The 72,089-nt window shown below is 41.4% G+C and overlaps 1 long non-coding RNA gene and 1 pseudogene across 2 annotated transcripts in view; one reads left to right on the forward strand and one right to left on the reverse strand.

Annotated features, from left to right (window-relative positions):
- The first annotated feature begins 21,998 nt into the window (after positions 1 to 21,998).
- On the forward strand, positions 21,999 to 33,926 carry LOC135362459 (uncharacterized). Its single transcript, XR_010407214.1, has 3 exons — positions 21,999 to 22,206; positions 22,407 to 22,926; positions 33,474 to 33,926. It is a non-coding gene; the product is annotated as an uncharacterized LOC135362459 (long non-coding RNA).
- A 38,060-nt stretch (positions 33,927 to 71,986) lies between these two features.
- The window catches only part of LOC135362473 (immunoglobulin lambda variable 3-9-like), a 3,251-nt pseudogene continuing 3,148 nt past the window's right edge, over positions 71,987 to 72,089 (reverse strand). The window contains exon 4 of the transcript XR_010407217.1: positions 71,987 to 72,007. The product of XR_010407217.1 is annotated as an immunoglobulin lambda variable 3-9-like (transcript). The remainder of the gene's footprint in view (positions 72,008 to 72,089) is intronic.

A 72,089-nucleotide genomic window follows, 5' to 3' on the forward strand; every position in this document is an offset into this window, starting at 1 on the left:
TCCCTCCCTGCCTCCCTTCCCCTTCCTTCTCTCCTTCCTTCCTTCCTTCCTTCCTTCCTCCTCCCTCCCTCCCTTCTCTCCTTCCTCCTCCCTCCCTCCCTTCCCCTTCCTTCTCTCCTTCCTTCCTTCCTTCCTTCCTTCCTTCCTTCCTTCCTTCCTTCCTTCCCTCCTTCTTTCTTTTCTTTCTTTTTTTAAAGATTTTATTTATTTATTTGAGAGAGAGAGACAGTGAGAGCAGGAACAAAAGCAGGGATAGTGGAAGAGGGAAAAGCAGAAAAGGAAGAATGTTTGCATCTCTCATAGCATTTGAGCTAAAATGATGGCCCTGCATTATTAACACACATATCAATTAGCATATATAATACTATGTGTATACACCTGCAGGGCACCCTTCTGTACTGATTGATTGGCCCACAGAGGCAATGGCTGCCCAGAGGCCAGGAGCCAGGGAGCATGGGAGCCTATTTCCAGGGCTCCTCACCCTCTGGTGCTCAGTGAGGCCACTTGGGAAATGAGGTTATCAATATCTCACCCATGTGAACCCAAGGGGCTGCACTCAAAGATTTCTTAATAGTAATAGCTAATAACTTTGTGTGTTCACTCTGCACCAGGTACTATTCTGCATCAATGCTCATATCAATCCTTTCTCTTCCGAAACTACTTTGAAAGCTGAGGGAACAGAGGCCCAGGCAGTTATGATTGCTCACAGCTGGTGAGTGGTGGCCTAGGGATTTGGTTTCGTCTAGACTATCTCCAGAACGCTGTGCTGTAATGCCTAACACGTTCTAGGCAGCTGGCAGGCGCACATATGGTGCCCCTGGATTTATAAAGCCCTGTAAGTTAGGGCATCCACACTTACATTGACAATTTAAGGAATGACTTATGTCTGGGAGGAACTATTCTGCCCACTTGGATTTTTCTTGAGAATGTGGCCCCAAGTTTTCATTTCTTTTTGCTGGTCTGCACATATTCTCAGGTAATTTCTACAAGCTAAAATATCCTGTCCTATATTTAAAGGTTATAAGCAGACGTGCTTGTAGCTCTGCTTTTGCTTTAATGACCAAAGGAAGGCGGATAGCAAGAGAGAGTGCTCGCCCCACTTACCTGCATTAAGAGTGCTTTCAGGGGAAGTATTTTCAAGAAGCCATACAAAGCCAAGTAAGACCTTTGAAACAATTTTTTTTTATTTGGAAGTAACATAGATGTTTTGCCCTTTATTTGTTTCATATTACTTGCAATTGAGTTAGCTGAAAATAAAGTACACTTATTTGACTAAATGGCCTGTGTCAGCTGCCCTGATGTGTTTTTTTCCTGTTTTTTTTTTTTATTTTATTTTACTTTTAATTAAATCGCAGTACTATGTACTGAACCAGCCCTAGGGCAGGAATGAAGACACACAGTTTTCGGATTATATAGGCCCCTGGGAAGCACCTCTTTGATGGGGGCTGGCTGGAGGTCATGAGTTTTCAAAGCAACTGATAAAGAGTTAACAGAAGTCCTTCCTTCATAACAAGGATGACATACAGAGCAGATTATGCTGGTGAACAGGGCAGGCCTGGGCCCAAGGCCACATCTGACTCATGTCGACAGTGTTTTGCCCAGAGACTTTTATGGCCCTCTCGGCCCTCCGCTTGACCTGGCCTGGTCCAGCTGTGGTCACTCTCAAAGCATGCCACACATTCACATTTGGTCTTCTCCTTTTCTGTAGTCCTTCAGCTTCTATGAAAAAGACTGACTTTCAGCAGGCTCTGGGAGGGGAAAGCTCCAGCCCTTCTCCGTGGGTTGTGTCTCTAGGCTGTGTAGGACCGAATATTGGCTTATTGATGAAGGGGGCAGCTAAGAACCTGCCCACCAAGACCAGAAGGAAGGGGTCAGGCCATCCTCCCTTCACCTGCTGTGGTTTCTCCCATTTACAAAGTTGTGTGTACATCTCAGGCAGGTGAGCAGCATGGCCCTAGTTCTTCAGGGATACACAATCGATCAAAGCATAACAGCTAGAATAATGTAATCTGAAGAATCATAAACAAGGCTCCCAACGTTTATTCCATATAGAATGCATATAAATACCTTATTGCCCTCCTCAGCTTATACTTAGTGGTAGAGGATTGGTAATCCCAAATTACTCTCTGGAAGGGGCTTATGAACAGGTACCTGGTTGTGTCGTTGGAGGTACTCAGGGAGTTGTCTTGAAGACATGCCTGTATAGCAAGCACATTGGTTTTATTTAGGTTGTATGTTTATTTGGATAGTTTGGAGATATACCCACCTAAGCCACCCCTTGGGTTATGTCTTAGAGGTCAGAGGGTCCCTCCTAGAGAATTTGATGTGAGACAATTAAAGAAAAGCTATCGTTTCAAACCTTTTAGAATTGTGAGCACAAGGTTAACAAGATTGACTCAGGAGATACCCCAAAGGAGCTTTGTATTTATGCAGATGGGCACCTGGTATCAAACCAGCCCAAAATAAGAGTACTTGAAACAGAGATTCCATTTTTGGCTTTTACATGTTAGGCCAAGGAGTTTGGGGGCTCAGGGAGGAAGAAAACTAGGCTGGGTCTAGACCCAGAGGGGAGGACTGGCCACAAAAAAGTAAATGTCATTGCCATCGGCTGCTCTGATTATGTAATGTTAGGAACAAAGCACCCAAAGCTGATAGCTTAAAATATTAACAATTTTATTACAGTCCCAATCTGCAGGTCTCGTGATTCTTTGGCTCCATCAGCCAATGACTGGGGTCACCTAATGGGATTCAGCTGGTAACTGGGCTGTGCTGGAGGGAGGCTGGGCTCTGGTCAGCCCCTCATCTCTATTATGAGTAGGTTTTGTGGCCTCTCCACATGGTATCCCCTACAGGTCAGTAGGATGTCTTGCAGAGCATCTCAGGCTCCAAGAGCAAGGGTTCTAACAGACAGGAAGTGGAAGCTGCTGGCTTTGGGGGGGAATCAGGTGCAGCACCATATCCACCATATTGTATTGGCCAAAGTCATCACAGTACCACTCAGATTCAATGGGGGGCAAGAGTTGCTACCCCTCCATAGGAAAAATGTCAAAAACTATGTGGCCATCTTTAATTTGCCATATCTGTCATTTAGTTTCAAATTGGCTTTTGTTCTATAGTTTGTTTTAGTCCACCTCTCTCTTCCTCCAACACTTAGTAACAGCGAGCAGAAGAAGGAGAATAGGCTGTGTTCTTGCCTGGGACACAACTGGGGGCCAGGAATCCATGGGAACAGGGATTGAGAGGGAGGTGACCAGAGGACTGTAAGACACCCAAGGGATCCTCAGGAATATTTGGGAGAGCTCTGGATGTCCCAAGTATGTGAGATGAGCCTGGGCATCATATATTTGGATAATAACAGAATACTTGAGGACTTGGTGATATCTTGTTCCTATAATAAAGTACAATAGAAATCACTTTTGAGCTTCTTCCCCTCCAGAAGATACGCTTCACAAAATCAGGGATTATATCTGCCTCGTTTGTTTGTCATGTCCCAAAAGCGCAGCGATTACTCAGTTATTCTTTGTTGAATAAATAATAGCCATGAACTTATTACTTGCTGTGTGTTTTTGCTCTGTTGGTATTTTGCATAAGTAACCACATTTAACAAAATGACAATCCTACACTGTTATTATCCCCACCTGACAGATGAAGATGATTACCTACCCATGATTGCTTAAGTCCAAGCATGTCCAACTCCAAGCCTTCAAATCAAATAGGCATTTTGGTTCTCCACTTACAAGTGTAATATGCACTGCACTGAATCCATCCCTAGGGGAGTTATAGTTTATTTAACTGAGTAAGTGAAAATAAATTCACAAAGAGTGACATTGTGATAATATAGTAAATAATGATTGAAATATGTCACAAGTCAGTGCAGGAATGCCAATAGACAAAAATATAAGGATAGTAAATTCTGTGAGTTTGGAGGACCAAGCAATTTATGGACCACAGGGGCTTGAGGAAGCTTCATGGAGAGGTTGAGACTCCTAGTTTGGAGAAATTGTGATGGATTGGGGGTTGGGGGTAAGATCAGGGGTACCTGCCATAATGTGGGGAAGTTGACAGGCAGGGAGAAAAGCATGAGTCAGGATGTGGAGGCAGGAAAAATACAGGGCACCTTGGAGGAATGGTGACCAGGTTCAAGAGAAAGTCCATGCTGGATTCAAAACTGTTCCCACAAATAACATTCACGTGAGAAGCAGAAGTCTAAGAGATGGAGAGATGATTACTGTAATACGATTTAACATTTAAAAAGTAACTCCAGTTGACCATATGTAATCATAGGATCTATCTATCTATCATCTATCTATCATCTATCTATCTATCTATCTATCTATCATCTATCTATCTATCATCTATCTATATCTATCTATCATCTATCTATCTATCATCTATCTATCTATCTATCTATCTATCTATCTATCTATCTATCTAATCTATCTATCTAATCTATCATCATCTAGCTATCTAGCTAGCTATCATCCATCCGCCCATCCATCCATCCATTTATCTATCTAATTTATGTGCAATAGAATCTACTCTTTCCTGGACAGTTTTATGAATTTTGACAAATGCATCGAGTCATGTAACCATGATCAAAATCATGACACAGAACTGTTCCACCATTTCAAAACAACTTCCTTGTGCTGTCCCCTCCTGCAGCCCTAATCATAGGATTGTAGCTATATGTCCAGTTATATATTTGTGGTGACAACTGAAATCTCCTTGTACATTTTTCTTTGTTATCCTGTATGGCTTAGTGCTATCCAGACTTTTGTTGGTTCTCAGATAGGGGATGAAAAAGAAAGTGGCTTTGAGTTTTTGAAAGAGAAAAGAAAAAAGAAAATGAAAACTCCTGAGTGAGAGCAGAAAACAAGCAATGCGTGGTACACTCCAGACACCTTTTAGAAAAAGATTATCATGCTCTCTCAGGAGAGTTCAGACAACTCAAATTACCATTATTAATATGCTTCAATAAGAAAGAAGTAGCTCAGGCCCATTTAATGATAAACATCACTCAGTTGTCCTAATTTCTTCCTAGAAAAGTCACCACTTAGCTAAATCAAGCATTTGTTTTTCACATTTTATGTTTTGACTTGGGAGCTGGATATAAAAGAGCTCTGGACCAGAAGCTCTAAAGCCTGAGGCTGAGACATTAACAGGTCTCAGGACACGGGGGAAAACATTTAACTTCTTTGGGTTTTCCTTTTGGTCTCTGCAAACTGTGAGCATTTGATTAGAATGACTTCCAAGTTCCTTTTAACTGGGAACAAGAACTGGATGGATAATGCTTGTGACATGTTTCCCAAATACATTATCCATCCTACTCCATAGTGAAATACAAAACCCACAGGATTTTGGTCTCTACTATTTCCAAAATTTTCTGTTTTTCAGACCCAATATTCCAACTCTACCATGTTTTCAGATGAGTACTCCGTGATTCTCTCATGGTCCATTTTTAAAAGAGGTTAAATAAAACATCTTAGTTGCTATGACATATATTCCTTTTACAAATTCACTAACATGTGTCAGTTAATTTCCATGATACGTGTTGATCTCAGTGTGGTGAGGATGAAACCAAGTTGAGAGCAGGAAACTAAAACAATCAACAAGACACAGTCACAGAAAATAAAACAAGAAGGAAAAGGAAAGTTCTGGGCCCCCAGTGCGAAACCAGGGGAAAAATGGCAAGTCAGAAGTCCTTGGGAGTTCAGTACCAAGACCCATAGCACCTCCATTCTTATAGAAAATATTCCCAGGGATTCAGTGTTGACAAATCCTGGGTGTGTATGACTCACTTATCCTTGTAAGAGAATACTAACTTTAGTGGAAAAAGCAGATAAAAATAAATGCATGCCACTCAGGTCTATTGCCTTTTCTTGTCTCAAAAAATGGAAATAACTCCACATTGTGTATGGACTTTCTCATTCCTGTTCCTAAGAAATTTCAGGTTGTTGGCTACTCAGGCATTACATTCCAAACCTCTTCCCCTCATCCCACCTGATGGAAGCACAGCCTGCTTTCTGCCTTCAATATCGTAATGCCATTTTAAGGACAATCACGTCACCTGAATGTGTTATTATTTTGGCTTGCTTTAAACCAAGTAAGCCAGCCAAATGCTGATAAAGGAACACCTCTGAGCTCCCCACATTTATTCAGAACCCAGAGGCGTTTACCTCTTATCTACCAGGAATATGAGAATGATAATAGCAGGACACTTAAGCCAGAGACTGCTGTTTCTTATTTAATATCTTTAGACACTAAAAGATTTGCATTGAGTTTAAATGGAATCACCCTGAGAACATTTAATTCTGACAGTTTAAGGAAAGTGTTCCTGTGCTCAGGACTATTTCTCATCGTTTCAGACGTGATGGGTGACAGTGGCTGACTTTCGTGTTTCTCTCCCCAGCATCCCCACTGCAGACTGAGCTGAAGTCACTGTGGGAGGCTCCAACCTGCAGCATAGGATCCAGAGCTTCTGAATGCACAGGGAACCAATTTGCTGGACCATCATTATTATTAAGAAAACAACAGGGATTTGCAAAAATCTGAGAATCCTGGCAGCATATTGAATATGAAATGATCAGGACCATGTCTTTGGAGAGGTGAAATAACTGTTTTCTTGAGAACCCCGAACATCCGATGAGCTGCATTTCTCATATTCCTCACCCTGTGTGCAACCAATGTCAAATCTATCAGTGTTATGTGTTCACTGTTTTCCCTCTTCCTGGAATGCTCTTTCCTCCTTTTTCTTTGTAGAAACTATTCATGTGTCACAACCAAATTCAAATGCTGGTCCCTCCACCAAACCTTCTGTCTCTGACACCTCCTTCCCCGATGCCAGGAAGAGCAAATCCTTTCCTACAGGAGGCTTTTATTATCCTTTCCTTGGTACCTCGAGGTTTCAACTTAAATTGCCTGATCTCTATGCCCATGTCAACTCCTGGGGGTGCCCTGCTTGGGGAAGGAGGCTGTGTTTGCCAGGGCCAAGGTCATAAGCATGTAACACTCAGAAATCCTGAAATCAAATGGGCTTTGTGTTGGCCCCTCTGAAATTAGGTTTTGAACTTCCTTCACTCACCCCTTCTCATTTTAATAGGATAACTCCTGAACAATTGGTCTGAATTCATGAGACATAATAGCATCTATTAGATCAATGGTGAACCATTGTTCAAAACATGAAGACGATAAATAGGAGCCAGGGAACTGACAGCATGTTTAGAGTGTTTGTTTATGCGGTGATGAACATGAACTATGTGGGCACTGAGTGAATAACAGAATCTCAAAAAGGGACAAATATATCTGCCCATAGCATTAATCTGTATCTGTAGGCTAGCAGGAGAAAATCAATGTGGCTTCTGAGAAGAGAAGGCACCTCACCAGGAGATCAGTAGCTTGAAAAATTAAGACATTTATAGTGAAAATTAACGAATATCCTTTTTTAAAACTTTTAATTTTGAGATACTCTTAGACATTCAGAAGAAAGGCAAAAAATAGTACAGAGTTCTTAGATCTCCTTCATTCAGTGTCTGTTAATGTTAACATCTAACAAAACCATAGCACAATGCTCAAAACTAAGAAATTAACATTTGCACAATGCTGCCAACTAAACAGAAGACTTTATTCAGATTTCACCAGTGTTTCCACTGATGTCCCTTTTCTAGTTGAGATCAGTCCAGAGTGTCACCTTGCATTTATTTGTCATGTCTGCTTGGTCTCTTCCAATCTGTACCAATTTCCCTGTCTTTCCTTGTCTTTCCAAAACTTGACCCTTTGAAAGTAGTGGTCAGTTATTTTGTGAAATGTCCCTTAAATTTGGCTTTTCATGATTAGATTGAGCTTGTACGTTTTGGGGATGAATATCACAGGGGTGATGGGGCCTTAGTTCATCATATCAAAAGGTGCATACATGATATCTATCTGTCTTACTGCTGGTGAATTAACCTTGACCACTAGGCTAGGGCAGTGTCGGCTAGGATTCTCCATCATAAACTTACTATTTTCCCTTTGGAATTAATAAATATTTACTTTGAGGCAGATCCTATGAGATTACGAAAATAACCTATTTCCTTTTAAAATGTTGCTAACTCTAGCCTCTATTGGTGGATCCTTATTGTGGGGTTCCAGTGGTGATTTTCTATTTTCCTCATTCTTTCTACTTTTACCAGTTGAAATTTCTCTAGGAGTAAGAATTACCCCTTCTCTCTTATTTATTTATTTATTCATTTATTCATTTATTTATTTTGCAACAGTATGAACTCAGAGTTATTTATTCTTTGGGTTGAATTCCAATACTATAATTATTTATTTTGTTGCTAAATTGTTTCAGATTTGGCTACTGGGAGCTCTTTCAGTTTGACTCCTGTATTGTACACACTTTCATCCGCTTTGTTTGAGCACATCCTCGTTTTCTGGCATTACCAAGCCTTCACAGTCATCTTGCATATTCTTTGCTACAGCCGTGGAATCAATCACTTCTCCATGAGCCCTGGTTTCTTATATTGCAAAATAGATTTAGGAGCCAACATCAGGGCACTGCATGTGCTCATTACTACTGGAGTGTCATTATTTCTAGGTCTGCAGACAGACCCAGGGAATGTATGTACACACATATCCATATTTATTTCTGCATATTTCTACATGTACGTATTTTTTATAAAAACATGAGTCTGTATTGATACTTCTGAGTCCAGTCCAGCAATCACATGGTGCAGTCTAGCCACCCTCCTCCTTATTCATAACTGCTTTTTCCCACTGAGAAACCTGACTCTCATGAAATAGGGTACATTTCTTCCTTGTTCAGTCCTGGTACACACATAAAGTAGTTTCAAATTGCTAACTTATGCCCCAGAGAAAAACAAATTTACCAAGTAAGGTACTGTGTCATGTATAGTTTTTTGTTTTTTTGTTTTTTTTTGTTTTTTGTTTTTTGTTTTGTCTTTAGCCTTTCAGTAACCAGTCAAAACAGATTTCCCGAAGATACATAGATCAGCTCTTCCCCAGTCTGATCAGTGAGCTTGCATGATTCACTTGTGACAGTCATTTCTCATAATCTGCATCCCCCCTTGACTGCCCCATCTACCCAACATGCTTGTTGGTTTTTAAAAGTGTAAGTTACATACAGCAAATTTGCTCTTTATGATATACAGTTTTTTATGGATTTTTGACAAACAAATAGTCATATGTTGACTGCCACAGAGAACAATTACATTCCCCCTACTATCACCCAACTCCTGGCAACCACTAATCTGCTTTCCATCTTTATAGCTTGGCCTTTTCCAAGATGCTGTATGAAGAGAATCATATAATATGTAGCTTTGGGGGCTGGACTTCTTTCTCACAGCAAATGAGTTTAAGATGCATCCATGTTGCTGTGTCAATCAATAGGTTGTTTCTATTTATTTCTGAGTAGTATTTCATTGTATGGGTGTTACCATAGTTTATCCATTTTTCATTTGAAGGTCATATGGGTTATTTCTAGCTCTTGGAAATGGTGAATAAAGCTTTTCTAAAAATTCACCATAGGGTGATTAACATAATAAAAAATGCAAAAAAAAATTCACCATAGGTCTTTATGTGAACGTAAGTTTTCCTTTTGTTGAGTAAATAACTAGGAGTGGAAATGCTAAGTCATATAGTAAGGGTATATTTAACACTAAGAAAATGCTCAAAGGTTTAGCAAAAATGTTTACCATTTTCTTTTCTCACCAGCAAACTAGCAATGTATGAAAGTTTGAGTTGTTCTGCGTTCTTGCTGGCATATGGTAAGTGTTTTGGGTTTAGCCATTCTAATAGGTGAGTATTGGTATTACATTGTGATGTTATTTACATTTCCCTAGTGACCAATGATATTAATAATTTTTCATGTGCTTAAATGCCATTATTGGCGACATGCCTATTAGATCATTTGCCCATTAAAAAATTGGGTTGGCTTATTTTCTTATTTTTGAGTTTTATGAGTTCTTTATGTATTCTGGATACAAGTCTTTTGTCAGAAATGTGATCTGCAAATATCTTTTTCCCAGTTTGTGGCTTGTCTTTTCAATCTCGTAAGTGTGTCCTTTTCAGCACAAAAGTTTTTAATTTTGACAAAGTCTAATTTATGATTTTTTTTTCTTTTATGGATTGAGGTTCATTATTATAATTAAAAATTACAGAACCAAAGGTCATGAAAGGTTGCTCCTATGTTTTCTTATAGAAATTTTATAGTTTTATAATTTAAATAAGTCTATTGTCCACTTTGAGTTATAATTTATTTTCTATAAAGTATGAGGTATTAGTTGAACGCTTTTCTTTTTTGCATATGGATGTCCCACACGTCCAGCAGCATTTGTTGAGAAAATGATTCTTTCTACATTTCTACATTTGCAACTTCATTCAAAATCAATTGACTGGGTTTTTTTGGTGGGTCTATTTCCATATTCTCAATTCTGTTCCACTGATCTCTATGTATGGCCTTTTGTTAATATTACAGTATCTTAGTTACTGTAGATTTATAGCAAATCTTGAAATCAGGTGGTCTGAGTCTTCCAACTGTGTTTTTCTTTCCCAACATTGTTCTGACCATGCTAGTTCCCTTTCTTTTCCATATGTATTTTACAATTAATTTTCAGTGGCTATAAATAAAGACTTCTTGGATTTTGATTGAGATGCCCTGAATCTATAGATCAAATTAAGGAGACTTGACATCGTAAGAATATTGTCTTCTAATTCTTTACCACACCATATGTCTTCATTTATTTAGATGTCTGATTTTTTATCAGAATTTTGTAGTTTTTAGTACACAGATCCTGTACCTATATATTTTGATTTTTAATATTAAAAAGTTTTTTTAAATTCCAATGTTTCATTTCTAGTGTATATAAGTTGACCCTTGCATATTGCCTTTTTATGTTGTGACCTGGATGAACTCACTTATTAGGTCTTTCCAAATGTGTGCTGCTTACTTTATAGGCTAGGAATCTAATACAGTATTGGATAAAAGTGTTGACAGAGGACATCCTTGCCCATTGATGGTTGGAGGGCGAAAGCATTCAGGCTTCACCAGCAAGTACAAAGATACTTAATCTTTACATATCCTTACAGGGTAGGATCAGTTCTTAGGTTGCTAAATGTTTTTATCATAAATAGATCTTGACTTTTTTTAAATGCTTTCTCTGCATATATTGATGTGATCATATATTTTCCCTTTTTAGTCTGCTAATGTGTAAATTATATTGACTGATTTTTGAGTATTAAACCAGCCATGGAACCTTGGAATAAACCTCACTTTGTCATGATGTTTTTTAGTGTAAGTTTAGAGAAAAAATATTACTAGAATAAGTTCACTGTTAGCAGGAAAAATCCCTATGTTCTGGTGTAAACCAAAGACAGAGACCACAGTACAGATGGGAATCAACCTTCTCCCTAGAAGTCACACAAAGCAGGGTAACTACAAACAGGGCTCTCAAAGACAAGTAGGCAAGGTGCTGCACCCCTTTCCTCCCTGTCCTGGAAATAGCTGGAACCATGCCATCCTTACCTGACCTCATCCATCTCCTGCACAAGGCAGATTTCTAATGCTGTGTCCTGAAGATGCCACCCCCTGGTTATTTGATTAAACACCAACCTTGATAGTGCTGTGAAGGGACTTTACAGATGGATTTAATTAGGGGGCTAATCAGCTGACTTTAAAATATGGTGATTATTTAATGGATTATCCACTGGGCTCAATGTAAATGCATGAGCCCTTAAATGAAGGAAAGGAAGTCAGAGAGATGAGCAAAAGGGGAGGTTGAGGAGATTCAAAGCATGTGAAGGGTTTGATCGGTCATTGCTGGCTTGAAGGTGGAGAAGGGGAGCCACAAAACAAGGAACATGGATGGCCTTTAGGAATAGGGGCTGGCACCTGGCAAACAGCCAGCAAAAACAGATTCAGTCCTACAACTCATGGACTGCAATTCTGCCAACAATCTGAATAGGTTTGGAAGCAGATTCATCCCCTAAACTTCCAGAAAAGAACACAGCCTTGCTGATACGGGGTTTTGGAGACTCAGCGCAGAGAAGTAGCCAAGCCACACTGTGCCTGGATTTCTGATTTGTAGAACTGTGGCATAATAAATGGGGGTTGGTTTAAGCCACTAAATTTGTGGCACTTTTTTATGGCAGCAATAGGAAAGCAATGCCTTCATTGCTGAGGAGCTTCTGTGTGTCTGGGGCTGCTAGGTGCTAAAGACACAGAGATGAGAAAGACAATTTCTTTCTCCAGGGAGCTCACAGACTAGAGGGAGAATCTGACACCTAACAAAACAATTAAGTATTCTGAAAATATGCTACAAGGGAAAGTTTCTTGTGGTTGCAAAGAATGGCAAAGAATTCTGGCTAACTTGAAGCAACCAAAAAAAAAAAAAAAACAGGGGGTGGGAAGGGAGGAGAGAGGAAGAGAGAGAGGGAGCGAGCATGTTTTTAATTTTAACAAGAAAGATACTGGAAGATTTTCATAAATTAAGGAAACTTTAAAGATGTCAGATTTGGGGAAGGAAGACCAACACAGTTCTAAGACCCTCAATAATAGGAATTTGTGGACTTTCTCCTGTTGCTATGGCTCAGCCCCCACACTTATTGGTCTTCATTTCCCTTGCCCCCAAGTTCCAAATTATAAAGGGAAGAGAATATGGCCTAGCTTGAGTCAAGTACCTACCTTTGGATCAAATGGCTGTGGCCAGGAGACAAGACAAGTCCTGTGTGAGTGTGTCTATATCTATCATCTATCTATCTATCTATCTATCTATCTATCTATCTATCTATCTATCTATCATCTATCAATAGAGAGGGAGAGAGAGAAATTTATATTGTTTCATGTGATTTTGGAAGCTGGTACATCCAAAATCTGCAGTGTACGCTGGCAGGCTGAAGACCCAGGGAAGAGTGGATGTTGAAGCTCAAGTGTAAAGGCAGTTTGGAGGCAGAATTCCCTCTTCCTTGGAGAACCTCTGACTTTTTTCTCTTAGGGCCTTCAGCTGATTAGATGAGACTCATCTACACTGTGGAGGATAATCTGCTTTACTCAATGTGCACTGGTTTAAATGTTAATCTCATAAAAAAAATACCTTCACAGTGACATTTAGACTGGTGGTGTTCGACCAAACATCTGGGCACCTTGGCCTAGCTAAGTTGATCCATAAAATTAGTCATCACGACCTATGGCACACATGGCCCCTGGGGGTCTACCTCTGTGAGTAAGGGTCTCATCTCCAGAAGGAGCCATGTTATGAGCCCCAAAGCCAGGCCAACACGTTCCTATAATGCTCTGACTCGACACCAGCCTCACTTTCCTTACCCCTAAAATGAAGATAGCAATATCCATAGGGCCTTATTCTTTTAGTAAAGGATTAGGAGGGTAAAGTCACAGTATTAACCGTTAAGTTATATGCATATGTGAGTTGCCATTATGCATTTTGAATTAAAACTCAAGGAAAGTTGGTAAACTAGATTTTATGCTTATTACTTAAAATGACTTCAAAAAACCCCAGAGCCTCACGATGATTTCAAATGCTTCCAGGAACTCCTCAGAGCAACATTACCGTGTGTACACTTCAAATTGAGAAATGAAATCTTTGTTAACCCTCCCTATTAGGAGGAGGCATGGGTGGCTGAACTGTGTATGGGGTCAGGGTGTCCCAGCCCAAGCTAACAAAGGCTCACTGCCTTGAAGGAGAAAAGGGGGAACAAACCTAAACAAGAGTTACAGGCTGAGCCTGGGGTGTTTGTGGCTAAAAGAACAAGAGACTTTCATTTTCTCTCAGGCTTTCTAGTCTTTGCCTAGTGAAATGTCAGGGTTGTGTGTACTGATTATATTTTGCCAAAACTATCAGAAGCCTTAATGAGTCTCACAAACTGCATAGCTGTCACACCACAATCAGCCCTTGCTTCATAGCAGGGCTGGATGCTGGCCTTACCCTGTACTTTTTTTTAAAAATTAGAATTGATCAAAATTGCAAACTTTTCCTCATCCCTCCCTTCCATCCTTGCAATTTTGGTAGAACGTAACGTAGGCAGAATTCCGATATTTATGTCTCCAAACTTGCCATTGTCGGTATCAGTCTAAGTGTTCACGATGGTTGCTGAAGGGTTGCATCAGGCTCATTCTCCAAGCACGGAAGCCCTAGCCAGACAGTTGTCAAGGCAACAGAAAATGCACACTGTGAACTACCAAGGAAAGGCCCTTTCTGGCTGCTTACAGTCTGTACGATGTTGAAGTGCAAACAGTTTTCAAGCTTGGCAAAAAGATCTCTTTTATGGCTAATTATAAAATGCACCCAAGGTTATTAGACTGGGTGATAGATGATTGCCTGCTAAATGGGATGTGAAAAATTAAGGCAGTTTTCAAAGCAGAGGGACCTAAATTAAGTGTGCCTAAAGGATCAATTGCTTATTTTTGTCATTCTGCATAACCCGAACAGAACAGCTGTGTGTGTGTGTGTCTGTGTGTGTGTGTAGGAGCTTCCAAACTCATATTTATTTGAGTCACATCATACTTTTTGCTTCCAAATGTATTCAAAAGAAGGTAGGAGGTACCCAACCCATATTTCGATTTTTGGGGGGAAGAAGACTTTAAATTAAATCCCTGTTGATCAACATTAAGAATTTTCAATTACTCCTAGCAGGTGAGATTATAAAATCAGAATTTTCCTGCTAATTTCAGATGGTTAAGTGATATTATATCTTCTCCTTTTTTTTTTTTTTTTGCCTGCTATAATTCTCTTCTCACATTCTTGCTTGCCAACAAACTCCAAATCAATACTAACATGTTAATTTGATAAAAGATGTGGTGACTCAGGATCAAAGGAGTCAGGGCAAAAACCCTGATCTACTAATCCACTGTCTTAGTTACGTGTTCCTTTGAAAACAGACTGTCTTTAAATCTGACTTGATATGAACAGCTGATCCAAAGCCTGGTGGCCAGTCTGAGAGTGAACGGGAATTCAGTGAGTTAGGCTGTGGAATGAGCTGATGTGAACATTCATCTTTTCTTTCTTGGGTGAGCCCCAACTCTTGGTAAACAGGCCAGACTTGCACTGAGGGTGACATGATCAGGTACGTTTCCTCGGGCTCTCACCCTAGGGGAAGACAAAAAACGGAACTTCCAGCCTTTAGAAGAAGAAATAAGATTTACCTGAGGGAGAAGTAAACTCTTGTAGACTCCACTGATTGACTATGGAAAACTGTAGTATTTATTGTCTTCGCATAGATAGAGAAGGCTCTTGAGGTTGATCTCCTAGAAGGTGAAAATGTCATGGAAACTAGTTATGCATGAGCCTGTAATGTATAGCACATTTACCCATACATGTGATGGCCACATGTCTCTCCTTAGCCTGAAATGCTCCTGTGACTGCATTTTATACACTGGGTGCATCTCTACAGGCAGAAGAGTGGGAAAGATTATTATGCGGTAAATAGACATGTCAATCAGGCGTGTTTGGACAACGCACAGCAATAAACCAGGTTTTTCATTTCCTCTATAGCTTTTTGGGATATTATTATTTCTCTTTATAGCCTTTCCATGTGTGTTTAAATAGGTCCTAAATGTAGTTGTTCAAGATATTAGAATTAGGGGGGCCTGGGCGGCTCAGTTGGTTAAGCAACTGCCTTTGGCTCAAGTCGTGATCCCGGGGTCCTGGGATGGAGGCCCATGTCAGGCTCCCTGCTCAGCGGGGAGCCTACTTCTCCCTGTGCCTCTGCCTGTCGCTCCCCCTGCTTGTGCTCTCTCTCTCTGTCAAATAAATAAAATCTTAAAAAAAAGATACTAGAATTAGAGTGTCAGAGAGGAGTGAGTATAATTGACTCTTGACTTAAATTCCTTTCCTGTTTTCTAGTCTTGCGTGGAGGTAGTGGGAAGCGGCAGCAGGGAAGAATGACCTCAAATAAAAAGGTGAATTGAAATGAAATGGCTGAAATCTGTTCCCTAACAACCAGCTTTCTGAAATCGTATGTAAAATGCAGGACATATTTGGACTCCTCCTCGGAGTGGATCAATAGGTTCCAACAATTCCTCAAATGGGTCCTTGACCCCCAAGAGATTAATGATGAACACAACCCAAGAGTTTGTAAAATATGCAAATGGACTAGAATGCTACCAAGTAGCACTGAGTCAAGGGAAGTTCTGTCTGCAGGCACCATGCTGGAGTGGGCTGCCCCAGGCCCCGGTGAGTGACTCGGGAGGAGGGAGGGCCGGGCACATTGGAAGTCCTTGTCCCTTAAGCTGGGTGCCCGGTATGGCTGTTCCCAACTCCGTTGAGTGTCCTCTCTCCAACCTCCCGTCAGCTCTCTACTTCAGCATTTTATTGCAGCAACCAAGGAAATAACATGAATAGAGAGCTTGTAAACTCTGAAATGCTTGATAAATGTTTATCATTTAAAAGGGGAGAATTGGCATCACAGTTTCGTGCTGCATAAACGTCGATCAGTTCTGCCCATCACCATTGGAAATGTCAGTGACATCCAAAATGCCTGTTAATGCTTCCATTCACTCATCTTTTTGCTAATAAGCTAGTTCATAAAATTAACACGCCCAGATACTAAGATCTGCTATCAATACATACTGATGCTTTCCTTCTCATCTCGGGCTGGGTAGGATGTCCCCTGAGAGGCACTGAAAGATGGTGGAATGACTCAGACGTGGAATGCAGAATGTAATCTAATGGCACTGAAAAGCGATGCAGTCAGTTAGAAATAACATCCAACTTTCCAGGCAGCTTAAATGATGTTGAATTAGCTGCAGTGGCCGCATGGTTATGTCTCAACATTGCTGTGACAAATCTGACCAGGAAGGAAGTCCCGCATGCAGAGAACAATAGTAACAAAAAGGTCTAATGGGATGAGTGGGATATGTTTTGGAAATGATAAAGACAACGTGTTCTATAAATACAAAGAAATTTGTTGTCACCTTTGTAGCTTATTTGAGAAAACTGGGCACATAATTTATAGCCTGGATTCCCATTTGAGGTAAAATGCAGTCAGATTGCAAGAACTGAGATTTGAGCCATAGAACTGATTACAGAGTAGATGGAAGTGGATTCCCTGCATTTAGATTTGCAAGGTGAGCGACAAGAAATGACCGTCTAGTAAATATGTTTAAAATAGCCAGGGATAATTTAACTTCAAGCAAATTATCCATTAAAGATTACTGAACACATTTTTTTTTTAAAGCAGATTTTACAAGCATGCTGGCAAGGAAAATTAAAGGGATTCCCATCTTAAATGAGTTAGCGAAGACATAGATTTGATTAGTGATATCCAATAAGCAGATGAAATTACATGTTAGAATGACTGAAGGTAAAACTATCACTTTTCTGTTGTGAAGGTAAAATGAGGAGTGTTCTAATCACAAGGAAAAATACAAGTAAAGCAACATAAAAACCTGCGTGGGGTTGTGTAAGGACTGGATGTCTGTGTCCTCCCAAAATGCATATGTTGAAATCCAAACCTCATAATAATGGGAGGTGATGAAGTGATGAGGGTGGAGCCCTCATGGATGGGATCCTATAAATCTGCCCTTACAGAGGGACCTCAGAGAGTGCCCATGCCCTTCTTCCACACTGTGAGGACACAACGGGAAGAGCCCTTGACCATGCTGGCACTCTGAACTTAGGCTTCCAGCCTCCAGAGCTGCGAGCAATAAATGTCTGCTGTTGATAAGACATTCAGTGTATGGTACTCTGTTATAGCAGCCTGAACTGACTATGGCAGGTTGGAAGTCAGAACTCAGATTCTCTGAATCCCAGCCCTGGCTTTCAGAGAATGTCAACTGTGGGGTGTGTGCATGTGTTTCTCAGGGCTGCGCCTGGACTCCTAATCTACAGCAGAATCGGCACAATTTCTGCTGCCTTATGGGTAGGAGAACAAAGGTAAAATGAGATCACTGTACAAAAGCATTTTGTAAATGAACTGTTATATAAGTAATTCATTCATTCTTTGGATATTATCTTGAAATTGAAAAAAATATATATCTATAAGGAAATTTTCTCTGTTTATCACCACTACCTTCTACCCTTACTGGAAAACATTTTCATGAGCTATTTGGTTCAGAGTTAAAAAGAGAGTGGCAAGGAGAATAATTATTCAACCATAATTGATGTCAAGCAAAGTGGGAAAATCTCTTAATTTATTGGAGTCTAAATGTCCTTGGTTATGAAACCCAAATGATAAAATGCAGTGTTTTGTAAACTCTAGTGCTTAATACAAATGTATTTATTTTAATTCCTCTCTTAATCACTAGAACCCATTTCTCTAATTTTTTTTGCTGCTGATATATTTTTGCTCTAATAAGTTTGAAAGAATTAAAATGCATTATTCCTGGATTCAGATACCTCCTTGGGAATTTGGTAAGAATACAGCGTATAATACACACAACATACAAAATAGATGTTAATTAGAAAATTATGTTATCAGTAAGGTGTCTAGTCAATAGTAGACTATTAGTAATTAATATTTGGGATATTTAAAGTCATATCCAGATTTTCAACTGCACACGGTACTGCTGCCCCCGACGTCTGCATAGTTCAAAGGTCAACTGTACATTGAAATATATCTGCATTTCCTTCTGATAAAACACCTCAGTTGGTTTGCTCCAACCCTAACCATTTATCTCATGAGCTTACATCTCACCCTTATCTCACCTTTTGCCTTGGGAACTTCAGCTCCATTCCCATTTAAGCCAAAAACAATATCTAATTTTCCATCCATTAAGGTAATGTCTTGTGATTCAAAACATACTTCAAGATTCTCCTTGCTGAGAAAGCTTGTTTCAAGGTCCCTGGAAGAGTCATGAGGATGCATTTGATTAATAATTGTAACTCTTCATATTCACAGAATGCCTCAATTAAAGAGTGCTTCTTCATATGTACATGACCTCATTGATTTTTCATTTATATAAGGAAGAAAGTAACATCTGTAATGAAGCTTTTTTACATGCATCCTTTCATCTGTTATAAAAGAATACCACCAATGTTTAAAAGAGGTGAAGTCCAGTATTTCTTGGCTAAGAAGCAGGACAGCTCAGATAGTACCCATTTCTATCAAAACCCAGGGCTCTTACTTTCAAGATTTTCTTTGGTTTGCTGCAGGTTGAGTATGATATGCCTAGCTATGTCTGTTTGTTACTTATTCTGCTCTGTGTTCTCTGAGCTTCCTGGCTCTGTAATTCGGTACTTTTCATTATGTTTGGAAAGTTCTTGGTCATTGTTACTTCAAATATTCTTTCCCCACCATCTTCTCTTCTCCTTCCAATATTCTCATTACATATATGTTATGCTTTTTGAAATTGTCCCACAGTTCTTGAAGGCTCTGTTATGTTTTTCCACTCTTTTTGTCTTTGCATTTTGGTTTGGAGAGTTGTTATTGACCTATCTTCAAGCTCAGTGACCCTTTCCTTGGCTGTGCCCTGTCTACTAATGAGCCCATCAGAGGCATTCTTCATTTTTGTTAGTGTTTTTGATTTCTAGCATTTCCTTCTGATTCTTTCTTAGAGCTTCTGTCTCTCTGCCTATATTACCCATCTGTTCTTGTATACTATCTACTTTCTCCATTAGGATCTTTAACATATTAAACACTTATTTTAAGTTCCCTGTCTAATAATTCCAACATATGTATAATTTCTGAGTCTAGTTCTGAGGATTGTTTTTTTCTCTTCAGACTGTTTTTTTTTTGTTGTTGTTGTTGTTGTTGTTTTTGTCTTTTGTCATGTCTTGTAATCTTTTTGCTGAAAGTCACACGTGTTGTATGAGGTAATAAGAACTACGGTCAACAGACATTTAGTATGAAAATCTATGGTCATCTGGCTGGGAGTTTCGCTATTTAGCATTTACAGTGTTCTAGGTGCCGGAGGCCTCCAATTCTTCCAGCGCCCCCGTTTTTTTCTCTGCTTTTGACTCTGGCCTCCCTAAGTACTATTCCTCAGGGAGAGGGCAGGTCAGCTCTCTGAGATGGACTCCACTGTTATCATACTGGAGTCCTTTGATGTGGTGATAATGTATAGAGGAGGAGAAGCATTCTACAATCTCATGAACCAATCTCATTCTCTTAATGGGTCTGTGTCACGGAGCTGTGACTGTCACAAGCATTTCCTCTATTGGTATTTTCCCCCTGCCCCTACTCTTTTTTGAGTGCAGCATTCCCAATCTTTTCCCTTGGAACCGTGATCCATGTTGATTATGCTTTGTTTTTATCATATAATGAAGTACACAGGAAGTTCAGAGTCTACTGTTATGGGAGAAATGTCTTTTCCCTAGCTTGGATATCGCTCTAGTCAAGTCTTTTCTGATGGGGCAAAGGCTTTTGTTATGGACATATTTCACAAAGATTACTCTTCCCTTCCTCCCAGAGCCATGAGTGGATCTCTCACATCTTCATCTTGAGAACCTGTGAGTTTCCTGAAGGTAAAGTCCATGAAAGAATGTCCCCCCACCCCCACCCAAGACTGTGGCTCTCAATGGCTTCTCACTCATGTGAATCCACGCTCAGCTCTGAGCAATTCGTCAAAGTTACCATTTGAGTGTTTCTACCAGTGTTTGGCTCCAGTGGCTTTTGCTCCAAGTCAGCAGACCTAGCCTTTGTCTCTCCAGATTTGGGGTTGACAGTTTGCCTTGCAACTTCAATTCCCTCATGAGTCCAAGAAATGTCATTGATTTTCCAAGAAAGAGTTCAGCTTCTTCTTGTAAAGATAGAATGATTTCCAAGCTTGTTATGTGTCAGAGCTGAAACCAGAAGTTCTAAATCTTTCCCTTTACCTGAGAGCCTTCACCAGATTCTAAGAAAGAAAAAGCAAAGTCTCCAAAATAATCCGGCATCTACTCATTGCTAATTTGTGTCTTAGGAAAGAGGAAGGGAATGCTAACATATTAATTTCTTTATCTGCCTGTCCTTTATAGAGGAAGAAGGCCAGCCAGAAAGTCACTGAAATAGTTTGGGGGCAAAAAAACTTAGGTGTACCACATTAAAAGAGGACAACAATCCATCCAGCCCAGTATCCCATCTGACTGTGTTGTGGGGGAGCAGACCAACAGAGATGAAAACAAATGTAGTGATGGATCTATTGTCCACAAAATCATGAGAACCCTTAAAATCACAACATCATAGCATGTCAGAACTAGAAGGTGGGTAGAAACTGCTCCTTTATGCTGTTGTTTAAATCCTGTAGACTTTCATAGAGGTGTAAAATGTCTTAAAAATATAGCACTAGTGATAATGGGAAAAAGAAGGAAGGCAACATCCACTTCTCTTCTTTCTATCTTATCATCAAGTCATTTGTGAACACATCATAAAACTATGTATATCATAAATCTGCTGTCACCTCCATCAGCTCTCCATTCCATCTGAGTCAGTGTCAGAGAAAGAAATGAGGAAGACGTTTATGCTCTTCTTGCTCATTGGTTCAAATGGTGAGGAAGACTGTATCAAGACAGACAGAGGGATGAGGCAACAGCAAGAATAATAACCCTAAGGCCACAAGTGTGTCATAAGAAAATATTTTTGCAAGACTTCAGATTCCCCAACATGAGTCATCTGAGGATAGTCCTGGAAGTGGTATTTTTGTTTTGTTTGTCTGGAATGTTATATAACTTGTTGTATGGTTGGTTGTCTTAGTCTTAGATGTCAGAATAGGAAGCAACCAAAAGTCAATCTTGTTTAACATTCTTCAGGCTATGCTTGAATCTTTTGGTTTCCAGGGTCCAGGTGACCTCTCCTGAGGCCCCAGGTCCACAGGGCTCATTAATCCCCAACCAACTTACTTTATGTTCCAGAGCACTGGTTGTTACAAAGTTCTCTCTCTTGCTGAACCCAATTCTATGTTCTTGTAAATCCATGAATTGATCTTAATTATTGCACAAAATAAATATCTTTGACAATTGAGCTATTAGCCCACATATGAATTTTGTAGTTACTGGACACAGTATTTCTGAGACAAAATCTTGGATGAAATTCAACAATTCTTTCTTTCATTTTCAGGTATGTCAAAATAGATGAATCAAAATGCCTAGCCTCAGTGATTTAAGGAGTTCACTAAACTGACCTATAAATAAAGCAGCTGAAAGAAGTTTGGAACATAACACATAGAAATGTATTTATTTTTCTCCAAGGAGTGAATGAGCCCATGTCCCTGAGGGGCCCAGAGGGCAGGAATCTGCCCTCAGTTTGTGCAGATTAAAGACCACTTTCTCATCTAGAGTGGTAAGTGAGTGTTAATTGGAGGGAAGCGGTGAGTTACATTAAAGGAAGCATTTCCAATTCCAACTATTAAGATACACATGAAAATTGGCAGCTGTGGGTATATAAAGTGAGAGCATACTAGAGTAAATATTACAGAGAGAATGCCACATTCAGTCATGATAGGTGAGACAAATGAGTTCTTAGAATATTCTCTTTTTCAGAAAGACACGGGACCTTGAATTGGAAGAACTTGAAAAAATTAAAAGGCATGGAGACCTTATTGCCCTGAATGTGGTTTCAGGTAGGTGATTTGTTCTAATCTCAGCCAAAGTCTGAGCCCATTGCAGAGAAGGCAGCATGCTGGTGGCAGAAGGAGGGACATGGAGAGAGGAAGGCGTGGAAAACATTGATCCAAGCGAAAATGGCCCTGGGAAGAAAGGCAGAGGTGTTTTTGTTTGTTTGTTTGTTTTATTATTTTTTTTATTAATCTTTTATTTGAGTAGTTGTTACACAATGTCACATTGGCTTCAGTTGTACAACATACTGATTCAACTTCTTTATATGTTATGCTCACCACAAGTGTAGCCACCATCTGCACCCTACAACACTGGAGGTTCTTGATTTCCTCCAGTTGGGAACAACTGTGAGCATGGACAGCAGCAGTGACAGAATGGGCTCCAGCTCCTGAATCAGCAGGCAGCACGGAGGGAATGGCTTGTAATCTCAGCACCTGAGCTCTGTGTAAGTACAAAATGCAAACACCAGCTGAGCACCAAGTGATCAGATAACCACATGTACAAAGGAAGAGACAATGGCCAATTTATAATGCAATGTCATTAACTAAGAGAATTCAGAACCCGCAGGAGGATCTTGTTCTGGCACATTCCCAGAATCTAAGTTGATTGATTTTTTTTTTTAACTTTTATTTATTTATTTATTTATTTATTTATTTATTTATTTATTTATAATTTTTTTATTCTTATGTTAATCCCCATACATCATTAGTTTTAGATGAAGTGTTCCATGATTCATTGTTTGTGCATAACACCCAGTGCTCCATGCAGAATGTGCCCTCCTCAGTACCCACCACCAGTCTAACCCATCCTCCCACCCCCCTCCCCTCTAGAACCCTCAGTTTGTTTTTCAGAGTCCATCGTCTCTCATGGTTCGTCTACCCCTCCGATTTCCCCCGCTTCATTCTTCCCCTCCCGCTACCTTCTTCTTCTTCTTTTTTTTTTTCTTAACATATATTGCAGTATTTGTTTCAGAGGTACAGATCTGAGATTCAACAGTCTTGCACAATTCACAGCGCTTACCACATGAGTCATTTTGTTTAATGTATTATATGTGGTATGGGTAATAATGTCTTAATGATGATTCAAATTCAAACTTACTTGTCATAAAGAAAGATCATGTTTGAAGAAAATAATGATTAGAGGGCCACAGGTAGTAATTACTTTGAGAAAAAGTGATGCTTCCATCTGTAAAATCTTCCATCCTTATAGAAATTTATTTGACATAGCCCCATAGCATTTCCTTAAGCTTACTTTTGATTGGACAAAGCTAAAGTAGGCTTTCTTTATTGATTCATTTGTTTTAATAAATTGGCATCTAAAAAATTCATAAGCAACCTGTAACAAAACCTAACTGAATTTTTGTTGAGCTGTTTTTATTTATTTTTTAAAATTATTTATTTATTTATTTTATTATGTTACGTTAATCACCATACATTATATCATTAGTTTTTGATGTAGTGTTCCATGATTCATTGTTTGCGTATAATACCCAGTGCTCCATTCAGTACGTGCCTGCTTTAATACCCATCACAGGACTAACCCATCCCCCCAACCCCCCTCCTCTCTAGAACTCTCAGTTTGTTTCTCAGAGTCTATAGTCTCTCATGGTTCATCCCCCCTTTGACTTCCACCCCCTTCATTTTTCCCTCCCTGCTATCTTCTTCTTCTTCTTCTTCTTTTTTTTAACATATAATGTATTGTTCCAGAGGTACAGGTCTGTGATTCAACAGTCTTACACAATTCACAGTGCTCACCATAGCACATACCCTCCCTAATGCCTATCACCCAGCCACCCCATCCCTCCCACCCCCCACCACTCCAGCAACGCTTGGTTTGTTTCCTAAGATTAAGAATATCTCATATCAGTGAGATCATATGATACACGTCTTTCTCTGATTGACTTATTTCACTCAGCATAATATCCTCCAGTTCCATCCATGTCGTTGCAAATGGCATTATTTCATTCCTTTTGATGGCTGCATAATATTCCATTATATATATATATATATATATATATATATATATATATATATATATATATATATATATATATATCTCACATCTTCTTTATCCATTCATCTGTTGATGGACATCTTGGCTCTTTCCATAGTTTGGCTATTATGCACATTGCTTGTTGAGTTCTTTTTAAAATAAGATTCCTCTATCTTAGGATTCTCAACACCGGCTTAACTCCTTTATAGACAGACCAAAAAAAGGAAAGTTCTTGGTGCTTTACTTTGAGGAAAAATGTCTTAATTTTGAATATGTAAGAAAAAGAGTGTAATGCATATTTTATCTTATTGCATATACATACAGCTATTACTTGGGTTTCTTTGTGAACTTCACAGCTGGAGTTACAGACTGATGATCATTTCATGTACCATCCTAATATCCATGGCAGTTATTCAAATGAGTTATTTAACTGACAAATATATTCAGACTTTAGAATAGGTTATGTGTTCATTCTCTTAGTGTTCAAGGGTAATGCAAAGCTCAATGCCAATTAGTCTAGAAGTTTCTTGGAGGGGTGAACAGGGGCAGGAACTACTCTTATTTCTCACAAGGCTGAGCTTATTGTGAGACTTTAAATGAAAAACAAAATAGGGGCACCTGGGTACTCAGTCAGTTAAACATCTGGCTGTTGATTTTGGCTCAGGTCACAATCTCAGGGTTGTGAGATTGAGCTCTGCATCAACTCCATCCAACATGGAGTCTGCTTGAGAAACTCTCTCCCTCTCCCTCTGCCCCTCCCCCCTCACTAAAATCTTAGAAAGAAATAAAAACAAAATAATGGGTTGTAGAAAATTAATCTCTAATTTCTATTTTTAAGATTTTATTTGAGAGAGAGCGAGCACGAGTGAGAGAGCACAAGCAGGGGGAGTGGCAGAGGGAGAGGGAGAAATGGGTTCCCACTGAACAGGGAGCCCAATGTGGGGCTTTATCTCAGGACCGTGGATCATGACCTGAGCTGAAGGCAGCTGCTTAACTGTTTGAGCCACCCAGGCACCCCTAATCTCTAATTTCTAACCTAGTTGTTGAGCAAATTATTTGAGGTTTATTGGTCTCTCCTTACCCAACGTTGATATAGTAGTTACTTAATTATACCACCATCATAAACAAAAGCAATCATTTATGGTATGCTTTTCTAAATTAAAAAGCACAAGGCAATACCCCCCACCCTAAACACACACATGCACACACACACACACACATTCCAAATAGCAGCTATCTGAATCTGAATCTCTCCACGTATCCTTCAAAGAGCACACAGGACAATGAGGATTTCAAGAGTCACCTATAAACCTTATCTACAACAAAACAAGGAGACAAAGAATAATATAAACTGTAAATGTAATTGGGAAAAGCATTCTGAACAGCGAGCCAGGCTCAGCATCCAGGCTGCAGCAAGGGTTAAATGTCAGAGAAAGATCACAGCGTGGTGTGGCAGTGGTGGAGAACGAAAACATTTCCTCACCCTCTTAGGGTGCTGGCTGCATCGGAAAATTAATTTGACAGAGGCAGCTTAACAGGAGAAAAGTGTACACATTTCTTTGATATAAGTTTGAAATCACAGAGCAGCCTTCAAAAGAAATGAAAAGCCAAGGAAACAGAGCTGTGTATTTTTATTTTAGGTCTGAGGAAGACTGGATGGTCATGGAGGAATATGATAGGTTAAGGAGAATGAAGTTAAGTGTAGTAAATGGGTGTCCTTTTGTCTTGGGAGATAATGATGTTCCTTTCCTTTGGGTACCCTCCAGGTACACGGAGAGCACCTCTCATGTGAAGACTCTGTGACCTGTTTCAGAGACGAGGGGTGAGGGGTGTGGAGGTCAGAGTGACCTTCCTGCTTCTGCCTGTTTCTCAAAGTCCCTCAGCTTAAAATACGCAATAGGCCAGTATGCCATATTTGGGGGTAGTATGTCCTGAACTTTCCCCATCATAGTGGTGGAATGAGAAGGCACCTCCAGGAGAAGAAGGGCCTCTCTCTCCTTTTTTTTTTTTTTTTAAGATTTTATTTATTTATTCATGAGAGACAGAGAGAGAGAGAGAGAGAGAGGCAGAGGGAGAAGCAGGCTCCCAAGGAGCAGGGAGCCTGATGTGGGACTCGATCCCAGGACTCTGGGATCATGACCTGAGCCAAAGGCAGACGCTTAACCATCTGAGCCACCCAGGCGCCCCATGGAGGGCCTCTCTTGAGTAGGCCGATGTTGAGACTAGGTCTGAGACCTTGGGGATCAAAGCCCTGGCTAATGTGGGATTAAAATGCCTCTGGCCTTCCCCTTGCTTGTGCTCTCTCTCGCTCTCTCTCTAATAAATAAATAAAATCTAGAAGAAGGAGAAGCAGCTTAAAATTCATCAGCCTGGAGGTGTTAGTCTTCCGGGGAAGAGGGAGCCAACAGGGAGGCCCGAGGGGGAAGGAAAGAAATGTAGCAAAAGGCTATGTTATCGGAAGAAAAGAATATTTCTTATCACAGGGCACTTTGATGACCCTACAAATTAGAAGACAATGAAGAAGCAGACCCCACTTCCAAAGGGAAAAAAAAAAAAGAAAGAAAAGAAAAATACTTAAACATTATAAGAAATGGGCTAAAACGAAAGTGAGGAAGAGTATAAGACACTGCAGAAAAACACTTAATAGATTTGAATAATAAGGAAGATACTCCTTGTTCAGGGATACAACAGTACAACATTATAAACCTGCCCATTCTTCCGAATCAACATACAAACTGAATACAATCAAAATAAAAATACCAATGAGTTTGGTTTATTTTTCCCTTGGGCTAGACATTTGATTCTAAAATGTATATAGATTCTTAAAAAATATGGCATAATAGCCAAGGAAACTCTGAAAAGAAAGTAAAGGGGTCTTCACCCTATGAAATATTATAATATTCCATCAAGCTTCTGCAGTTAAAGCAATGTGGAAATGTTCCTTGAGCAGACAGACCAGTGGAACAGAGTAGAAAGTCCAGAAATAGATTCAACTATATGGAACATTTGTATGTGATAAAGGATGCATCTCAAATCATTGGGAAAATCTTGAACTTTCTCATAAATTGTGTTAAGACACCTAGATTCATTGATGAGAAAGTAAAATTGGATTTATACTTCACATAAGAAGAAACCCCAAATGATCAGTGATCTAAAGGTAACATTGAAACCATGTAAATGTTCTATTTGGAACATAATCTTGGAGGGAAGAAAAATTCAAAATCCAGATACCATAAAAGATTGATAAAATCAACTCTGTGTATGGGTGTGAGCATGTGTTTCAATGTAGCGAATAGAACAGAATTAACCATCAAAGCTAAAATAAAATAACATGCTTTTCACCTGAAGAATCTTTTTGTTAACCAAAATGTTTTACCTATTTTCAGGTGAGTAAAAACAGGGCAATATCCAGATGGAACTTCGTGAAATTTATAAATCTCAGGGCAAAAAGCACATCCTCAAGTATTCAGGCAGAAAAAGTCAATTTACTTAAAATAAAGAAAAATAATCTTTGTCTCAGACTTTTCCATGGTAATGAACATCAGATAGAAACAAGAATGCCATTTACAGAGATTTAAAGCAGAAAGGTTGTAACCAGGATTCTAGACTAAACAAGTTTTCCTTCATCTGTAAAAGCAAAAACAAATAGTCAAGGCTTTAAAAAGTAGTTCATTTCTGTGCTGCGCCCTTCCTTAACAACAAAACAAAACGACAAACTTCCCATGCTGAATATGTATTGCATCAAAGCAAAGCAAAAAACTTGAGAATGTGGAAATTACAGCAGGTAAGTTAGATAACATTCAGATATTTTTTTAAAAATTGTAATAATTGGGCGCCTGGGTGGCTCAGATGGTTAAGTGTCTGTCTTCAGCTCAGGTCATGATCCCAGGATCCTGGGATGGAGTCCAGCATCAGGCACCCTGCTCAGCGGGGAGCCTGCTTCTCCCTCTCCTGCTCCCCCTGCTTGTGTGCTCTCTCTCTCTCTCTGTGTCAAATAAATAAAATCTTTAAAAATAAATAAATAAATAAATATTGTAATAATTATTTTAAAAAGTTGAAGACATAGTGCATATATTTTTTGGAAGGTTTTTTTTTTAAATTTTGTTTTATGATGTTATGTTAGTCACCATACATTACATCTAGTTTTTGATGTAGTGCTCCACGATTCATTGTTTGCGTATAACACCCAGTGCTCCATTCAAATATGTGCCCTCCTTAATACCCATCACCAGGATAACCCATCCCCCCACACCCCTCCCCTCTAAAACCCTCAGTTTGTTTCTCAGAGTCCATAGTCTCTCATGGTTTGTCTCCCCCTCTGATTCCCCCAGCTTCATTTTTCCCTTCCTACTATCTTCTTTTTTTTCTTTTAACATATAATGTATTATTTGTTTCAGAGGTACAGGTCTGTGATTCATCAGTCTTAACACAATTCACAGTGCTCACCATAGCACATACCCTCCCCAGTGTCTATCACCCTGCCACCCCATCCCTCCCACCCCCCACCACTTCAGCAGCCCTCAATTTGTTTCCTGAGATTAAGATTTCCTCATATCAGTGAGATCATATGATACTTGTCTTTCTCTGATTTACTTATTTTGCTTAGCATAATACCCTCTAGTTCCATCCACATCATTGCAAATGGCAAGATTTTGCATTTTTTGATGGCTGCATAATATTCCATTGTGTATATATACCACATCTTCTTTATCCATTCATCTGTTGATGGACATCTTGACTCTTTCCATAGTTTGGCTATTGTGGACATTGGGGTAGTGCATATATTTTTTAAATGTTCCTAAAAGTGAAAGGGACCTCTGTCTCTCTACCCCCTCTCACACACACACCTTTAAATTCCAGATTATTGGCAACCAAAATTAAGAATTAGATGGAGGAAAAGAGCAAGAAATACGAAGCTGCTAATTTTCTAATTTTACATCAAGAAGTATCAGTAGAAACTTTCTTTGGCAATAGTAATGAAATCAATATTGTTGCAAGTGCATGTTTTAAGATTCAAAGAAACTTATCAGATAATTAAAAGTATATGTATACACCATTCTAATTGTTAGAGATTAAAAAACATTAAAAATAATCAATTTATTTAAAAAAGAGAGAAAACAAGAACAAAAGCGCAGGCCAACAAGAAAACAAAGATAAAAAATGTCAAATCCAATTGGCACCAAAATTTGATTTCCTCACCTATAATGTGGGTTACTTAAAACCTAATTTATAGGTTAATCTTGGGGATGAATAGGATAATGCTCAAAAAGTACTTAGCAGTACCTGGCTCACAAAGTTCAATGCTCTTGCTGCTGCTGATTATTACTATTATTACTATTAATCATCATCATTAACAATTATATATATGTATATATATATATATATATATATATATATATCACCTACAAAAATAAATTTAAATGGATGTAATTTGATAAACTATTTTAATCTTTTTTATTAAAAGAAAAAGATTAATGCTATAAGTAAAATAAGAGAATTGAAAGTTAAAGCATGTGAAAAGATATATCAAAGAAACACAAACCAAAGAAAGCACAACAATGGAGAATCCAAGGTGAAGAGGCATGGAACATTGCAAAGATGATCATTTTATATGCACAAGGGAAAAATCACAGTGAAGATAAAATTGTCATGAAATTTAATGCATTAAAAGTGTATCTCTAAAATAAATAACATAAAAACATTTGGAAATGCAAGAAATAAGGGAATTTTAAACATGTTATCCTCAATAATCATAAATCAAAAGACCAAAATAGAAAGTCTATAGAGGATTTTAATGATGTAATTAATAAGATCTAATTAATATATGTTAAACATTTTACCTTACAAAGATTTTGATGTGGAAATTTTTTCAGTGCAATAAGAATGGTTTTATTAAAGCATGGGGATAGGACCCATGGGCAGAAAGAGCTGGTCTGGACTTGTGTGGGGTGACTGATTATATACTTTCAAGTTGGGAGGGGGTCAGGGATATAGCATAAGTCTCTAAGGACTTTTGGAAGCAAGGTTTCCAGGACCCTGAGGGAGCTAGCTATTGTTGGGAAAAGGTCATGTATTACTGTCTAATAAAACCTTAGTCATGAGACCCTTGAGATGTATATCAGTGGGCCATATGTTTGGAGGATGATTGCTAACAAAGATCTTGGGGGGTAGAGATAAAAGAAGTTTCCAAAGGAATTGTTAATATGTTAAGGAAGACTTACAGAATTTTGGGGGTTGAGACAATGTTAAACTAAGATTACCTTTTGCCTTTAAGAAAGTGTCAACACTGAAGCAGCTGAGGTCTCAGAGGAAGGTCACTCTGCTTGTTTCAAGGACTAGTTAATGGGCTGTGGTAAGGAAATTTAATTTTTTCCTTTTGCCTTTGTTACCCACATCGGATTAAATATACCCTTCTAAGTTTTTGGAAAATATTAACTGAATCACATATTTCATATAGTTTATAAGATTTTCATAATATTTGATTTGTACATGACAGTCTCTCACAACAATGCGATAAAAATAAAAACTAATGCTGGTAAAACATTTAAAAGAATCCAATCACTTGAGACTAAAAAGCAAACTTTTCAAACATTAGCTCACTAGGAAATGAAAGTTACTAACTATAAACCATTTATAAATAACCTGACAAACCCTATGTTAAAATTATGTGCCAAGACAATTCAATGGAGGAAAGAATAGTCTTTTTAACAAATGGTGCTGGGACAACTAGATGTCCACATGAAAAAGAATAAAGTTGAAGTCTTCTCGCATATTACATACAAAACATAGTCAATGTGGATCGGCACCAAAATGGAGGAGCCAAAACTATAAAACTTGCAGAAGAAAACCTAAGTGTAAATTTTCATGACTTTGGATTTGGCAACGATTGCTTAGATGGGACACCAAAAGCATAAGCAACAACAACAGAAGATAGATAAACTGGGCATGATCAAAATGAAACACTTTTGTGCTTCTAAGCACACCATCAAGAAAGTGGGGGGAAAACTCCCACAGAATGGGAGAAAATTTTGCATATACTATATCTTATAAGGGACTTGTATCTGGAATGGATAAAGAAAATTACACACACACACACACACACACACACATGCATGCATGATGGTATGTTATTTGGCCACAAAAAAAAGAAGGAAATCCTGACATTTGCAACAACATAGATGGACCTTGAGGGAATTTGCTCAGTGAAGTAAGTCAGACAGAGAAAGACAAGTACCCCATGATTTCATATATATATATATATCAACCCCTTATGTAGTACACCTAAGACTAATGCAATGTTATATGTCAATCATATCTCATTAAGAAATTATCATTGAAGGGTACCAAAATATGCCACCCCAAAATATACCCCTTTAGCATAGGGACTATTTTGAACTAAAGGCCATTGAGAACAAGCAGACACAGGAAAAGCTCTAAAAACAGGGTACAGGTTTGTCTTTTGTAAAGGAAATCTACATTTGTAGAGGTGGGTCTCTCTCCTGTATCTGGAAGAGGTGGACACTTAAGAACAAAGAAGGCACCAACTTAAATGTACAGAACAAGTCTTACTAAGCAACTCTTGTTTACCATACTTCTCCTGGCCACTTTCCCACAAATTGCCTCCCTGACCAGAAAATTCCCAAACCCCTTTTCTGTATTTAAGCCCAAGATCTAACCACCTCTTTGGGTACTGAGTGCTCCCACATGCCCTTAAACTTCTGTGTGTTCTCATGTTCATCTGCCTGTGGCTAGTCTAATGCACAAGCCCCTGCTGGAGAACCTAGAATGGGTAGAGGAGGAGAAATTTCTCCCTTACATCAGGAAAGGGGAAAGCTGCTGAGTTCATAGATTAATAAATCTGAAAGCTAGTTATATAAATAAGAGAAACTCAACAACAGACATGCATTCACTTTTAATTTTTACTATTTTGATTAAATAAATTTGATTCAAATAAAGATACACAAATGTGGGAGTAAAAACATGATGTGAGTACAGACTCAGGGGAAACTATACAAGTAAGGATAACTTTAAAATACATATTCAATAAATAAATTTGATATTTTTATGAAAAGCATCATTTTCTGGCCAAGTATAAATTATAAAACTTTACTTAAAAAGAAGCAGAAAACCTGAATAATCCAATGACTATGCACGCTACTGAAAGGATTTTTCAGAAACTTTTAAACCACTTCAAAATTTTTCAAGGTCAAGTGGTTTCATACAAAATAATTTCTACTGTATATAATAGAGCACAGATGCCTAATCTATAGTTTTATTTAAATCTCAATTTATTTTCATGAACTTATATTAACTTGGTACCAGTGCTTGAGAAAGACAGCACCAAAACCACTCAACTTAAAAAAAATAGCATATGAGACACTCTCACTTATGAATATAGGTGCAAAAATTCTAAATGAAATTTCAACAAATCAATTTCAGTGCTAAATAAAAATGAGAACATACCACACGATCAAACAGAATTATTCCAGGAATGTAAGGACAACTCTGCACTAGGAAATCTATCAATTTAATGTATCAGATCTGCAGTTGAAGGAAAATCTACACAATTATTTCTACTGAAAATGCATTAAAAATGATGATACTTTTTAAAAAAAATTAATAGGCTTTATTTTTTAGAACTGTTTTAGGTATGCCCCCCCCCAAAAAAAATTAGTGAAAAGTACAGAGCTTCCATATACTCTCTCTTCTTGCAGTCTCCTCTACAATTAACATCTTACATTAGGGTGGTACATTTGTTACAAGTGATGAGCCAATGTTGATACATTGTTATTAACTCAAGTCCATAGTTCACATTAGGATTCACTCCTGGTGTTGTACCTTCTGTGGGTGTGAACAAATGTATAATGCCCCCTATCCACCATTATAGCACCCTACAGAAGATTTCACTGTCCTAAAACTCCCCTGTGCTCCACTTATTCATCTTTCCCTCCTCCCAAGCCCCTGATCCATTGACTATCTTCATAGTTTTGAATTTTCCAGGAAGCAGAATATGCGGCCCCAAAAATATGACTGAAGGACTCCAGGACATGCCACCCTAACATATGCTGCTTTGGTACACTGATTACTTTGACCTGAAAGCACTGGAAAACAGCAGATGCAGGAGGACTCTGATCTCCCTCATCTGCCTTAAGTCAGACCCTCCAAAAGGAACTAGGTCATCATCAATCCCCTCCTGGGAGTGTCTTCAGCAAGGAAGATGGATTCTTAGTACAGGAGATGAGACTAAAAGTCGGCATCGCATCCAGACACACTCTGTCCCAAACCGTCAGACTCCCCATCGAGTCTTCTGAGGGCCCCTTCTGCTTTCCTAAAACCATTTTCTCTCCCCTAAGAAGCCTGCAACTTCCCTTTTCCTTATTAAGATGGCATTTATTCCTGAGTTCTAAGCCACCTCAGACAGTTAGTCATTTTCCCCCATGAAACTTCCACGTATACATGAGGCAGAAATGTTAATAAACTTCTTTTTGTTCTTCTCTTGTTAGTCTGTCTTTTATTACAGGAGTCTTAGCTAAGAACTCAGAAGGTAGAGGGAAAATTATTTTTCTTTCCCTACAGTAGGACTCATAGAGTATGTAGCTTTTCAGATTGGTGTTTTTTACTTAGCAACATGTATTTAAGGTTCTTCTATGTCTTTTCATGGTTTATAGTTTTGTGGGGGTTTTTGCAGTTTTAAATAAGCTGCTGTTATGAATAAACATTCACGTGGAGGTTTCGGTCTGAATGTAGATTTTTCAACTCATTTCGGTAAATACCAAGGAGCATGATTACTAGGTCATATAGTAAAAGCATATTTAATTTTGAAAGAAACCATCAAACCAACTCCCAAAGTCACTCTACAATTCTGTACTCACACCAGAAATGAATAGGAGTTTCTTTTGCTCCATAGCCCACATCTGGTGTTGTCAGTGTCCTGCATTTTGGCCATTCTAGTAGGTGTATAGTGCTATCTCCTTGTTTTAATTTGCAATTCCATAATCATGTTGAGCATCTTTTTTCACATGCTTATTTGCCATCTGTATATCTTATTTGGTAAAGTATCTGTTCAGCTCTTCTGCCTATTTTTAAATTGTTTGTTTTCTTATGTTAACTTTTAAGAGTTCGTTGTATATTTTAGATACCAGTCCTCTATCTAATATGTACCTTGAAAAAACTTTCCTTTGAAAGAGGCTTGTTTGCTCATTCCCCTAGGAGTGTCATTTGTAGAACAGAAGTTTCTAATTTTAATGGAATGCACTTATTAATTTTTTCTTTTACTGATTGTGCTTTTAGATCTAAGAAGTCATAGCCCCTGGCTGGCTTAGTTGGTAGAGCATGAGACTCTTGCTCTTGGTTGTGAGTTCAAGCCCCATGTTGGGTGTAGAAATTACTTAAAAATAGATCTAAGACGTCATTGCTAAACCCAAGGTCATCTAGGTTTTTCTCCTATATTAGCTTCTTGGAGTTTTATAAAATATGTTTTTTAATTAGAAAAAATAGAGACTCTGAATAAGTCAAGGTCCCCACCAGATTATTTAATCGAGACTTTAGTGAAGGGACAACTTGAAACAAGCTTGGCAAAGCTAAGGAAACATACAAGGGGTGGTGAGACACCTAAAGATAGCACCCATGGTAAGCTATTACCACTCCTAGGGCAGATAGGGAAAGGGAAGAGGTAGGGCTGGCACCTAAGCAATGGTAAAGGGGCTATTACTGGGGACTCAACTACTACTAAAGATTTCACTTTGGGGCAGGGAGAGAGCCAAGGAAGAACTCTTCTCCTTCCCTTCCAATGTCATGTCAGTGACCCTAGTTGGCCAAACCCAATAGAAGGCAGCCAGCAAATGAGGCTAGGGAGTACAGTCTCCAGAAGTTGCCCTCGTGAAGCACAGAGCTGAGCAGAGACAGGTGGGAAGTCCATGTGGGAGAGGGCACATGAAGAATAAGGACCATGAGCTCTTTGCATGACAGAAAAAATACATGAGTCACACTTTGACTATTATGGACCAAGGTTCAAAGCTGAACTTTATGACCAAGGTGAGTGAACACCTCCATTTCTTTATGTTTAACTGGGAATAACAATAACCCTGCATTATAAATACTGAGATGACTATATTAAATGTCTACTATATAAAGTATTGATGAGTACCCAATATATACTAGCAACTGCTGCAACTATTACTACTATTACTAGGGTAGTCATTTTGATTGGAGGGAGAGGAGAAACAGGCAGCAAAACCAGAAATGTAAGCATTATCTCTTAATAGAAGACATACATGAAATTAACAGCCAAAGCCATACCTGGCAATGAGATATTAACATGCCCCACCAAAACCAAGAACCAGGGAGGGATGTTTTCTATCACTATTATCATCTAATGTTCTAGAATTTTAGCCAACACAGCAAGATATGTAACACTGGAAAGAGAAGAAATTTACCTTTTTATTACTTTTAGATAATGATGATTCTCTATCTAGAAAGATCCCAACACCCAAATTTTATAATTAAGTGGCTAGACACATAATGAATTTATAAAGCATAAATGGCTTTTCTAAAATTCAGAAAAAAAGTTATTATATTTAATGGAAATAAATTCCCTTTTATAATAGTAACACAAAATATGAAGCACCCAAATGGACTTATAAAGAATTTTGCAAACAATGTGAAGAGAGCCAAAAAAACTGATAGCTACATGAAAAAAGGAATGTAGTAAATGAAAATCATTCACTTACAGGGTTAATGCAATTGCATTTAAATTCCCAGTGGGATTTATTCTGAAACGTGTTCAAGTAAAATTAAGATTCATCTAGAAGAAGAAATTCATGAGTAGAGCTGAGAAAAGATAAAATAGAAACAAAATAGAAAAAGATTGACTTGTGATATTTGTTGTACTAGATGTAAAAACATAGTTTAATATTAATATATTTAAAACAGGTGGTGGTGGTGGCACAGAATAGAATACTAACAGGGATGAAGTAGAAATTCCAGAAGCAGAATAAGTACATTAACATGATAAACTTAAATATGTATTCTGATACATGACCCCCGAGTAAATACCAGGTGGATTAAAGATCTAAATGTTGACAATCAGCCTTGATAAAAATCCTGGAAGAATATTTGTGTATCTCAGAATGGGAAAGGGCTTTAGGAGAATAAAAGCAATACAAAATAGTCACCCTGGGCGACCTTGGGTCAAATCTGTGGCCACACCTTTCTCAGGGATTGCTGAATGCCATTTCCTTCTAGATGCTGAAGGGGGTGGAGTTGCCCTGAGATGCACAGCGGGAGGGCGGCAATGGTGTGCAACATGCCTATTACACGATTCTCATCATCATCATCATCGCAAACGATATGAAGCTTTGTAGAGCAGGTACGATGTGCCAGACGTTGCATTAGACATTGAGCATGCCTCAGTTTATTAGAGTCTTACAACCAAAATATGAAGTAGGTGCTTTTGTTGTTATTAGTATCTATTTTATAGATAAAGAGACGCTTACAGTGATAAATGATTTGCTCAAAATGGTAAGAGCAGGTGGTAGAGTCTACTGGCTTTCAAAGCTTATGCTCCGAGTTATGAAGCAGTACACTATTGTACTGCATCTCTCTGAGCCTTGATTTCCTCATCTATAAAATGGGATCTACATGGCAAGGCTGTCTTCAGATAGACAGGAAACATACGCAATGCATTTATCACAGTAAGTGGCATATAAAGAAACAAAACATAGGAATTAAAAATAACAAAGAGCAATGACAAGAATACACATATCTAGATAAATATTGATTGTATAAATAACATCACTTTGTGAGATCAAAAATAGAAAATTAAAGTAGCAAAAAAAAATAGCACTTTACTAAGTCAAGAATACCTGTTGTACTCTCTAGGGAAAATAACCCCCCTGCAAATTTTTAAGTATAATTAACAAGCTAAAAGAAGAAGTGAAATTATAAATTATTAAAAAATCCAAAAAATCTTAAGAAAGGACAGAAAATATAGAATAGTCAGGGCAAATATAAAACAAATAGCAAGGTGGTAGATTTAAGCCTAAATTACAGTATATTTAAACAGACGAAGTATTCCAATTGAAATATAAAGTTCCTCAGACCAGATAATAAAATAAAACAAAGTTGAACATGCTCTTTATAAGAGATATACCTTATATATAAGTATAGCAACAAGTAAAGGATGGGGAAAATATTATGCACACCAGAAGTTACAAAGTCAGAGATAAAAGTAGTTCATTTCAGAGCAATAAAAGTTTCCACTTTAAGATAAAATGATCTTAAATTTGTTTGCACCTAATAACATAACCTCCAAATGTGTAAAGTAAAAAAGGATAAGTCAACAAAAAGAAAAAAACATCCAGTAATGGTGGAAGACTATGTAAGTCAGGGTTCTTCAGAGAAACAGAACTAAAAGGATATATATATTGAGAGATTTATTTTAAGGTTTTGGCTCACATGACTGTGGAGCTGGCAAGTCCAAAATCTGCAGGGGAGGCTGGCAGGCTGAAACTCAGGCAGGAGCTGATGTTGCAGTTTTGAGGCAGAATTTTTTCTCCTCAGGGGAAACCTCAGTTTCTGCTCTTAAGACCTTCTACTGATTGGGTGAGGCCCACCCACATTCTTGAGGGTAATCTTTACTTAAAGTCAACTAACTGTGTTAGTCACTTCTACAAAATACCTTGACAGCAACACCTAGATTATTGTTTAATTGAATAATGAGGTACTATGCCCTATCCAAGTAGACACAGAAAATCAATATTCATGCAGATTTTACACAATTTAAAATGTAAATTGTATTTCTATTTTTTAAAAAAGAACAGTGAACAAAAGTAAACCAAGGGGTTGGTAATTGTTGCAGATTGGATCCCCCGGGAAGCAGAGTCTGAGCTAGAGATTAGCACGCAGGACTTCTCAGGGACTGTCTTGGTATCCACAGCTGTGGAAGGGAGAGGGAGGAAGCAGGATTTGGGAAGGGGCAGAGCTGAGACACAATTCAGCATCATCTGTAACCTCGGCCAACCCTCCCAGGAGATCAAAAGATGGGATGACCTTTCAGAACTGTGCTGAGCTGGGGCAACAAGCCTGGCTTTTATGCATCCCAAATCAAGTGAGCACTGGAGGCAGGGCATTGTGGAAGGAGGATGTCTCCCCAGGTGAGGCAGCTCTTCAGCTGAGGCCACTCGGAAGGGGGCTGACAGGTGAGGGCTGTGTGCAGCAGAGCTCTGGGTGCTGTGGCAATGAGTCCTTCAATCCTGACGGGACCTGGGCCACACATCACTGGATGTGTGTTTAGAGTCATGTTTGGATTCCTAACATGCTTAACTTCTTTGTCATGGGCATGATGTCACACCCATTATTTTAAACACATAGAAGAAGGGTGTGGGTACCACCTGATGGGGTCATAAAGGAAACTGATCTCTCCCCCTTACCATGCTATGTAAGTGGTGGCCCTTCTCAAAAGGCTGAAAGAGTTTACAACTCCAAGAAGAACCCTGGCTGGGGTTCCAGAGACTCCAGTGTGTCACTGACTCATCTCAGTCAGTCCCCTAGGTCTTGAATATGGAGTAGACATGTTCTTCTATCAGCCAGGGATCTCACTTTGGGCCACTGATCACCTGTGGGAATATCCTTGCCTCAGTTTCTGAAGGGGCGACGGCCAGCATTCCCCTGGATCTGAGGGGGAACTACGGAGAATAAGAATGGATCAGTTGTTAAGATAATGTGGCGGATGATCTCTTATGTTTCCTTAGCTCCATGAAGAAGCTTGGACCCACCTCTTTTACTGTGAGGAAAGGCTTCATTCATTCAGCATGGCATTTGTTGAGCACCTGCTCTGAGAGTATGCTTTCCCACCTTGTCAAAGACAGTGCACAACTCCTTAGAATGTTGTTTCCTTTAGTCATTGGTTATGAGTAACTCACAGTCTTTCATTATAATGCTTCCTTGGAAACTCATCATGGGAGATATAGACTGGCTCATATATTTCCCAGACAGAAGTTTGGCTACCAGCAGGGAATTCTAAACAAGTGAAGGCTGCAGATGATGAATGCACAGCATGATGATGGTTGAATTAAAAAAAAAAAATATATATATATATATATATACATATATATATGCATGGTACTAAAATGTCCATGAAACATTTTGTTTAAGCACAGATGCCAAGTCATTGTCTTTATAGGGTTCTTATTCTTAAACAATTTAGAATACTTTGTCCTTTAGGATGCATGCTGGGCAACCATATCATGATTGAGTGACTTATTGTACTTTTAATGATTTTCCTTCTCCTAAGAAAATGCATAGATACTATATTAGAACAGGACCAATAAGATCCATCTATGTATCTATCTATGTATCTATCTAGATATCTAGATATCTAGAAAGAGAGAGAGGAGAGAGATTAATTATAAAGCATTGGCTCACATGATGATGGAGGCTGAGAAGTCCCACAGTGTTGTTTGCAATCTGAGACCTCAGGAAAGCCAAAGAGCCAGCGGCATAGATTCCAGGCTGAGTCTGAAGACCTGAGAACCAGGAGCACCAAGGTTGGGAGGAGATCAATTTCCCAGCAGTCAGGCTGAGAGCAAATTCAACCTTCCCCTGCCGGTTTGTACTATGCAGGCCCTCACTGGGGAGGGCACCTACTTTACCCAATCGTCCAATTCAAATGCTCCTCTTTTCCAGAAACACCTTCACAGACACATCCAGAAGAGTGTTTAATCCGATATCCGGGCACCCCTTGGCTTCACAGATACAAATTGAAGTTAAATAATTATAATACAAACTTTGGGTAAAATGTATTTTACAACGTGTTATGAAGTAGGTTTAGGGGCGTCAGATAAAAAACAGAGTAACGCTGTGTTGGGTGTTCTGTGTTGGTTCCTCCAGATCTCCTTCCACCCTTTGCCACCATGTTTGGAGCCCCAGGAGACTGAGCTCTATGAAGAGCACCCACTGGACCCCTTTGTCTATGGCTTCCTGTGGGATTTGGCCCGTGGAAGTCCCAGAGAAAGCTGGGGACACGATGGCTGGGGGTATTTATGTTCCTTCAGGCCTTGCGTTGGCAGCGGCCACATTCCTGTGCTAATGGCCACTGTCTCCCAGTCAGCCGTCTCTGTGGGTTCTGGCATCCTCTCTCCCTGCAGTCCCCTCACCCTAGGGGAGCCATGGCTTGCTTGTGGCTGCTGCCTATGGAGGACGCTTCCACATCCATTGTTGGTCTCCCGTAGCTGTGCCCACATCTTGGTGAGCAGAACCCTCATGAGCTCTGCTCAGTTACTGGTTTGAGTGCACCATCTGATTCCTGCCAGCATTCTAAAGAAGCATTTCTCAGGGCGCCTGGGTGGTGCAGTCGGTCAAGTGTCTGACTCTTGGTTTTGGCTCAGGTTGTGATCTCACAGTCGTGAGATAGAGCCCTGCAGGGAGCCTGCTTGAGACTCTCTTCCTCTCCCTCCCCGCCTGGTCTCTCTCTCTAAATAAATAAAATCTTAAAAAAAAAAAAAAGCGTTTTTCAGCATTGGTCTGTGCCTCATGCATTTACCTTAGGACGCCCTCTATTCCTCATTGATCAGCATTGTGAATCTTTTCTTCCCATAACATTAAATTTCCCTTAATAAAGCATATTCACCTTAAAGTTCAAAGAGGGAAAAATCAGTACTAGTTTCAGCTTTTTAAAGAGGGCATTAATGTCCACAATAACCACACTATGGAAAGAGCCAAGATGTCCATCAATAGATGAATGGATAGGGCTCCTGGGTGGCTCAGTTGGTTGGGCGACTGCCTTCGGCTCAGGTCATGATCCTGGAGTCCCTGGATCGAGTCCCGCATCGGGCTCCCTGCTTGGCGGGGAGTCTGCTTCTCCCTCTGTCCCTCCCCCCTCTCATGTGCTCTCTCTCATTCTCTCTGTCCCAAATAAATAAATAAATAAAAAATCTTAAAAAAATAGTTGAATGGATAAAGAAGATGGGGTATACACACACACACACACACACACAAAAAATGGAATATTATGCATCCATAAAAAAAAAAAAAAACCCACGAAATCTTGCCATTTGTAATGACATGGATGGAACTGGAGGGTATTATGTTAAGCCAAATAAGTCAATCAGAGAAAGACATGTATCATATCTCACTGATATGAGGCATTCTTAATCTCAGGAAACAAACTGAGTGTTACTGGAGTGGTGGGGGGTGGGAGTGATAGGGTGCTGGGTGATAGACACTGGGGAGGGTATGGGATATGGTGAGCACTGTGAATTGTGTAAGACTGTTGAATCACAGACCTGCACCTCTGAAACAAATAATACATTATATGTTAAAAAAAAAAAAAAAGTAGAAGAAGATAGTGGGAAGGGAAAAATGAAGCAGGGGGAATTGGAGGGGGAGACGAGCCATGAGAGACTATGGACTCTGAGAAACAAACTGAGGGTTCTAGAGGGGAGGGGGGTGGGAGGATGGGCTAGCCTGGTGATGGGTATTAAAGAGGGCACGTACTGCATGGAGCACTGGGTGTTATGCACAAACAATGAATCATGGAACACTACATCAAAAACTAATGATGTAATGTATGGGGATTAACATAACAATAAAAAATTTAAAAAACAAAAAAAACAAAGAAAATAAATAAATAAATAAAAACTAAGGATTCTAGAGGGGAGGTGGTGGGGGGATGGGTTAGCCTGGTGATGGGTATTAATGAGTGCACGTTCTGCATGGAGCACTGGGTGTTATATTTAAACAATGAATCGTGGAACACTACATCAAAAACTAATGATGTAATGTATGGTGATTAACATAACATAATAAAATAAAATTAAAAAAAAAGAAGGTATTACATGAAGGTTGGGAAATGTTAAATACAAGCATTCACATATGTTCCCCCTCTCCTGCCCCAAGCAAAGAAACATACACACACTTTGTGAAAGACTGTGTAACTCCACGTTGTTTCCTGTTCCTCAAGCTGGAACAACTGATTAGAGCAATGAGCTCTGACTCAGCACTTTATTTAACTAAACATGAACTGTTGACATCTCTCATTAACTCTGGTTTCCTTTTTCCTATCAGTTAAATTGAAGTTTTTTACTTAATGTAAGATTTGAGGTTTCTGTCTCAGAGCTTCCTAAGACTGGCTTTTTTTTTTTTTTAAGATTTTATTTATTTATTTGAGAGAGAGAGAGAATGAGAGAGAACACATGAGAGGGGATAGGGCCAGAGGGCAAAGCAGACTCCCTGCCGAGCAGGGAACCCGATGCGGGACTCGATCCAGGGACTCCAGGATCATGACCTGAGCTGAAGGCAGTCGCTGAACCACCTGAGCCACCCAGGCTCCCAAGACTGGCTACTTTTATCTGCTCTTATTTTTATCTCAAAATCTAGATTTATTTGTAATTCTAAATATTGGCATTAACTTTGCTTTTTTCTTCCATTTCAGTTTTGAGGTCCTGCTTTCAATTCTCTTGAGTCTATATACAGAATTAGAATCCAGGATTGTATGGTAATTCTGTGTTTAATTTTTGAGGAACAGCCATACTGTTTTCCACAACAGCTGTGCCATTTTGCATTTGCTCCAGCAGCGCACAAAGGTTTTGATTTCTCCATATTCTTGCCAACACTTGTTATTTTCTGGATTTTTAATTTGTTTTATTTTTTAAATATAGAAATGCACATGATTACAAATCCACCATAGTAGTCTTCATCAAATTAGAAGTGTTCACATCACTCATTCCTCCAGGGATAGAAACATTTGTGAAATATCAAATTAAATTAATACTGGTCAATGTCTTCAACTTTGAGGAGGTTACAAATGGATTTTTCAACTGCTTCTTCTTCTTCCAGATTATAAACCCTTTTTTCATTGAACATCTTAAAGAACAAGTTAATTAATCTCAACTCATCTATACTGAGGGCCATTAGGTACCAGTTCTCTTCTAGGTGAATGGGCCCAGCAATGAACAAAACCATTAAAAAATTACAAACCATTTGGAATCCCAGTGTTGTAGTGTTTTCTTTAGAGATGATGTCTCTTCTGTTAACTAGCAAGTAGGCACCCTCCTGACCTCACTGTTATGTCTCAACCAATGCGTTCATGGCTCTGAAAAGACAAGAGACAGATTTCTACAGTTCTTAATTCGTGCTTGTCAATGGCACTTACCACTTGAGATATGTGAATGTATTTTATTTTCTTGCCAGACTTGGGAGTTTCTTGAGGGAAGATTTCATCCGTATTTGATTTCCCACAGTTATCCACAGCATTTTGCACAAAAGCAAGCAAAAGATATGTATTTTTCACTTTCTGAGTATTAATCAACTGGCCTGAGCCTCCACAGTTTTGTTTTTTTTGTTTTTTTTGGTCATTCCTGAAAAGTTGCAGCTCCTATGCCAAGGAGAGCAGTGATTCTAGACCTCCAAGAAGAGGGCTGAATAGGTAATCCGAATCCCCTTCCTTCCTTCTGGGCACTCCCTTGCTAGTGGGTTGTTGGTGCCCTCCAGGTGAGAGGGTTGCTTACACCTGCTAGTCTCCCTGTTTTAGTTTGTATTTTTGTAGGAAAAAAAATGAGCGGGTGCCTGGGTGGCTCAGTTGGTTAAGCAACTGCCTTCGGCTCAGGTCATGATCCTGGAGTCCCAGGATCGAGTCCTGCAACGGGCTCCCTGCTCAGCAGGGAGTCTGCTTCTCCCTCTGACCCTCCCCCTTCTCATGCTCTCTCTATCTCATTCTCTCTCTCAAATAAATAAATAAAATCTTTTTAAAAAAATGAGCAAGCCGAATTCTGTCTTGGAATGCTTTGGAAATTAGAAGGGAAGTCCACTCGCTCTCCCACAGCAAGCACTCCCCGCCAAAAAATACCCCACACACGCATCTGTGCCAGGTAATAACGTATGGCTGGCAGACATCAAGCACCAAAACAGGTAATAAATCCACTTCCGCAAAATGCAGCTCCACCTTTCTCCCATTTGGCCCCGGGGGTTGTTTTACTATTTTATGAGTCTGGATGTAATTAGTCACAATTAAAATCTGAATTCTTTAAGTATATTTGCAGTCCAATTTCATCTGAGGCAATAAAAATATAAATAGCTCACAGTGACTTTATTACTTATGTTTCTCAGGTTTGGGGGTGGGGGCAGGATAATGAAAGAGGTGTCTTCACAGCATGCAATTGACATGCAGGCTCTTCAGGGGATAGAGTGCCCACAGCTCAGGTTTATTTCACCTAATCTGTATAACAATGTATATACATTGTATAACCATGAGTCAGGGCAAGTTCCCTCTAAGAATACCTCGGAGGTCCTTTGTGAGCAGAGTTTACTTCACCTTCTGTGGGGGAGGAGAGGGCACCTGTTGGAGACAAAAGATATCCAAACTCCTTGTTACTTTCCTGCTTCCACTCTGAGCTCTGTTGCTGTTTGTTTCATTTATGTCTATCCCAAATGCCAAACGAATACCAGATACCTGCCTGAGATCTTGAACTATTTCTAGTCAATTCTTGGGAATCACAAATCTGTGTTAAGCGTTATTGACACTGAAGACATAACCTTCTCCAGACATGGTTCTAAATTCTCACCTTTTTCAATCCTTTCTGTCTCCCTCCTCTGTAACCCCACTTGGTCCTCCCTTTCCTTTCTGTCTCCCACTCTATTCTGCTCACCTTTTATTGAAAGCCTCACACTGGGATGGATACAGGACGATATGGTACCTCTACTCATGGAATTTACCTACCACAGCACCAGTAGCTATCACGATTATGGAGCACTTACCAAGTAAGAAGCACATGCTTGCTCACTTATAAACCCACGGGGCTCAAAAGCTACATCCTTTTCTCCTTCCCGTTGTTCAAATCCACACCAAGAGGATCAGTTGATTCTGTCTTTGGAACCCCTTTTTATCTGCTCACGTCTTCCTCTCTCACCGACAGCCCTTGCTCCAGACTTTGATCTGGTCCCATCCAGGGTTGAGGGTTGAATTGTGTCCACTAGAAAGATATGTTTAGTCCGACCCTTCATACTTGTGAATGGGACCTTATTTGGAAATAGAGTCTTTGCAGACATAGGGAAGTTAAAATGAGGTCACACTGGATTAGGGTGGGTCCTAATCCAATGACTGGTATCTTTATAAGAACAGGGAAATTCGGACACAGAGACACACAAGGAGAAGGCCAAGTGACAAAGAAAGTGGAGATTGGGTCATGTGTCTCCCAAGCCAAGAAATGCCAACGATTGTTGGCAACCACCAGAAGCTAGGAGAGAGACATGGAGTGGATTGTCTCTCAGAGCCTCCGGTGCAATAACTCTCAGATAGTTCCCCTTGCCTTCTGATACCCCATCTCCCATCACCGAACACTGTTGCATGCTTTCAGGGATGGGTCAGTGCTGAGCAGAGAACTCAGTCACGGCAAGGGCACAAGCATCTGGAGAGGGATTCTGAGACAGGAAATTAATGAAACCACTGGATACTTGCAGAAATCTTGGGGAGGTCACAGACCCTCCCCCAGACATGGAGTCAGGGACTCAAAGCATGGGGAAGCTACTGCTGCCATCTGGGTGCCCTTCACACAGTCTCACTGTGTCCTCTCTGCTGGGGCCATTACCTGCACTTACGGGAGGAAGCCGAGGTTCTGCGGGGGGTGAGCCCAGCCACGGGATCTGAACCCCAAACTTTCTGCTCCATAGCAAGTACTCTTCCTTCACATCAGCACACTGGCTTATTTATTTTTCCCAGCCCTACCTTGTTGTTTGTTTGTCTGGATTTCTCCCTTTTTCCCTCTGCACCTGTTCATCTGGTAAGGTCCAGTTTAAATCTAATTTTATCTGTTAGAGTTTTTCCCAAGCACTTCAGCTGAAGTAGATCTGAGCTAGCTCTCCTGAATACAACTTAATGACACACATATAATTCTATTTGGCACGACTGAGGACTTCCTGAGTTATCTCTTTCTTCAATTACTGTCTTGGTTTTCTTTGCATCTTTTCTTGGTAGTGATTTTTTCAGGATTGTTGTTAGCTCCCTGGCAAAGTCCATAATTTATATTCCTTTGTATGTCTAGCAGGTCCCAGAACAGTACCTTGCACAAAAGAGACTCAATAAACTCAGGTGTCTTGGTTCTCAATAACATCATCTGCTCTGGATTTGTTAGCTCCAGGACATTCCTTAAACATCCCAGCTCAGTTCGCTTCGGTTTGACAAGAGGAGGCTGACCTAGCAACTCTACATTTTCTCCAGTCTTACTAGATCAGGACACTGCCCCTTTGGCTAAGAACCACTCCGGTGAGAGGGGCTATGGGCCTCCTCTAGCCCAATTCCCAGGCCCATGGGGCTTCAGCAAGCTTCACCTATTCACCAGATTCACCAGAGAGTTGCGCCATGGTTGTGACCTTGGTGTTGGAAGGAAATCAAGGCCAGGTGGGATGCAGGCAGGGTCTGGGTGCGGCTCAGGTGTCTGCCTGATGTCTGTCTAGGATACATTTTGGGAGATGCCAGATCTCAACAGGACAGATCTGTCTTCTCACACATGCCCAGAAAGGCTTCGCGACACTCAAACAGGGGCTGTGGTCCACAGGGTTCTGGGGAATGGTATTCTGAATGGTAACAGTAATAAGTGCACCTGTCCCCGTTCACAGTGCCGTCTAGGAAAAAAAGTGACATAGATCGACATAGGTATGCTAGTGTGTGTGTGTGTGTGTGTGTGTGTGTGTTTGGGGGTGCTGGAATGGAAACTTAGGGAGGCATTTGAAGCTCTGCTTTACCTTTTCTTATTGAAATGACATCCCCTCCCCACCTCACCCCCGCCCCCCCCCCCACAGTATAATCTTGTGAATACCTTTCCCCAATGCAGGTTCACCAAACCCCCAAGCTCTGCATATAATAAGCATAGGCAACTGAATTTTCGTAAACCAGCAGAAAATTTTTTCAAAGTTTAATTTTAAAAGCATAATTATAGATATCCAGATGCTGATGGAATGTGATGGTTCAGGAAATAAGAACATTCCCTTGCTGGGTGTAGTAGCCCTTTACTGAATCGCACTGAATTCCCACAACCAGCCATACACCCCAGAGAGAACCATGCAGACGTGGACAGAAGAGAATTCTCCATTTCAGCTCCAGTTAGCAACCCCGGTAGGATCCCCATAGTATTACAGCCAAGGAGATGTGGGGGGAGAAGAAGATTTTGTCCTTAGAGAGGGATCAATTAATTGACAAGCGTGCATAACTTCAGGTATAATTACATAAGAAACAAGCAATGTGAGATAGTTCATTTATTTTTATGGTGGACCAATTTTATTTTATGCTCATTTTACTGCAACTAATTCCTTCTCATTCTCCTAAAAAGTGTAAACACTCATCACGTGCACTCTGAGCACAAGATTTCAAGCTCTGTGTCTTTGTGTCACAGGCAAATGCTGTCAACATCACTATTTTAAATGACAATTCTAAGTGAGGGTTGTGATTATTTATTTGCAGAAAAAAAGGGGGCAACAAAGGAGCGTTTGGAGATGGGAACAGTGTGTTTCTAGTTTTAATTACATGTTGTATTTAGAATTCAACAGTAATATCTGATCCATATCTCTCAAATCGGTCAACCTGAGGCCACCTTCTAGGGCAGTGGTTCTAGTCCAGGGCTGATGTTGCTCCACCCCAACCTTCCTGGGGACAGTTGGCAGTGTCTGGGGACATTTTTGATTGTCACAGCTAAGCAGGGTTCTACTGACATCTAGGGCTGAAGGCCAGGAGTGCTGTTAAGTGCCCTACAACACACAGGGCTGTCCTCCAACCGAAAAAGTCACCTGGCCCCAAATACCAGAGGGGCTGAAATTGAGAAATCCCACTTGCTCTGAAGAAAAAGCAATTCTACTCCTTCTTTATGGTATCCCACAGTTCACCTTTGAGTCCCATTTTGTTCGAGATGTCCCAAATGTCATGACCAGAGGGTTAATCTCAGAAGAATTTCACCTTCTTGTTAGTGCAGAGAGAAGCGTTATGTCCAGGGTAAGTGTGGTTTGTCACTGTAGCACTCCCTGGGAGACTAGCTGACATTTCATGCTTCCGTGTCGAAAACACTCCCTCTCAGTCTGCCTTCCTGATATTTTGTTGAGACTCTGATTAAACCTTGACTGAGGATGCTTAGATGCTGGCCAGATTTTACTCTGAAGGATACTACCACCCGGAAACAAGGAAAAGGAGAAATGAGGAAGAAAAGGAAAAAAAAAGAGTTGTTTTCATTTGAAACACTTCCAAAGCTTGATGGGGCTCAAATAGAGTATCATTAATTATCTCAATAGCTGGAAAGATAATACAAATCCTAAAAACATAGCTATCAAATGTTATGGCATCTGGGAACCCTAGTGGCTGGCTACTTAAAATGGTTTTTCAGGATAATTTTACTGTACTTCAGCGTAATAAGCTGGAGAGATGCTGTTGGATCTCACAGCTGCTTCCCCTCTGGCCCCACTCTCTGCTAGGAAGGAGCCCCAACGTCTCCAGTACCACTCTGTAGTAAAAGAAATCCAATGCCATGCCCATTATTTGGCAACATTTGATCGCTACGCCATTGGACATTATTATTTAGAGACTCTGTGTGGCTTCGTTAATCATACTGGCTGGGGAAACTGAGCCCTGGGATGACCACAGAAGGAAGAAGTCACCGGGTACCTGGTGTGGAGGCTCCTGGACTAGCACTTTCCTTCGGAAAAGCAATCCTTCATTCACAGCACACAGAAGGAACATGGCGCAGACTCCTCAGTGATAAGCTCTGTTTCCTAACAGTGTGAGGTTAATGAACCTCCTTAGTTTTGGCAGGATGAGTAAGTGGAAAGGAGAAAAATCTATCTGAGAGCACCCAGTTCAGAGGCTTTAATTGCTTATGTGACAGTTGAGATGAAAGCCCCCTCATTTCAAAGCAGAAGGATGGAGTTCTGTATTCCTAAAGCTGGCAGCTATGCTTCAATTAGATAAATAAGAAGAAAATTAAAATTTGATGGATTAAATAAGGGGGTGATCCAGTACTTATTTCCCAACTAGAAATTACCATTTTTGCTCTTTTGAATTGATAATTATCAGCACCAGAGTTTATTCACTTACATAATGAGGTTCTTCTTTTTAATTAAAATTGAAATGTTTTACATTTCTTGTCTTCCCTTAAGTAAATCTTTCAAGTGTTTAAGTCCCTGATATTAGAAAGCTTTAATTATATTACGGAAGGAGCAGAGTGGAAAAAGTTGGCAAGGAATGTACTTTTTCTTCTCTCATAAACATCATCACACTGAAAACTCAAGGCAGGTTAGGTGGAAAGCATCACTAAAGGACCATGCATGTAGCCTCCTTTCCAATCATTTTACCTGCCTTGCCTAATTTCAGAACCCCATCAAATCATCACCAAGCATCCCATATTGTCCTGAAAATGTCCATAAAAATTGTCATAAAAATCAAGCTACAACAGACATCTAGGCTTGCACCTGTGTCCCATACCAGTGGGATATTTGTTTATATTGAAATAAGGCACCCTATCATCAGGATTCTCCAGAGAAACAAAACCAATAGGAGAGCACCGATAAATATTTTTGAAATTTTATTGTAACACATTTTTTTTAAAGATTTATTTTAAGGAATTGGTTCACGCGATGTCAGGACTAGCAAGTCCAAAATCTGTAGGTCAGCCTGGCAGACTGGAAACTCTGCCAAGTTAATGCTGCAGTCTTGAGGCAGAATTTCTTCTCTGAGAAATCTCAGTTTTTGTTCTTAAGGCTGTCAACTGGGTGAGGTCCATTCATATTTTTGAGGATAAGTTCCTTTACTTAAAGACAAGCAATTGTAAATGTAAGTACATCTAAAAAATTACCTTCATAGCAACACATAGATTAGTAGTTGATTAAATAGCTATGTACTATAACTTTGTCAAGTTGACACGTAAAACTAACCATGACAGGCATCACACGAGACTTAAGACAGTTGACACTGGATTCACACCCAGAAGGTCTCAAAGGCCTGAGCCTCCCTACCAATTCTACTCTGATGTTGACTTTCCCTCTGTTCTAGGGTCTGACCCACTTATTCCATTTTTGATCTGCTCTACCTTCTCCTTCTCCTCTGGATCAGGAGTAATGTAACAAGTATGTTGAATTAGAGAACAGACTTCACCAATCTTTGAATGCCTTCAGCTCCCAAAGTCTATGTCCCATAATTTTTCACTTGATTCTCATTTTTATGGTTTGGTATATGTGGTTTAACATGCCTCTCCATTTGGATATAGATTCTCATAAGATAGAGAATATTAAGATTATTTTATACGCATCGTTCAAAATCATGGTTCAGGTTGATACTCAGAAAATACATTCACAACTTTAGGGGTGTACCGGATGGAGAAACTGACAAAAATCATTCATTCATTCTCCAGTGATCCCAAATCAGTCATTCTAAATGATGGACTCATCCATTTATCTATTTTTAGTCCATCATCTATCCATCCATCCATCCATCCATCATCCATCCATCTATCCATCCATCCATCTACTTATTCTTTTAAACTGAGAGATACAGATATCAAAAGACTCATGGAAGAATGTTTTATTGGTAAGGTTAGGTCTCTCTCTCTTAATTTTTAGTCCTCTTCTTCTTTGCATTTCATCTGCTTAAGTGCTTTAGAGGAGGAATTCCTGTAATTATTTGAGTTCAACATAGTTGCTTAAATTTGTAACTCAAATAAAAATACATGATTCCTGAAACTGTGTCTCTCTTTCTTTACTTCCAATATGGACGTCAGTTTGGTTTTCCTGATACTAAATTTGAGATGAGATCACAAAGAAGTGACTATAGCTCAAAAGGACTAGACATTTGCAATCACAGTTTCTGAAATAATTGGGACCACTACCTGAACAATCCAGTCACAATGGGAGGAAACTTTTCTTAAATTCCCTACATAATTTTAGAAAATCTGGTTTCATTTTTTTAACTAAATTAACCAGTAATATCTTATGTCCCCAGCTTCCTTTTGTCAGTGGAGATCTGGCTTAATATCCCTCAAGGAAAATTGGAGAATTTAGCAAAATGTATTTTGAAACCATGAACACGTATCCATGTATTCATATTCAAAAGGAGAAGATTTAAGTAGAAGGGTGTATTTTGTGTATTATTTATTTAATTTGCACATATATCAACCCTACCACTGCCCACAGAAAATATCTTTGTGACAGAATCTGAAGAGAGCACAGAAAAAAGGGGGTAAGGAGGAGATGGGTTAGGTGGATAAACCTAGGCTATGCCTGATAAATGTGGGCTAGGGCCTCCAAGATTAATTTTAGCAGAAGTCACTGTAGCCAAAAGATGCTGCCATTCTGTTGGGGCCTCCAAATGAAGATGCAAGTAGAGTGATTAGGCATTACTCAATTTACGGTGCTTTTAGCAAATAAAATCTTTTAAGATCTTCCGATGTTTAGCTGAAACTCCCAACATTTCACAAAGTAGATAAAGTAGTCTGCTCTTCAATGTTTATTTTGTGTTCTTGCACGAAAATCAAGTGGAGAAGTCTATCGGTTTCATACAGTTAACCTAGTCTATAAAAATTCATAGAACTTCCAGGATCAGATGAGATCAGAAGCATTCACGGTGGGATTGATGTTGACAAAAATTCATAGAACTTATAATGATTCCAACTGCCTTCTCCACCACCATATTCATTGATTCTGCCTAGACATGACTTACAAAGTCCATAAAACATATAAAAGTAAATTCATTACTAGATATCCTTCAACATCAGGAGAGAATGTAAAACAACTTATCCCCTATACATTTCAACATGCCCTGTTGAAACTACCCCTGGCTGAATGTATAACGTCTATCACACTGTACTTGAATATCAATCAAAATGGCAAGAATCCTTTTTCAAATATCTGTTGATCTTGAGCTTGTGTTGTGTTTGCATAATGAAGCTTTTCAAGTCGAAAACATTTTGAGGAGTACAGAGCTGTTCTCGTATATTCTATATCATGAACAAGAGACAAAAGACAACCTCAGATTAATGAAAGAAGACAAAAATAAAGAGGATGAAGGATCAAGAGAGCTGAAAGCTGGTTTTCTGAAAAGGTGAAAAAGCTCAAACTCTGAGTGAGATTATCCTGGAAAAAAAAAATAGAGAGGGCATAAAGAAACAATATTAAGAATGAAAAAGAACATATAAGTATAAGATATAGTCAATATTTTTAATATCACTAGAGAATACAATGCCAATAATTTTGAATCTTAGATAAATTTCTAACATTTTAATTTACGAAAATTGACTCAAGAAGAAGCAGAAGATCTGAATAAGCCACTTATTGTTAAAATTTTATGTACAAACTCATTCCAAGCCTGGAAAAAAACTGGAAGTCCTCAACTCATTCTGTGAGGTTAGTATAACCTAGATACCAAAGCCTCACAGAAAAAAAAAAAAAAAAAAAAAAAAAGATTAATCTCTCCTTATAAACATATGTGAAAATCCTAAATAAAACAGTAGTAAATTGAATATTAAAAATCAATTGTAACCAGGAATGAGGCCTGCGTTGACCCCAGAAAATTCTATTAATGCAACTCACTACATTAAAAAAGTCATGTAGAAACACCATATTACCACAAAGGCTGAAAAGGCAATAAAATTCAGTATCATTCCTCATAAAAGCTGGAACCCATGTGTTTAACTGAAAACACATGGGTTTTTTTCCATCCAATGGAGGTTATTCTCCAAAACAAAATAAAAGACAAACATAAAACAAACAAACACATAAAAACCACTGTGAAACTCTCACTCTTTGGCTGTAAATGCCATTTAGGCATTTAGGGTCTTTGGCTGCTGATGCACACCTGGAAAATAACTTCTCCTTTAGAAGGACTTTGAACTCTAAGGCCAGATGGTCCAGACAAATTTGAACAATTCCATACCAGCTTTGAAAGAAATGGAGCCTTTTTCATGACCATCTCAGATGACTGAGTAGGAATCTGGTTACAAGAAGAATTTTTTAAAAAGAGGAAATAAAGATGCTCATGTAATTTTAAAATGAACGCGTGTTAAAGATTTAACTCAGGAACTAATGAGGGAACCACCATCGGTTCAAACAAGAATTCAACATACACACACAGGAAATCAGAGACCCTAACATGAATTTACAAATAAAAGCAAAATGGGTTAATATTCCCAGAGCAGAGTGGTATATATATACCACTTCTTCTTTACCCATTCATCTGTCGATGGACATCTTGGCTCTTTCCACAGTTTGGCTATTGTGGACATTGCTGCTATAAACATTGGGGTGCACGTACCCTTTCGGACCCCTACTTTTGTATCTTTGGGGTAAATACCCAGTAGTGCGATTGCTGGATCATATGGTAGCTCTATTTTCAACTTTTTGAGGAACCTCCATACTGTTTTCCAGAGTGTCTGCACCAGCTTGCATTCCCACCAATAGTTAATTTTCTTGTTTTTATTTTAAATAAGAAACCAGTGGAGCAAATACACCAATGCCACTGAGATATGTCTTTGGGAAGCCAGGCCACACCCCTGGAGACCCACCAGTTTCTCTCAGTTGCTAGCAAAACTCGTGCAAGGAGATGTATTGAGACAGTCTCAGTGGAAGAAACCATCATTTTTTCCCTCCGATAATGTAAGTTTTCAAATATTTAAACAAAATATAATATTATTTTAGGAAGGTGCCTGGCCCCAATGCCATTAGCTAGAACAAATGGCCCAAGCTAGGGACATCCAAGGAGCTGAAGACAGGGGCCATCTCAATCCTAGGGATCACCACACAAGGATGGACACAGCTTCAATCCAGATCTGGGAAGGGCAGGATGGAAAGTTGCCCTTCTTGGAGAGAAGTCTAATCGGACCGCAAGAATCAGGGGTCACTTTCAGCAAAATGATTTCACACATTTCCAGTGGGCAATTGACAGAGGCATACAGCAGACTTAAATCTGGTTTTTACCTTATCAGAATTCATTGCTACTAAGGCAAGCTACAAAATGGGCAATGGTATGAAGAGTGACTGAAAAATCAGCAATATTCAAAGTCTTGACATTGGACTTTCTTTTCCAAAATACAGAAGTCATGCATTCTTGTTTTTTTTTTTTTTTTTTTAAAAGAGAATCTTCTCCCCCGGACCACTCTGCAACTCCACCATCCTGGAGGCCTAACATTAATAGCACACGATTCCTCTGTCTCTTTTTCCTGTTCCTGTAAATCTTTTCCAGGCAATTATACACACTTGGGAATTTTTGTTGGTTTTTACCAAAATGTCTTCTCAATTAATGTATCAAAGATCTCTCAATAAGTACATGGATATGGATCTAGCCTCCCCCGACCCCCACAGGTTAGTAACAACAGGTACGATTTATTCAGAATTTTTATGTGCAGTCTTACACAAGCATGAGGAGCAGGAATTATACCCATTTCTCAGAGAGAAGAGATTGAAGCTCAGAGTAAGTGTTAACACTACACTGCTGGAGCTGGAATTCCAATTCGAGGCTATCAACCCCAAATGCTATGCTTTGAACCATTACGTTATGCCATTCCTCAAAAGCATAATCCTTTAAAAATCCTAGTTTCATATAACAAAAAGTCCTGAATGGCCACATATTTGCGGATAAAGACCTGCTACTTACCTAATTCATCTGAACACTTTTAATAAAATTGTTTGTCTGAAGGAGATTTGGCAGCATTACTATTTAGCTATGTTGCTAATTAACCTTCAACTCTTCGTAGCAAATAAGAAATAACACTGCTCACGTATTGGATCTATCTTTTATCTTTCCCCCTTCTTTATGCATCTATATACACGTATGTAAATTTATGTGAAGGTAATTATATCAGACGTGGTAATATTTGTAGTGCACTTTTTAAAAATTTTGTGCTTGTCTTTCCCACCCCATCATCTCTCCTCTGGTGTTTCTCTCTGTGTTCACTTAGTCATATATAAATACACACACCCACACACACACTGTTGTTTTTAGGGTCTTCGTTTTGTTCTAAATGCAATCATCTAAATGCACATCTTGCTTTTCTTATTTGGCAATGCCACATGGTATTTCTGCAAGTCAGGGGCTAGTGCCCTAACTCATTTTTTAATAACTGTATAAACTTCCACAACTAGTAGAGTTTATTCTGCCACTTCTCTCTTAATGGGCTTTCACTTGATTGTCATGTTTTGTCATGGAAACAAAGCTATATAGACCATCCTTATACATGCATCTGTATATGCTGATCTTTATTCTCTGGAGTAATTCCCTAAGACGGGGATTGGTGGGTTACAGTTTTTGTTTTGTTTTGTTTTGTTTTGTTTTGTTTTGTAGAATGCAATTTTTTTTTTACATCATTGGTTTCGATATAATGTTCAATGATTCGTTAGTTGCGTATAACACCCAGTGCTCATCACATCACGTGTCCTCTTTAATTATCATATGGTTTCACTTATATGTGGAATATAAGGAATAGTGCAGAGGACAATAGGGGAAGGGAGGGAAAACTGAATGGGAAGAGTTCAGAGAGGGAAACAAACCATTAGAGATTCTTGACTCCAGGAAACAAACTGAGGGTTGTGGAAAGGGAGGTGGGTGGGTGGATGGGGTAACTGGGTGGTGACTCTGCATCTTACTAGGTAATTCCAAGATCACATTCCAGGAGGAGGCACCAATTCATGCTCCCACTGGCTATGTTAGTGTTCCCATTTCTCCACATTCTCAACACGGTCGAGGGCTTTTGTTTTCTAATATTTGTCCATCTAAAACTACGTCACATGGTCACTTACTACTGAGTTTGAGTATCTTCTCATATTTGGTGCTCCTTTGAATTGGTTTTTCTGCGAATCAATTTTCTATTATGTTATTTATATTCTCTTACCAATATAAGACGTTTTTATTATTTTATATATTTTTTAATCTGTATCTTCTTAAAACTCTGCTTATAGTATACATCTCTAGAGATAGATATAGATATATTTATAATGTTATCACTATAAAAATGTTCACCTTGCAAGGGGGAAGCATCTGTCTTTATCTCCTCCTAGATTTCCTCCCATGGGACTCGCTCTCCGCTGGATGATGGGGCTGGGACCGCCCAGCCAGGGGACCCTCAGAGCACAAGGAGATGGTGAGCTGCCGCCAGGGGCCACCCACGCCCCTCTCACCACCATGCAGAGACTTGCTCTCCTTTCAAAGGCGGCATGGATGGAGAAGTAAGTGGGGGGATCCAGATCTCTCTCAGCATCATGGCTTGGACTGAGTAACCCAGAGGAACGGTGCTAAAGGCCTGAACCGGGCACTAGCAGTGAGAAGGAAAAGTTAGGGGAAATGATAAAATTATCATTATTTCATACCTTTTACTTATTAAAAATTTAAATATTGCCAAGAACTTTGTTACGTACCCCAAATAGTATTATTGAAATTAAATGGATGACAGACATTTTCTTTTCTTTTTTTTAAAAGATTTTATTTATTTTGAGAGAGAAAGAGAGAGCACACACATGTGTGAGTTGGGGAAGGGCCAGAGGCAGAGGGAGAGAGAGAATCTCAAGCAGAATCTATGCTGAGCACAGAGCCCCACGGGGGCTCGATCTCATGACCCTGAGATCAAGACCTGAGCCTAAACCAAGAGTCGGATGCTTAACCAAATGAGCCACCCAGGTGCCCCCAGACATTTTCTGGAGATGCAATTAATTAATACCATGCAGTATTTCTGGGGTTCACTCCCTTCAAAATGTCCCCCCTGGTTAACAGTGGGTGAGGGCTTCTTGCTTCGCTCTCGACTGCCACTTTTCTCCAAGGCAGAGATGTTTTCTTGTCCTTTGTGTCTCCACAGTAGCTCTAGCCTCTGGACCCCCAAACACACACACACACACACACACACACACACACACACACACACCCCTCCCAGCTACCTGGAAGCTCTCTGCAAGTCTGCCAGCGAGTCCCTGTCCCTTGGGTACCCCTTGGTCTTAGTTAACAGCTGGTACCAGCAGGAGCCACAAGGACCTGGCATGACCATAAGGCCTGGGCACAAGACAGATGACCCATTGTTACTGGTGCCACATCATGGCTCTTGGCTTTCCATATGGGCTCACACGTCCACTCAGCAGGAGACACTGATGGGATGTTTAGGAGTTCATAAACATCCTCTCTGTCCCACCAGAGTTATGAACAAACAGGAGGGCAGACACAGAAGCAGACAGATGGAGACCAAACCATCCATTTTATTGCTCATCCAAGGGAGGTCATTTGATGGAGCTCACGCCTTCTCCTGATGGGCTTGTTGCTCCTCTGCATGTCCCTTCTCCCATCTGCTCTTTGGAGCAGCTCTCGACAGTAAAGTTGGGATCTCCAAGTCAGACACTTTACCCTTTTGCCGCCTCGCAGGGGTCCTAGCTGGAGAGGGAAGAAAGGAGATCGAATCCCTGTTGTTTCCAGCCTTCTGAGAGATCAGCTTTACGCAATCATGGAGCATGAGCCAACGGCAGTCACCTGCTCCTCCATGGTGAGCAACCCGTGAGACTGGAACAAGAGGCCAGGAGTCATTCAAGTAGCATTCCCTCCATATGGAAATGTGAGGAATGGGGAACTAAGGGGACCCCTGTGCTTTTTGTTCTCTTAACCTTTGGGTCCAGGGGTGTCCTGCCCTGCGCTGGTGAGCTGTGCATCTGGCCAGCCCTGCTCCTGCCTTCAGCAGCCCACACCCCCTTGGGGTACGTTCCTGGAACTGCCACTGGGCAGTATATATTTTACTCCCAGAAACTGTCCATTGGGTTGAAGTAGTGAAATACTCATATTAATTTTGAGCCACGCTGGAGTCAAAGCTGGAAGTTTATTCTTTTCTTTATTTCTTTGCATTCCACCCCCCCCCAGCCATATTGCCCAATGGAGCTTCAGCAATGTGATTAAAGGTCAACATTAAGATGATCTGGGAATAAAATGTTAACAATCTGGAGATGGCTCAAGTTGAATATAAAGCCCTTCTTTTATTAAATTCTGTTTTAGTAGGTAGCCCAAGTTATACTGCAGTAGGAAGCAAGCCACAGATCTCAGTGGATTAATACTAGGAAGGTTTATTCCTGAGGACTTCACTGGCCAGCTGGGGGTTCTGTTCTGCTTCACTGTGGTCTTGCTCTGATACCTGGCTGGAAGAACAGCCACCATCTGGAATATTGCTGGCCATATGCCAGAGGGAGCACCAACCTTAACTAAGCACACACTGGTGCCTAAAGCTTTCACTTGGAAGTGACAATGTCTTTTCTGCTCACATGTCATAAGCCAAAGTAAGTGACATGGCCATGCTTACGTTCAAAAGTGGCACAGAAGCCCAATGCTCCCACGTGCCTGGAGGACAAGAGCCAGAATAGTATAAACAGCTCTAAGGACCAGCTTTTTCTTTCTTCAGGAAGAAATTAAAAGCCACAAATATTAAATATTCTTGTAAGATAAAGTTCAACTCATTTTGTGTCTGAAGTAACAAAATCCAAATTTAAATATTCTTGCCCTGTGGAAGTCAAGTCCAAAGTCTACACATAATTCCTAATTTTAAATTAATGTTCAATGAAATTAAGGCCCTCTTGGATTTCTTTTTGTGTTCATTAGAGTCTGGGATTTTCCAACAATCACGTGTGAACCAGGTCACCATTATCAAGATGGGCTTAATGCCATTGGGCTTCGAAGTTGAGTTAGTTGCATTTCTCATTCCCCACTTTAAAGAGTATAAGGTGGTTGTGGGACCCACAGAATTATCACAGCACTGACTTTATGTCACTAACTAACCTCAAGTCCTAGGGAGATACCCCAAGTGAAATGTGGCTCTCAGGACATCACACTTGGTTCAATCTTGACCTGTATTACTGATATCAAATATGAAGTGGAAGCTCCATGGAATCTGAGAGCAGTTTGGTGGACAGAGAAAAAACAGCATCGATGGCTTCATCTTTGCAGGATGCTATTGGCACCAACGAGAGGTCAATTGTGGCAGTGTTTAACCTACGGAGGAGGCATTTTGGAGACACATTTGGGACAATGCTATTTTCTTCCATAGCATAAAATTTGGGGTGGTGGCAGCTTTTCTTTCTTATCTTTGCATTTCCCCTATGAGGCTTGTGTTTAATGTCCCTTAGGCTGCTTTGAGGGTTGGCTTTGTCCAGTGGTGTGGTTGCTCCCAAATCTTATGACTACACATTATAAGTCCTGTGACATAGTGACTTGCTTCTGTTGCTTCTTGTGGAATTGCAAAGGTCTGGGAAATCTGGCTTCTCGGGATGATTTCCCTATGGTCCTCACATTGGTTTTCAGTGAATCAAAGAGCCCTTAACTGAAGGGTTCAAAAATCAGTGTTAACATTTCAAAAATCTGCGTTTCTAGAGCATAGTTCTCACCTTTGAATGTAACTTAGGAAACTTGGGGAGCTTTAGCAATCTTGAGGCCCACATTGCGCCTTAACCAATTATGCCACAGTCTCTGGCATGGTGTGATGGTTAATTTCATGTGCCAACTTGGCTGGGCCACAGTACCCAGATTTGAATTGGGTGCCAACTTTGTAGTTTTGCGGATCTTTGCATTTTTAGGAGACACGCAGTTCCATTTTATCACCAATGATAAGGTGGGTATGGTTACCATTATGAATAGCAGGACCAAGTTAGTAATGAGAGTCATATGACAGAGGACATGGGTATCAGTCAATGATGCTGTTCCTAGAACTGAAATAGATGGGCAGCTTACCAATTGTTTTACATTTGTATAAATAGAAAGCTCCAATTGGCACATGTTTTGGCTTGCTACGGAACCTTACCAGAGACTCTATGCTCCTTATTAGCCACTGAGTTTCTATGTAATTGAGCTGCCTGCCTGAACTGGGTGTTATCGGACCAACCATGCCACAGCACTGGGCACTTATAGCAGCTCTCCATCATCAAACAGAAGAGATAATTCGAGATCGGGCTTCACCAGATCCTGAAAGCACAGGTGAGTTGCATGAGGAAGAGGCCCGATGCCCATGACCCCAACCCATACTGCATTGTGCTCTATCTGGCACAATTATGCCCCAGCAGGAACAAGCCTATGAACAGCTGATATAGAGCAAAAACCATAGGGCTGGTTTACAGAGGTTCCTGTATGATGTGCAGCCCACTCTGCTAGTCAACAGTGTTAGTTTTGCAGCCCTCATCTGGGACACTCCTGCATAATGTGGGTGGGGATTCAATAAGGCGACTTTGAGCAGAGGGCTTGATTTATTTTACCTGGATGGAGAGAAGGACAGAAGTGGCTTTATTCTAACCTATGGTCTCTGACTCAGTTATGGCTAGACGGTCAGAGACTTGGAAGAAACACAATAAGGAAAGTGGTGGAAGATGTTTGAGGAAGAGATATGTGAGTGGAACCCACCCCCAAAGGAATACAGAGCTATTTGTGTTCCATGAAAATGCCCGCACGAGTGAGTTCTCAAAGGGGAATGGTGTTAATAATCAGGTGGATAATGTAACATGACTGGGGACGGTGGTCAGCCTTCTTGTCCATCCACACTTGAACTTGTCTGATGGGCTCCATAACAAAGTGGCCACGTTGCCAGTCGGGAGGTTATTCATAGGATAATCCCTAGGGAGGTCCACTCATAGCTGACATGGCTATGGCCGCTTCTCAGATCTACTCTGCCAACAGCAGAGACCAATCTTAAGTTCCTAGGGTGAGGCCATTCCCTTTGGAATCAGCCAGGAGCCTGGTGGCCGATGAATTACATTAGATCTCATCCATCATGGAAGGAAAAGCTCTGTCCTTTTTGGAATAGACCTTTACTCTGGATAGGGACTTGCTTTCTTTGTCTGCAGTGCTTCTTCCCAAACTGTAACCCTTGCACTTACTGAATGCCTCACCCACTGTTCTAGTATTCAGTGTGGCTTCCATCCCAGGCTCACAGTTCACATCAGAAAAGGGCTGCAGTGTGCCGTGCCCATGGAACGCACTCGTTGTACCATGTTCCCCACCATTTGAAACAGCTGGCTTGAATGATGAACCACTGGCCTCTCGCAGACTTGTGTACTGTCCAGTCACATGGCAACACCTTGTGGGACTGGGGCAAGATTTGGCATGAGGTGATATTTGCACTGGGTCTGTGTCCAATATGTGATGCTCTTTCTCCCATAGCCAGCATTCATGGGTCCAGGAATCCAGAGGTGGAATTGGGAATGTCCCCACTCGCTGACAGTCCGGGTGACCCACTGCAAAATGTTCAGTCCTTGTCACATGACCTTACACTCTGCTGCCAAGAGGTCTTAGTTCTAGAGGAGAATATGTCCACCGAGTGACAGAGCATGATTCTATCAACTGAAAGCTGAAATGTCCCCTTGTCATTTTGAGCTTGTCATGTCTCCATGGACGTCTCTCTGTGTGTCCTTCCAGCCTGAAATTCCATCCACCACAAACAGCAGTCAAGAGAACGTGACAGCCCCATCCTGCGTCCTGTATATGCACTCCTGATCCACATGGTGCAGAGGCTGCCTGGAGGACTGGGTTGGGGGAGAGATCTGGGAATCTCAGATCCGGGGACCTGGGTCAGACCTACTGTGCTTTGTCCACAGTCCTCCTAGGCTTAAGGAGGCTGACACAGTTGGGAAGGGGTTTGTGTCTCACATCTCCGGCTATCGATGTCACTGTGAGCATTACGACTACCGTCCCACACTTGACAGTAGTAGTCAGCCTCATCCTTGGCCCTGGTCCTCCTGGTGTATAGGGTGGCCCTGTCTTCCAAGCTGGAGCTGGAGAATCATTTGGGTATCCCTGAGGGAAGCTTGCTATTGTCCTATGTGACCAGCACGGGGTCCTGACCTGGCTTCTGCTGGTACCACTGTATATCGGATTTCTATATTGTCTCCCGGACAGGTGATCATGGCCATCTGTCCCAGGGTCACTGAGCACAGGGCAGCTGGGTCAGCACCCGGGAGACCTCTCAGGAGCCTGGCCATGGGGCTGAGCTGGGCCTTGCAGAGCTACAGACAACACCTGTTTCAGGGAAAGGTGGTCCTGTGGTCTCAAACCCTACCCCTCCTATGCCATGTCCCCTTTGTATTCTCCAGCTGAAGTCTGGTCCCATCCTCGACATGTCATCCGAATAGGAAACCCTCTCATTCTGACACGTGCTTATCATGGTGCATGTGGGAACTTCCTTGTTACACAACCACCTGCTGTTGGAGATTCATCACAACTTCTAGTCTATTTCCACGTGGTGCTTCTGTCTCTGTAACAACCCCCATCCCACAGCGGACCAGAGACTGGCATTGTCAACATTTTGATCCCTTTCATTTTTTCCATCCATGTTTCATGGAAACTTGTGAATAGTGTCAGAACCCACCCCTGACTGAGGGAGTCACTTCAAGCTCTGGGTCTCTGTGAGGGTCCCCCGGGTCACATCTTTGCACACAGCGTGAGCTCTGGAGACTGGATAGTGAGTGGTCCCTCCTGGGAACTGGGTTCTGTCCCTGAAGCAAGGACAGCACAGGGACCAGAGATGTGGCCTGAGGCCGTGAAAATCACGTCACCCTGGAGACAGTCTCACAGGGAGGCTGCGGATGCTCCTTCCGGGGACCAGGGGTCCCGAGTGCCCCACCTCCCATCCCCTGAGGCACTCATGAGCAAGGAAGCTGCAGCCCCGGATTTGAGTTGGGGTGGAGGTGGGAAGGAGAGGCAGAGTTTGAGTAATCGGGGCGTCTCTGGATGTGCCCAGCACAGAGGAGTCAGACCCTGGGAGCACTGGTGGACAGAGAGGGGACCCAAGTTTCCCATGTGAGGTGCTCACTGTGTCACTCCCATCAGTGTTCTGGGTGACACTGTGTGTCTGACCCTCAGAACATGGTCCCTGCAGCCTGAGGAGATAAGGATGGATCATCCTCACAGTCTCTGAGGACTGAGTCCTGGATCCCTGCTGACCCCTGGGCCTGGTGTCCCTGTGAGGCTCCCCCTGGGCAGCCCCAGCCTCATCCTGTAGCTCCTGATGCAGCCCTGCTGCCCCCTGCTGGTGGAGGAGGCTCAGACCAGGAGCTTCCCTCCTGCAGGTCCCTCCACAGCCCCTGTCACCTGAGGAGGGGTGTGGACCTGGGAGTCCTGCCTCCCACAGGCAGCTGCCCCCCCCGCCGCCCTGCCCAGCCCAGCACACAAGGTCACATACACTATTCAGGAGGCAGGGTAGGTTCAATTCCCACGCTTGTCCCAGGGTAAATGCCTTGGCCTCACCTGCTGGCTTCTTACAAAAAGGAGAGTTCAGGGTCAAGTGTATTGTATTTGAAAAGGTCAATGTCCAGACAAACCTGTGTGGTATCCGACAGCCAGCAGATTCTCGTGTACTTAGGGATCAGGACCGATGATTCCTGCATCCCCATCAGTGTAGTTGGGTCATCAGAGCAATAGGTGATTATTCTGGTGCTAAGTTCAGTTGAGTAAGCAAAGATTTAATTTTATTGTTATTACTCTTATTTTTACTACCTTTTTTATTATTCTAACCCACACCTCCTGGAGTTTGGAGCAGGAGGATTTGTAAAGTAGCCTAGTGTGTGGTTTTGTGGAACTGGCAAACTGCGCATTCAGACTTGGATCCAATTGCATATGATGCAGGTCACAGTGTAGATGACAACTTTTCCTTCAACCCACAGAAGATGGGAGACTCCAAGTCCAAGGTGAATTCACCGAGATCACACGGAGTTTCTCTAATTAGGAAGACCCTTACAATGTTTTGTATCATTTAACATGAAAAAATTGTGTCTTACATGAGTGTAAGCTTCCCCATTTCACAGCACGTAAAGCTGAGGCCCAGAGAGGCTAGCTTCCCAGGAAAACAGAGGAGAGTAGGGTGAGTCCAGGATGGAGCCCAGATGTGTTGGATTCAGACTCTGGGCTCATCAAGGCAGAGCTTGACCAGGGCGGGTGGGAGAGAGGGTGAGGCCAGGCTGGGCAGCAGGGCTTCTGTCCCTCAGCTCACTGCTCTCCCCCTAGTGGCCTGGCCTGTAAGGGAGCCTGGGTAACATGCCAGTGAGGAGGGTCAGAGGTGTCATGCCCCAGGTTTGAGCTGGAGGATCTGTGGGGACTTTGGAGGCTGTTTGGGGGTGCAGGGGCCTGGCCTGGGTCCTGCTGGCTCTGCTCTGCGTTATTGCCCTGTGCTCTCTGGGCTCCAAGTTTGAGGGAGTGACGGGGGTCTCGTGGCCACAGTAATGGGGTCAGATGAGTCTTGGAGTGGACCCAAGTCCTGTAGGTTCAGGACACCGTGGGGCTCATTCTCTGGGTCATAACCCCTCCAGCACCCTCTGGGCTGACCTCAGGCTCCAGGTCATGCTCAGGGTCCTGTGGGGGCTGAGTCTGTGAGCAGGACCTGTGCAGCACCTGGGTAGAGAGTGACGAGGGGGAGCAGAGGAGGGTCCAGGCAATGGTGGGGACCCCAGATTCTGTTTCTTGAGTCCACTGCTGAGCCTGGCCTCCCAATGTCTCCCTCATGCCCTCTCACTGGTTCTTGCGAAAAATGCTCCTTCTCACGCTGGTGGAGAGAATCTCTGTGCTTCTGGGCGAGCTTCATACATTTGGCTTACATGGAGCTTCCCTCACCTCTCAGCTCCATAGGGGAGCTCTGGTCACTCTGTGTTTGCTACCATAAAAATTGGGGGAGGGAGAGGTGAGGGCATTTCTGTTGATGTTCTCATGCAATGTCCCTTGTGATCATTTACTTCCATTTTTGTGTGTTTCACATGACATGAAATATTCCATCCTAACCATTTGTAAAAGTTCGATTCTTCTTCCCAGATTCTCTGTTCTGTTTTTTTTTTTTTTATATCCTGAATTATGGAACAGAATCGAGTGGGAATATTGTCCTGATCTTGCACTTAGTATAAGTTCATTTAGTGTAGGTTTCTTATCCTTGGTTGTTGCTATCAAATTCAAATTGACAATGTCTATCTTTTAATTGTGGCGTTTAGGCGGTTTCCTGACTGTGAGTGGTAACATAGTTTATTAGATCACGTCTTGCTTTTTATTTTCTTTATGTTCCATGTTTTCTCTATTCTCCTTTTCCATTTATTTCTTGTTTTTGAGTAACAGAATATTTCTTACAATCTATTTTATTTCTGTTTTGGCTATTTAGCTGTAACTCCTTGCTGTCCTGTCATCTGTGACTTGTCACAGGCTACATTTAGGTGATGCCACTCCACGTGACAGAGAGCATCAGCCATTAGAACCCACTTCCCACTCTGTCTTCTCAGAGCTGTGGTAGGAATGTCATATCCATTACTGTTAGCTACGTGATAAATTCCAACATACGCAGAGATTAGATCAAAAATTCTTCATATTTATCCCTGTAGTTATCCTTTCTGACTCTTACATTCATTTTGTAGATTTGGATTCTTTCTGGAATCACTTCCTCCTGCCTGAGGGGAGTCCAGTATTATTTCCTGTGTTAGGGGTCTGCTGATGATCAGTTCTGTCAGTTTGGTATATCTGAAAAAAATTTTATTTAGCCTTTATTACTAAAGGATATTTTCCCTGGATAAAAACATAAGTGGTTTCTTCTTGTTTTTCTCAGTAGTTTGAAGATGCTAATCCACTGCCATCTGTGTGCATTTCTGCTCATGAGAAATCAGTCTGAATCCTTATCACTGTTCCCCTGAAACAAGTATCTTTCCTCTCTGGTTGCTTTTCACACTGTGTCTTTCTCTCTGCCTTAAACAATGTGATACCTGATGGGTGTTGGGCTGTTGTTCCCCCCACCCCCATATTTCTTTGCTTGGGGTTTATCAAGAATTTGTAAACTATAGGTACTGAATTTTCATGAAATTTAGTACATTTGTGGCCAATGATTCATCAAATATTCTTTTCCACCCCTCCACCCTCACTCCCTGGGTTCACAAGCACATGCGCATGACGTTGCTAACATTTTCCTATATTCAGTGCTGGTCTGTTCAACTATAAACTCTTTTTGTGTCTTTCACTCTGCGGTGTCTGTGCTGTGTCTTCAGATTCCCTCACGTTCTCCATCTTGTCACGTCTGGTGCTAATCTCAGCCCTTGTATTTGTGATCTGAGATGTTACAGTTTTCATCTCTAGCAGTTTGATTGCAATCCTTTAATTTTCTTCTCTGTCTCTTCTTTGCATTTCAATCATTAGAGTAAATTTGGATGAAAGTCTGCAACACCGTCCTGCTTTCCATGCACAGCCCTCTGTCCTGTCCGGCAGCTTCCAGACCTGCCGCCCCAGGACCGCCTGGGCCCATTCACAACGTGAGTGTCTCTCCCACTGTCTCTGTCTCTCTGTGCATCACAGATAAATACACACATACATGAACATGACATCCATGTCCTATTGGATCTGCACCCTCTAGACATTCCTAAGTCATGCACCTCTTTAGCTCTCGCTCTTTGTTAAAATGGTTTTATTTTAATGCTTTCTTTAGAGTTTACAGTTCTCACCTCCTACCTTAAGAAAGTTCCTCCCAGTGATATGACATCACTCACGTGCAGGATGAGGACCTCATAACATGGTCTCATCTTCCTCATCATTTGTGCTCTCATTGTCACGTGTATTATTTGTAATCCATTATGAATCAAACACATTGCTATATATTTTTTTGCTTTAAGCAGTTGACTTTTATAGACATTAACCATTAACATTGTTTGTATATTTATCTTTGTAGTTATGACACCAGATGCTTTTTATTTCTTTGTGTAGGCTCACATTTCCTTCTGTCACCCTTTCCTTCCATCCGAGGGCCGTCCTTCACTGTCGCTTGTGCTGAGGGTCTGTGGGTGATCAGTCTGGGTGGTTTGCAGTCTGAGAAAGGCTTAGTTGTCTTCAATTTTCAATGCCATTTTCCCTGGGTAAGGAACAAACTTAACAGTGCTTTCTATTAAGATTTTGAAACCATTGCTTCCCTGTATTCTTGCTCACATGGCTTGTAATGAGAAAGGTGCTCCCAGCACGACGCTGGTTCTCTGTAGGGAACACGACTCTCCTCTCTGGCTGTGAGAGTATCTGCATCACTGGTTTGTAGACATTTCATCCGATGTGTGCTGGGCTGTCTCTCATGTTCCCTGTGCCTGAGCTTCGCTGAGCTTCGTGAATACATTGGTTCCTGGGTTTCTCCAAATTTGAAGCCTTTCTGTAAATTAGATCTTCACAGATTTTTTGCTTCACCTTCAGTTCCTTATCTTCCCTCCCACAATCCTTACACTTGCACATTGTCTGGGTGGTGTGAAGGTGTCTTCCAGGCACCGAGCCTTTATAATGTCTTTAGGGTTTTTGCTCTGTATATCATTTTGAATAGTTTCCATCACTTAGACATCAAATTCTATAATCTCTTCTTTGGCGGCCTCATATCCGTTGTCAGTCTGTCCTGTGTATTTCTTAATTTCGGACCATTTAATTTAGCAAAGATTTAAAAGATTTGGACTTTGAAAAATATCTTCCATATCTGCTCCTAAACATTCAGAGGAGATGGAGTTCCTAAAACTGTTTACAAATCCCCTGCCGATCCACCCTGGAGGGTTGGGAGGAAGGGGACAGATTGGGGACCTCATACCTGGGGACCTGGGTCAGAGCTGCTCATTGCTTTGTGCACAGGCCTCCTGGAGCTGGAGGAGGGTGGGACACATACAGGGAAGGGGTTGGTGTCTCACTCCTTGGCTGGCCTGGCCACTGAGACCTGAGAGGTGGAGTAGTCTTTATTTTCTGATCCCATTCTATACCTGGCACTATGAGGCTTTGCACAGGTTCAGGGTCCAACCTAGATCACAGCTTGTGGGCCACAGAGACCAAATAAAATTCATCTTCCCTCAATAGCACATGGCGTTTCCAAAGCCATCACGGTGCTGTAAGTGCCTGCTCTCAGCTGTGAGTCCCTGCAGCAGGTCATAGGGGTTGTGCCTCAGTATCCCTCTTTTGCAGTCAGGGTCAGGAACAGATCAGGTGCAAAAAGAAATATTGTCATATAAGAGAATGAGAGAGGACCTCAAAGTTTAGTAACTCTTAGAGGGAAGGGTTGTCATAAGTAACTTGTCTTCACATTTGGGGAAAAATATATAAGAAATATCTTAATCTATAAGTTAAGTCAAGAAAAGCTTACCGAGAAAATAACTGTGTTGCAGAAACTGAGAAAGGGAAGAACAGAATTTTCCAGTCCCCTGTAGGAGGACCTTCTAAGAAGGAGGAAGAGCTGTGTCCGGCAGGACAGGGGACTGTCAGCACAGGGAAAGGAGGGGGAAAGGAAACATGTGGTCACAGGAAGGGTGAGTGTTTGTGGACAGTGACAGCATTTTGTTTCATTAGGATGGGCTAGGGCTTGGGTTGGTGGGGGACTTTTTGGCTGCACCTGTATTGGAGAAATAGGCAATGTCTCCATGGGCAAGACCGTACACGCAGGTACCCTGAGGAATTTGTACTTGAGAATGAGGGATGACACTGTAGATAAATGGCCAAAGCCAAATGACCTGAGGCCTCAGGTACTGGTTAGGACCCCGGGCTGCGTGTCAGAAGCCCTGAAGCCCAAGCCCTCTGCATCTGCAGGTGGTTTTGACAGGTGATCCCTGCTGCCCCCTGGTGGCCGATCCACACTGCCTGCTGGAAGGGCAGGCATAAAGGTGTAGATTGATAAACCACAGCTCAGTTTCTGAGTCCTGATCCACTGAGGAATGACTTTTCTATGCATGGCTTCTGCCTGCCTCATATTCTGACATGAGGGGCCCAGATTACTCATGAAAACATGAACAGGCTCATTTGGAGGAAAGAGGACTGGTTTCACTGAGGCTTCCCTGCCCATGCGTTAGCATTGGGGAACACAGTACTTAGGGGATGGCTCTTTCTGGTGCCAACTGTGGATGCAGGGCTGATGTATGTGTGTGTGTGTGTGTGTGTGTGTGTGACCAGGGCCTAATGTCCCAAAGACAGAGAGAGGAGAGCATCCACCCAGCACACATATATTCAGACCCACATTGGTCTGGCCCACATTCCATCCTGGGCATTCTGCATGAACAAGACACAGTGCCTACTGAAGAGGGAACTCTGGCACTGGTCAGGTCAGCAAGAGAAACAAGCAGTGAGACATGTGAAGAAAGCCCTGTCCTGACTTCAGGTAGGTGCTGAGGTTGGGAGGGATAGTCGTGTGGAAGAACAGGACAAATCTGAGAGGTCTGAGATTCAATTCCAGTTCCAGGCCTGTGTGGAGATTTCTCTTAGGTTAGCCCTTGGGGCACAGAAGGATGTGTCCGGTGTGTAAGGGGCAATTTCCAGGTAATAAGTCAGGTCCTCTGCGCAGCTGCTGGGAACATTGAAGGGCCTCCAGGAGGAAGCTGCTGAGGTAGGAACAGGTTTGGCACAGCGGTGCTCAGTGCCTGGGATCTCCCTAGGTCACCTGGGGGCTGAGGTCGCTCAGGGCAGTGGTTATCATCCCTCCCCTCCCCCCAATACACACCTAAGCCACAGGGAGACCAGGGTCTCCACGTGCTCTGATATTGTCCCCCCGTCTTGTCCCCTGTTGATGACCTGCACTGCTTTCCCCGGCATCCATAGACTGGCCGAGCTGAGCTGGAACATGAGGGAGGGGTGCACCTGACAGGGAAGGGAGCCGGGAGAGGAGTCCAGGTTCCCGGAGAGGGAGAGAAAAGAGCAGAAGCCAGCAGGTGCAAGGCAGCAGCTGTCCCCTGCCCCAGGCCAAGAGGGGAGGTGGGCCAGCCTCAGCCAGAACGTTCCAGGTCCCGAAGGAGACCGCTCCTTCCTCTCAGTTCTGCCCGCTGCCTGTTGGGGGCGCTGCTGCATTTGGCCACAGTGACACCTGCTGACCAGGGAGGTGCCCGCCCGCCCATTCATGGTCATGATGATGAGAAAGCCTCTGGTGGGAATCTCCAGATTATAATTCCCTAGAGGGACATTGTCATGATCCTTTAACCCGAAAAATCCCTTGACATCTTATTTTAGTCATAGGGACACCCATAAAAAAAATCATCATTCTTTTTTTTTTTGTTCTGTTTCAATAGGTCAATAAGTAAATTTTATTTATTTTAAGATTTTATTTATTTATTTATTTGAGAGAGAGAGAGAATGAGAGAGCATGAGAGGGAGGAGGGTCAGAGGGAGCAGACTCACCGCTGAGCAGGGAGCCCGATGTGGGACTCGATCCCGGGACTCCAGGATCATGACCTGAGCCGAAGGCAGTCGCTTAACCAACTGAGCCACCCAGGCGCCCCAATAAGTAAATTTTAGATGAAAAATTCCAATGGCACTTGATAAGTTTTTGTGAGGAGAACATGGTTTTCTTCTCGCAACTCCTTTGAAGATATCGCTCTGACACAAGCCAGGGTGGAAATAGGGGAAGCTTCTGCTTTTCCTTCTTAATAAATTCCTGCTCTGTCATTTGGACCTCATGCTATGCTCTACAAATCAAATTCAAAACTGCAAGTGAAAGATTCATGGAGAGAAATTCAAGTTATGATACAATTTTATTCACATCTTGGAAAAGGTCTCTCCCCTTGGAACTATAGGTGAGGCCCGAATGCAGCCGTGGCCACCACACGGGGTCACATGGGTTTGGGCGTGAGTCCATGTGGGTTGGACCTGAGCTAAGGGTCAGACCTGCCTGGTGCAGGTGACTTGGGGCGGTGGGAGGACCGTGGTGCCAGGAGAAAGTCCCCTGTGGACCCCAAGGTGGTGTCTGCACTTCCTCCAGAGTTTTGTGAAATCTGAGGGCAGGGCCTAGGGCAGCAGGGGCCTGGTCCCCTCTTCAGGAAGCCTCAGGCAGCCCTTCTGCATGTGAGGACAACTCATCCAGGAAGCAGAGGAGACACAGCCCCTGGGGCCCACCTAGGCTGCCTGGACCCAAGGAGAAGAGGAATTCCCGCAGGACTGTGCTGCCTGAGGCAGCTGTCTCCCCTCCCGAGTGATGCGTGATTACATCCGGGGTCCAAGTGATGTGCAATGACATCCTAAATCTGTACTATGTTCTGTAAAACTTGACTAGAGTCCTCATAGTCAGAAGAGACCCCAGTCTGCCATTGTTCAGTAGGGTACACACAGAGTGGAGGCCAGAGAACCTGCTAGAGTCTCCCCCAGTTCACGGGCCAGGCCAGGACCAGGGAGACACCTGATCCCAAAGCCTGAGTAGCAGCTGCTCAGAGGGCAGTTGAGAGTGAGAGCCAGACCACCGGGGATAGTTTGTGTCCCGTCCCCCATCCTTCTGTGTCACCTGGATCACTACCGGGCACTCCGAATGCCACATTAGGTGGCTCAGCACTGGTCAGCCTTGTCCTGGCTTCAATCCTGGTCACGCTCAGGAGGCCATTTACCTAAGTTCCATCCTCAGAATCAGCCCCAGATGGTCACTCACATCTGTATATATAACCAGCTCGGGGACCTGGCGTGCCTTCTGCTGGGACCTAGAGACATGTTCACGCCTGAGCTCATCCCCAGGGCAGGGGATCCTGGGCCTGATCAGGGCCAGGACATGGAGGGGGTCAGGCTCAGGGCAGGGGAGGCACGGAGCCTGGGAGAGAGGAGAGGAAAGGGTCCTGGAGGAAGACAGGCTGAGTCAGAAGCGACGGTCACAGCCCTGTGAGGGGAGGGGGCAATGTGGACACAGTGAGGGCAGGGCCCTGACCCCATGGCCCCGGAGTGGGAGGGAGAACAGAGCA

This window comes from Mirounga angustirostris, unplaced genomic scaffold (genome assembly GCF_029215605.1).
Source record: "Mirounga angustirostris isolate CCGP_5_RB_7025 unplaced genomic scaffold, mMirAng1.0.hap1 SCAF_14, whole genome shotgun sequence".
In the NCBI taxonomy this organism is placed as follows: domain Eukaryota; kingdom Metazoa; phylum Chordata; class Mammalia; order Carnivora; family Phocidae; genus Mirounga; species Mirounga angustirostris.